The sequence below is a fragment of the Pseudonaja textilis genome, unplaced genomic scaffold (genome assembly GCF_049901715.1).
Source record: "Pseudonaja textilis isolate UNSWEBS1 unplaced genomic scaffold, rPseTex1.2 PTEXSCF20, whole genome shotgun sequence".
Lineage (NCBI taxonomy): Eukaryota > Metazoa > Chordata > Lepidosauria > Squamata > Elapidae > Pseudonaja > Pseudonaja textilis.
Window position 1 is genome coordinate 601514 of NW_028262864.1, and position 72089 is coordinate 673602.

The window sequence follows — 72089 nt, forward strand, 5'->3', positions numbered from 1 at the left end:
AGCACAGAATTAAACTTCACCAAAAACCACTTTTAGACCAAAACTCAGAAAGGGTATGTTAACTCACGTTTCAATTTCAATTTTTCTAGCTAGCCAAGAAGTACAGTATTTCCAGGGGAGTATTTCCTCCCAACAGCAGTGTAAAAAGCTTAAAACAACCCTTCCCCTTTAAGAAAAAAAAAAGTCCTTCGGAGACAGTAAGTCTAGGTTGTCTGCCAAGAATGTAATACGGGTGGAAAAAAACAAAAGGAGATTTCTTCTAACTACAGGTTCTGGGAACTGCTTAGAAAGTTAACAAGGGGTTCTATAGAACCAGTCAGAACCAGTAGAATCCCACCCCTGTATCTGCCTAATCCTTCTGTCTCTCAATGCAGGTTGTTCTCTACATTTTGTCCCACCTGGTGTTCCTCCTCACCAACCCTACTGCCTCTCCAGCTTGGAAGAGGTTGAACAATTGTGGGGATGGACTAGATTGCTTCTGATGGGCCCTAGGGAGGAAAACCCCAGGATCCACTTTTCTGTCTGATGCTACAGAGGTTTGTGGACTCTGAATTCCAGAACCTCCATTCAGAGATGGCCGCCTAAGACTGAGAAGATCTCAGCAAGTCTAGTTGAGGACTTCAAAGGGCCCTCAGCCCTTAATGGAGTATCACCATGCCTTCATGGCCACCTGCAGTTAGGGATTCACCTTCTGGTTGTCTTCTGTCCATAAGTCACCACTGATCAATCCAGGCCACCACAGTTTTCTCAACCAATAGGCTTCTCAACCAAAGAGTTCAGGCCTACACATTGTCTATATCCTGAACTTGTGACATGGAAAGCAGTCCCCAAATGTTTGTTTCCTGCTGCTGAAAAAGCGAGAGGACTCACCAAAATGAAGTTCTTCTAGGAATTAGCATGTTTGGTCCTCACCAAAGAAAGACCAACTGGCTGTCCCTAGGCTCTACAAAGCACTTTGATTGTCTGTAGCGCCACCAGATTCCTCGACAGAGCTCCGAAAATCCATATCTTCTGATATTCCAGGTGTCCAACTCATCTCCAATTCTGTGGACCTCCAACTAGACAACACAAAGCCTTGAGGAACATCTATAGATAACTCCTGGACCATTGCTTTGTTTGTAATTGGAAGACTTTGGGGTGGGTTTTTTTTTCTTATATACTAAGAAGAGCAGTGTGAATTTTTTTCACACAAATTTTGCACTTTCACACCAGTGACTTTTTCTAAACTGTAATATAATCCCATCTCTGCCACATGTTTATTACCACTAAAGGGTGGGCTCGCCCTACCGCTAGTTTCTTCCTGCTTCAGGACTCTGGAGGCTCGGTGCTCCTCCTCGGTGCTCCCCGGAGCTGATGCCCAACGAAAGCAAAACAAGCCGGCATTAGCAAATTTGGAATTGCAGTTCAGCCGAACCGGAGACTCCTGGCCAGAGACGGAGAACGGCTTGCCAGATCGATGTCTGGCCATCCAGAGGGAACCATGGAGGATTGAAGCTGCTCTGGGTGGAGCTGAGCCATGTAGAAACGACTTTGACAGGCAGGAGAAATGCGCACAGGGACTCGGAGGTAACTGCAGTCTGACTGGCTGGGGAGAAACATTACATGAATGTCCAACGGAGGCAGATTTGATTTTGATGATGGAGGCTGTTATGTGGGCGACTGGGAAGAGGGCCGGGCACATGGCTACGGGGTGTGCACAGGCCCGGGAGCCCAGGGGGAGTACAGCGGGCGTTGGAGTCGCGGCTTTGAGTCTCTGGGCGTTTATACTTGGCCCAGTGGGAATACCTACCAGGGCTTCTGGAGTCAAGGCAAGCGCAGTGGCCTGGGCACGGAGCGGAAGAGCAAGTGGAGTTACAAGGGGGAGTGGTGCCATGGGCTGAAGGGCCACCTGGGCATCTGGGAAAGCCACTCGGGAGTTGTCTACGAAGGCATGTGGCGTGAAGGTCTTCAGGATGGCTACGGGATGGAGACCTACACGGACGGAGGTGAGTCAGGAGAAGAGGCCGAGAAGAGGGTTGGGGGCTGGACTGTTGTTCTTGGTCTGTTGGTCCTGACATCGTATCTGTCTTCTGATTGTCCACTTGGCCCATGACATCATGTCCCTGTCCAGTTCTCCTCTGTAAGTCTGTTGAGGGGCAATTGGAGAAGAACCCGGGTTCTTTCCATCTCTCCGCACACTTTTCGTTCCCCATTGCTTCATACCTTTGTCTAGATTCTCCTCTAGCGTACCACCTTAGGACATCCATTGTCCTAAGTCAAGGGGTATCAAACTCAAGGCCCAATGAATCCAGCCCATGGGGTGCTTAAATCTGGCCCACGGAGCCAGCCTGGAAATATCAAAGGACCGGCCTGCGGGGCCTCTGTGGTGTCCCTTTCTGGCCAGAAGAGTTCTGCAGGAGGTTGTGAAGGCTGTAAATGAGCTGCACAGGGGCCTTGCATGGTCCCCTGTGCCTCGTTTTGGCCAGCAGGGTGCTTTAGGAGGTGTTTGTCCCATCTCCCCTCCCCTCGCTGGCCCATGGAGGAGAACTACAATGCTCATCCAGCCCTCAAAGAAATCCAGTTGGACACCCCTGGTCTAGATGTCCTGCCAGGTGCTGAAGTACCACCAGTGGTACACATACCACACATTGAAAAACACTGTCCTAAGATACTGGTGGTGATGGTTGTGCTGATAGTGGTTGATGGTGATGCAGTCCATAGAAAGTGGGCCAGATTTCTCCATAGACTTTTCATTCCCCCTTACTCCATTTCCTCATCTAGATGTTCCTCCACCACACCATCTGTGTGTCCTAAGTGGTGGTGATGGTGATGTGTCCCCAGAAAGTTGGTCAGATTTCTTCATGCACTTTTCATGCACCGTTGCTTCATCTCTTCATCTAGATGTTCCTCTAGAGCACCATTTCTCTGTCCTCAAGATAATGGGTGGAGGTGATGATGGTGAGGGTACTGTGGTTCTTTGGACCTCTCTCACACACTTTTTGTACACCGTTGCTTTGTTTCTTCATCTAGATCAGTGGTTCCCAATCTTTTTCAGTCCACTGCCCCCTTGGTGCTACAAACTCATCCTCAATGCCCCCCCCAGGGACAGGATTCAAATTTCCGTGGGCATGGCCTAATTTGAGGGTGTGGTTTGCTGGTCATGTGACTGGGTGGGCATGGCTTGCTGGTCACGTGACTGGGTGGATGTGGTTTAGTGACTGGCAAACCAAATATAAGTGGGCCTCACTTAATGGCCAGTTGCTCGGCAAGTGTTCTAATTTATGACTGGCCTCCCCAGAACTACTTGACCTGTTTTTGGAATTTTGACAGCCATACACACACACACACACACACACACACACACACACTCACACACACACTCCCTTCTAACCCTGCTGGAGCAGGTCATTGGACTAGAATTGGCAAAGCATCTCTGATTAGATTCTAGTAGTGAATAGAATCTAATCAGAGATGTTTTGCCAATTCTTGTTGCTTTGTTTCATTTGTATTTCTTTATTTTATGTTGCTGAATTGCATTGACATGTGTGTCCCTTCTTGTGCACACCCCAGAAGCTTTTGTGATTCTTTGCAGCAAAAATTACCGACCTCTGGCTTTGCTCTACTTTTCAAATGTGCCATCACTGCTGCATTCTAGGTATCGGCCTTGCAGGTTCACCCCATTGAGCCCGCTGCACTGGAGGGACCTGCCCAAGCAAGTCCAAGTGGAGCGGTGCACCAAATCAATGGGGTGAGCCTGGGAGAGGGAAAGAGAGAGAGAGGAGAGAAAGAGAAAAGGAAGAAAAAAAAAAGAAAAAAGGGAAAGAAAGAAAAAGGGACAAAGAAAGAGGAGGGAAATGGAGGTGGGAGAGGGAGAGAGGGAGAGACTTGATGCATCAGATTGAAATGAGGCCTAGTTTAGAGGCCCTTTTCCATATTGAAACATCTTTGCCAGCATCTTTGCCAGCACATTGAAACATCTTTGGCTTCTATTAATTAAAAGTTTTGTGGATGAAACATGGCCAAGACTATCAGGAAGCTCTTGCATTTTGTTGAGGCTTTAAACAGGATCCATTGGACCAGACCTTCACCCTAAAAAATTACTTTTCCCCACTGTATTACAGTGCCAATTCTGAAGAAGGCAAAACCAAAATGTACTGGTAAATTACAAGGAGAACACACAGAAACACACACACTCCCTTCTAACCCTGCTGGAGCAGGTGATTGGACTAGAATAGATATTATATTTCTCCTCCCTCCCACCCTCCCTCTTTATTTCTTTTTCTTTCTGTCCCTTCCTTCCCTTCCCTCCCTTTCTCTGTCCCATTTTCTTTCTGTCCCTTTTCTCTTTCTCTTCTTCCTTCTCTTTCTCTCTCTCTCTCTTTCCTCTCTCTTTCTCTCTCTCAGGCTCACCCCATTGACTTCATGCACCATTCCGTTCGAACTTGCTTGGGCAGGTGCCTCTGGTGCAAGGGGCTCAATGTGGTGGACCTGCAGGGCCTTGCCCTGAATGCAGTGGTGGCGGGATGTTTGGAAAGGAGAACAAAGCCACTCTGGTTTGCTCTCCTTTCCCAATTCTGCATTCGGGGTGAGGCCCCACAGGATCACCCCATTGATCCCCTTGCACTGGAGCATGCAAGTCAATGGTGTGATCCTGCGGGGCATCACCTTGAATGCAGTGGCAGGATTTTTTCTCACCCCTGAATTGTGCCCTGTGAGAGGCCCACCTCCAGCGCCACCCTGCCACCTCTTAGTGCCCCCTTGCTGCCCCCCTTGCCTCTTAGCACCCCCCTAAGGTATCCCACCCCCCCAGGGGGTGGTACCGCCCACTTTGGGAACCACTGATCTAGATGTTCCTCTAGAACACCATCTGTGTGTCCTAAGGTAATGGTGGAGGTTATGGTGGTGGAGATGGTTGTGGTGGTGATGGTGATGACGATGCCAATGGTGGTGACAGTTCTTTGCACCACTCTCAAACACACTGTTCATACACTGTTGCTTTGTTTCTTCATCTAGAGACCTGATGGCGAACCTATGCCATGCGTGCCGGAAGTGGCACGCAGAGCCATTTCCCCCAGCACGCAAGAGCTCGCCTGGAAGAACTCCATTGCACGTGCACACGTGCCACCACCCGACAGCTGATTGTCGGGTATCTGGTGTCCTTGCGCTGGGGGTGGGCGGGAGACACACTCGTGTGCACAGAGATGTGCAGAGCACACTAGGGGTCACGGCCGCATGCGCTGAGATGCTCAGTGCTTGGAGGGATCGCATATGCATGCACAGATGGATGGCGCATGGGAATGATCCCGTGCGCAGGTACAGACGCGTGGTGCACGACAAGGGGAATCGTGCGTGCAGGCACAGGGGGTATGGGGTGGGGCCAGCACGCATTGCCTTCTGAGTGCTGGCACACGAGCACACAAGTGCACACGCAATTATCAGCATGGGATCTGAAAAAGATTTGCCACCACTGATCTAGAGGTTCTTCTGCCACACCATCTATGTGTCTCAAGATAAGGGTGGAGGTGATGGTGGTGATAGTGATGGTGATGGTTGTGGTGAGTGAGGATGATGCAGTCCATAGAAAGTTGGTCAGATTTCTCCATATACTCATCCTTGCTCCATCTCTTCATCTACTGGCAGATGTTCTTCTAGAACACCATCTCTTTGTGTCCCATGACAGGAGGTGGTGATGATGATGGCAATGATGATGGCAATGGTGGTGACACTTCTTTCTACTTCTCTCTCACACTGTTCACACACCGTTGCTTTGTATCTTCATCTAGATGTTCCTCTAGTCTAGAACACCATCAAGATAATGGGTGGAGGTGGTTGTGATGTGGGTGATGTGGCCCATAAAAAGCCAATCCAATTTCATCGTAGAGTTTCAAACTCAACTGGGCTATAAAATGTAGCAAGTTTTCACACACACATTGCACGCCCTCTTCAAGCAACCCTAACTCCTTTAAACATGGGAATAACCAACTAATCTTGTAAAACCTTGAAAGAACAGTAGGAGGCAAACCAACACCAATGAAGTCCCATCCATGACATTTAACCACCCTGTTTTCAAAATTGAAACCCTGGGGTCTTCTGGGGAAGGCACTCCTGTGTAGGTCCTTGAACCTCACCCATGACTTTTCTCCGTGGTCTCCAACACAAACATCTGGGATTCTTGATCCAGTTTCTATACACCAAGACGGTTCTTCCTTCTTGGTAGGTCTGAGAAGGCTTGAGTTGTCCTCTTCAGCTGGACCACTTTGTTGGAATGTCCTTCATCTTCCTTGGTTGACCTCACCTTTCCCTCCATTGTAGGTACTTACCAAGGCCAGTGGCAGTCCGGCAAGCGTCATGGATATGGAGTGCGCCAGAGTGTCCCGTATCGACAAGCCACCCTGGTGCGCTCCCCACACCGGACCTCACTGGAGTCTCTCCACAGTGAGGCCAATCACAATGCCCTTGTGGTACCTCTCCCTTCTTCGCTGTATCCTTCACCACTCCCTGGGGACAGCCCCGCCTCAGGGTCCAGGGGTGGCTTTGTCTTAGCTTTCCCTGGAGATCCAGACTTCCCCAAGGGGACCAAGAAGAAAAGCGGAGGGTTCTTCCGGCGTTCCTTGCTCCTGAGCGGGCTAAGAGTGCGGAGGGCCGAGTCTAAAGCCTCTCTGGGCAGCAAGCGAGGGTCCCTCAAGAGTGAGGCAGGGGTCAGTTCAGTGGGAAGCGAGGCCACCACCCTCAGCTATGCCGAGATTGAACCTCCTGAGCTGCCTTCAACTCTGACCATTGAAGGTTCTTCCACTGAGGTCTACGCGGGAGAATGGCGGGCTGACCAACGCAGTGGCTACGGGGTGAGTCACCGCTCCAACAGGCTGCGGTATGAAGGTGAGTGGCTGGGGAACCGGCGACATGGATATGGGCGCACTACCTACCCCGACGGTTCCAAAGAAGAAGGGAAGTACAAGCTCAACCGGTTGGTGAGTGGGAAGGTGAAGAACCTCATCCCACTTCGACGGAGCAAAGTCAAAGAGAAAGTGGACCGAGCAGTTGAGGTGGCCCAGACAGCGGTCAGCATGGCTCGTCAGAAGCAAGAATTAGCCATCACCAGGTAAGAAGGGGAACTAGGAATGGGGGTTGGGAAAGAGTACAGAGGGCAGCACATTCCTACAACCCTCTCATTGATGGTTTCACTCAATGGTTGACATGGAAGAAGATTAACTTGCCTTGAAGGAATCTTTAAAATGTGGGTGGAGAATGATTGAGTCAATGAGTTATCCTCACGAGACATCTGTGAACATCAGAAGATGTTCTTCTTCCATAGTCTAGACCAGTAATGGTGAACCTTTTTGTTGTGGTGTGCCGGCACCCACAATGCAATGCGCCCCACCCCACCTGCACATGCATGTGCAACACCCTCGCCCTGTCCACTTACCTGCACTGTGCATGTGCGTGCCTCCCAGCTGATTTTTGACCCATTTGAGGCCGTTTCGCCCTCCTGGAGGCTCGAGGGAAGCCTCTGCAGCCTCAGGAGGCGAAAAAACGCCTTCGAAATACTGGAAGTGCCCGTTTCAGCCTCCAGAAGGCTTCTGGAACCCGGGGAGGCCGTTTCGCCCTCCCGGAGTCTCAAAGGAAGCCTCTGGAGCCTGAAAACGGGCGTGTTCGGCTGCGCCCGGTATTTCTGGAAGGCCCGTTTTCAGCCTCTTGAGGCTGCAAAGGCTTCCTCGAGCCTCCGGGAGGGCGAAACTGCCTCAAACGGGCCGAAAATCAGCTGGGAGGCCGCACATGCACAGTGCAGTAAGTTTGTCTGGGAGCTCACGTGCCCACACAAATGGCTCTGCGTGCCACCTGTGGCACGAGTGCCATAGGTTTGCTATCATGGGTCTAGACCAGGGATGCCCAAACTTAGCAACTTGAAGACTTCTGGCCTTCAACTTAAAGTCTTGTGGACTTCAACTCTCAGAATTCCCCAGCTAGCCATGGCTGGCTGGGGAATTCTGGGAGTTGAAGTTCACAAGTCTTCAAGTTGCCAAGGTTGGACACCCTTGGTTCTAGAACTAAAACGAACTTCACATGAGGGACAACATTTCTAACAAGCCCATTTTACTCCGAGGTTTTTGTGAGTTTTATTCCTAGCTTCTTCCTTGGCGTAAAATTGGTTCATTGGAAAACATGTTCCTCGATTTATTCTGATTTTTTAAAATATTTTTTTTAAAGAGAGGATGCAGGATTACAGATGGTCAAGAGGAGAATTTCTTCCTCTCAGCAGTAGCCATTTTAAAAAGACACAAAACAAAAATTCTCTTTCTGGTGTTTTTTTGAGAGTCCCACAGGGACTTTAGCGTGTAAAAAATCCATCGTGATTGGGCCTTCCGGGTAGAAAATTCATTATAAAAATATTGGTGGCAAGGGATTAAAAAGGCTTGTTGTTGTTTTTGTGTGTGCAGGCTTTGGCTCCAGCCCTCAAAATAAAGAGAGATAGGATGAATTGTTGCAATTTTCTAAGGCTATCTGTCCATCTTTTTTTCTTCTCTTTTTATCCATCTATATTTTCTTTCTTTTTTATCCTTCTCCTGCTCTGCCTCTTTTTTTCTCAGTCACCAAATCCCGTTTTTCCTTTCTTTTTTTCTTTTTTTCCTTTCTATTTAAAAGATCCCTTTTATAGCCCTTTTCTAGCTATATTTTTCTTCTACCTATTTTTCTTCTATAGTTTTCTTTTCACATCCCTTCCTGTTCCCCAACCAGGCCTCCCTCCCCGCCCCCTCTCTCTTTCTCTTTCTCCCTCTTTTCTCTCTCTCCATTTTTCTCTTTATTTCTTTCTCCCTCTCTCTCTCTTTCTCCCTCTTTCTCTCTCCCTTTCTCTTTCTCCCTCTCTCTCTCTCTCTCTTTCTCTCTCTCCCTTTCTCTCTCCCTTTCTCTCTTTTGCCCTCTCTTTCTCCCTCTCTTTCTCTCTCTTACTCTCTGTTTGTCACTCTCTTTTTCCCTCTTCATCTCTCTCATTCTTTTTTTCTCTTAGTATAATAAAACTGTAGGTGAGTCCATCTATATCTGTATGTGGCGAGCGCACACACGTGTATTTGTGTTTATATGTGTGTGTGAATGTGTAAAAAGGCTGGCTCCCAGTGTAGGCTGCCCGGTCACCTAGGCAACAGGAGGAGGGGTGAGATGATTGGCTGACGGCTGCTATGGCAACAGTCGCAGCATCCTATGGGCATGGACCAGGGATGAGATGGGAGGAAGTGAGGTGGAGCCATCCAGGGCTTTTGCGGGGGAGGGTTGGGGGTTGCATCCAAGCAGAACCCCCCCCCCCCATTGCAACAATAATTCCTTTTTAATTTCCTTCTTTTTGGATTCCACAGCGAATTTTTGTAACCTACAGGTAGACCTCGACTTATGACCCCAATTGAGCCCAGCATTTCCATTATTAAGTGAGACATTGGTTGAGTGAGCTTTGCCCCATTTTACTACTTTTCTCGCCACTGTTGTTAAGTGAATCACTGCAATCGATAGGTTAGTCACCTGGTTGTTCAGTGAATCCGGCATTCCCCATTGATTTTGCTTGTCAGAAGGTTGTAAAAGGGGTTTGCATGACCTGCAGGGCACTGAGACCATCATAAATATGAGTCAGTTGTGCCAAGCATCTGAATTTTGATCAGGTGATCATGGGAATGCTGCAAAGGTATGAAAAATAGTCATAAATCCCTTTTTTCAGTGCTGTTGTAACATTGAATGGTCACTAAATGAACTGTTGTAAGTCGGGGACTACCTATATTGGGGTTAGGCCAGGGGTCTGCAACCTGTGGCTCTGGACCCACATGCGGCTCTTTCGGCTCTCTGCTGCGGCTCCCTGTTGGCTGATCCCATCACTGGCTGGTTCCACCCCTCCCCTCCCCATCACTCCTCGCCTGGCCTGAGAAGGTAAGGGTTATGGCAGGGGATGGAGACTCGCTCCATATTCCAGAGCAGGAGGTGACTGGGTGGGAGTGAGTGACATCAAGTTGGCCACGCCCATCCAGTCACACCAGTTGTTAAATTATTGGGTCCCAGTGTTTTCTTTTCTGTGGGAAACAGGTCCAAATGGCTTTTTTAAAATAAAAGAAAAAACAACCCAGATGTTTTTGATCTTTCAAGAAGTAGTTCCCAAGAGTCACAAAGTCACAAAGCAAATCCAAATCAGAACAGATTGTTTCGTTTAGCACTTTCTTCTTTTTATATTTTTTCTTCCTGGGGTAGAATTCAATTACACAGATCCAAAATAATTTTCTAGAAGTTTTATCACCATTTATTTCTAGTCTTATAAAGTCCAAGCAGTCTCCTTCAATACAATCTTAAAGTAAGTTCTTTACCTCTTCCCTCCCACTTATAGCAAAAAAAAAAAGATTAAGAAATTTTTAAGTTTTTAATTCCAATATTCAAAAATCTTTTACCTCCTTGGCTTTAAGTTTCAGGTTTGCTGTGCCCAAGCAGGTTTTCCAGATTCCCTCTGCTATTTCCGTGGGGAGGGAGAGTGAGAGAAAAAACTTTCCCTTTAACTTTTCTTCCGCCGCTTTTACAGCCTTCTTTGGGAAACAATGGATCCTTCAAGCAGTTTAATTTCCAAGGTATTTAAGAGTTCCTTGTTGTCCTGGTTCAGCCAAAAAAAAAAAAACCCCTTTCCCTTTCTCCAGCTTCCTCCTGCACAAATCTTACCCGGCTGCAGGCTTCTTTGTGGCGGCCATTGCTGACCGCTGCTCCACCGTCTTGGGAAAAAGGAGTTTTGCCGGCTGGGGAGGGGGTTTGCGATACCCCCAAATCCCTGTCTGGATCTCCTCTCTCTTCGGTTGCCTCTATGGGGCAACCATATCCTCCAGAACCAACTGGATCGGAGGAACTTCAGCAGCGAGCGCAGCAGGAACCACGCATGATTGCGGATTCCTGCTGCTGCCGAAGCCTTGCAAAACCGGAAGCCCCCAAATGGCTTTTTGAGTGTTTAAGGTTGCAGACCCGTGGGTTAGGCGATGATTAAAATGGCATGTCTATGGAGAACTTCAACCATCCAGGTCAGGGTTGTCCCAAAAGTGCTTTTGTTTTTCAAAAGGCAATTGGATTTCCTTTGTTCCTTGAAGAGGTTTCACTTCTCATCCTAGAAGTTTCTTCTGTTCTGAGTGAATGGTGAAGGATGGAAGGATTTATTCAGATAGTCCCCATTCAAAGTTACACCGGCACTGAAAAAAGTGACTTAGGAATGCTTTTCATACTTATCACCATTGTCCCCAGGTTCACATGATAAAAATTCAGAAGCTTGGCAAATTGACTCGTATTTATGACAGTTGCAGTGTCCCAGTGTCATGGGATCACCTCATGCAAACTTCGAACAAGCAGAGTCAATGACAAAGCCAGATTCACTTAACCACAATACTAAAGTAACAACTGCAGGGATTCACTTAACAACTGTGACAAGAAAGGTTACAAAATGGGGGCAAAACTTGCTTAACCAACATCTCACTTTAGCAACAAAAATTTTGGGCTTAATTGTGGTCGTACATCAAGGACTACCTGCATTCCTTGCAGTCCTCTGGTTGTTTGTATTCTCTCTGAGAGCCGTTGAGGTGACTTGGGGGTTTATCTGTGCCCTCAGGGTCCCCTGAATAGTGCAAATGGGTGTGGAACCTTCTTGGAAGTGCTATTCAGGGGACCCTGAGGGCTCAGATAAACCTCTATGGCCTCAATGGCTCTCAGAGAGAGTACTAATGACCAGATGACTGCATAAGAATATAAATCCTTCCATCCTCCGCCATTCAGTCAGAACTGAAGAAAAGTTCTCAGATGAGAACTGAAACCTCTTCAAGGAAAAGCAAAGAAAGACCAGCTGCTTTTTGAAGAAGCAGCTTTGGGATGTGTTGCAGTTCCAACCAGTTGTAAATGGAGAGGGAATGAAGAGGGTATGTTTAGATCCTCAGAGGTGGAGACCATGCATGGATTGAGGGCAGGAAGTACAGGAAGAGCTGGCCTTCATCCAAAAATTAGATAATGCTCATTTACAGGTCTGGAGATTAAACCATATGCAGAATGGCTGCAGGATTTGGGTCTGGCTAGTATAAAGAAAAGAAGAATTAAGTGACACCAGAGGGACAGAGGGAATTAGTGACACCAGAGGTGGTATTCAGCAGGTTCTGACCTGTTCTGGAGAACCAATAGCGGAAATTTTGAGTAGTTTGGACAACCGACAAATACCACCTCTGACTGGAGATTTTACAGTATCCTTCCCCTGCCATGCCCACCAAGCCATGCCCACAGAACCGGTAGTAAAAAAAAATTGAATCCCACCACTGGGTGACGATAGCAGTATTCCAGTATTTGAGGGGCTGCCCCAAAGAAGAGTGGGTCAAATTATTCTGCAAAGCACCTGAAGGCAGGACAAGAAGCAATGGGTGGAAACTAATGAAGGAGAGAAGCAACCTGGTATTAAGGAGAAACTTCCTAACAGTGAAGACAAATAACCAGTGGAACATCTTGCCACCAGAAATCTTGGATGCTCCAACAGTGGAGGTTTATAAGAAGAATCTAGACAGTCACTTATCTGAAATTGTAGAGGGTCTCCTGCTTGAGCACAGGGGATTGGACTAGAAGACCTTCAAGGTCTCTTCCAGCTCTATTCTGTTCTGTTCTATTCTATTCCCAGTACTCACCTTACGACCACAATGGTAGAAGAGCATTTCTGTTGCTAAGCAAGGCATTGGTTAAGAGAGTTGTGCCCAATTTTAACAACTGTTTTTCTCATGGTTGTTAAGCAAATTGCTGCAGTTGTTAAGTGAGTCACATGGTCATTAAGACAATCTGGCTTCCCCCATTAGCTTTGCTGGTCAGACACTGGCCAAGATAGTCGTAAATGGTCATCCCCATGATGCTTGATGTCGTAAATACAGTTAGTCCTCGACTTATGACAGAATTTGAGTTGCTAAGAATTGAGTTGACAATTGAGTTGAGCCCAGAATTTATGTTGCTAAGTGAGAAGTTTTATTTCTGGACCCATTATACGATGCTTCTTGCCATGCTTGTTAAGCAAATCATGACAGTTAATTTAATAACACAGTTGTTAAGTGAATTTGGCTTCCCCATTGCCTTTGCTGGTCAGAAGGTTGCAAAAGGGGGTCACGTGATTCTTGCACCCTGCAACCGTCATAAATGTGAGTCAATTGTCAAGCATCCGAATGTAAATCATGTGACCATGGGGATGCTGCATAGGTCATAAGTCTGAAAAAAGGTCATAAGTCACTTTTCAGTGCTGTTGAACTTTGTAAGTCAAGGAGTACCTGTACATGTCAATTGTCAAGTGCCCCAATTTTGATTACAGGAAGCTGCAATGGTCATAAGTCTGAGGATCGGTCATAAACCTCTTTCTTCTGTTTGGTTGCAACTTGGAACATTCACTAAGCGAATGGTTGTGAATCGAGGACTACATGTATAAAGGGATGGCAGAAACTACCCCTGTTTCCCCAAATATAAGACTGGGTCTTATTTTCTTTTGGGCCCCAAATTAAACACTAGGGCTTATTTTCAGGGGTGTCTTGTTTTTTCCCCTGCACGTAACAGAGGCCCACTTTTTCTGCTTGTTCCTGGCGGGGCAGGAGGCCATGCAGTGCACCAGTGCTGCTGGCACGAGGCAGGGTAGGTGGAACTGGCTCATGTACCCAGCATTGGCTTACCTCAGGGCCCCTGTAGCCAGGCCATCCATGCCCCGACACCTGCCATGGTACCAACACACCGCTTGACCTCCTTCTCCATTGCGGCTGCAAGCAAGCAGAAGAAGTGAGCCAGCAGCCATGTGGGCTCCTGCTCCACATGGTTCCAATGCTGCCACCACAAGGCAGGTCTCGGGGTGTGAGGGGCCTGGCTGTGGGGGCCCTGAGGTAAGCTGGTGTGGGCTGTGTGGGGCAGCTCCATCACCACCCTGCCTCACATCGTGGCCGCGGCACCGCAAGAAACCAGACAGTATGGGCAGCAGGGTGGCTGTACAGGCTCTTAAATAGGGCTTATTTTGTGGGTAGGGCATATATTAGGTGCACGTGTAAAAACATGCTTGGTTTTATTTTCAGGATAGGTCTTATTTTGGGGAAAACAGGCTAGAAAGCAAAGCCCCTCCTTTTAAATTCTTGAATTTACGCTAGTAAATTCTCAACCTAAATTTCTCAACCTTAACCACTTTAAGATGGGTGGGATTCTCCTGGTGTAACAGCAGGTTTGCTAATTGCGTGCTTTGCATGTGCACGTGCACACACAGCTTTTGCAATTACCTTTGATGTTACTTCAGGGAAGTAACACAGCTGAGACATGGCAATCAGCTCTGCCGTGCAAATCAGCTGAGCAGATATAGGTGAGTACAGCGCAGGGGTGGGCCCACATGATTGTTGGATCACACTGGTTCGGAGCCAGTTGATCATCGCAGCTAGGGGGTTGCCCAAACCAGTCCAAATCAGGAGAATCCCACCCCTGGGCCTACCTGTATCTCAGCTTTTCCCCAAAGCCATCAGAATTCTAGTTTTCCAGACAAAATTCCTTATCAAAATCCTGTAGCCTAATGGATTTGGGTTGAAAACATTATATAATAACAATGACAACAACAAAGTTGACAAGACCTGCAAAATCGAACTATGGTACATGGTAATATTTTCCCAAATTTTTCAATACTTGGAGGAAGGTTCTCCATCCCAGGATGAATGGCCAAAGTTGGAACAGATTTTGGTTAATCAATGATTTCGGCTCCTGTTGTTGAATGAAATTGTGAAGTGAATCCATAATGAGTTTTGAAAATGAAAGAAAAGGGCTCAGCAGTTCCAGATCTGAAGCTGAGGACTAGCCTCAAAGCTTGAAGAGCAAGGTTTATGGAGGCAATGTTGGTTACGATGCTCCTAGCTAAGGTGGCCAGCATTGACCACCTTGAAGTGATTTTTTGAAGTTCAAAGAGGGGCACCTTAGGAGGAGAGTCTTCAGAAAGGGCCTTCTTTCTCAGTTGACCCAACATACTCTCCATCAATTCTTTGAACATCATTGGGGGGGGGGAGGTGTCACCATAGGAGGACAAATTTTAGAAAGAGCTTTCTTTCCCCGTTGATCCTATACTTTCTCCATCAATTCTATGAACATCATGGCCACCTTAGGAGGACACATTTAGGAAAGATTTCTTTCTCCATTGACCGAACACTTTCTCCATCAATTCTTTGAACATCATGGAGGGCCACCTGAGAAGGAGAGTCTTCAGAAAAGACCTTCTTTCCTCATTGACCCAAAACTTTCTCCGCCCCAGGGCTGCAGAAGCTCGTCTGAAGGCGGCCACTGCCCTTGGGGCAGCCGAAAAGGCTCTTGAAGCTTCCCGTTTGGCCAAAATTTTGGCTCAAGAACTACAGCCCATTCTAGCAGACTCAGGTGAGATGCTTGCATGATGGCTCTTCAGAAGTAAAGATGTTCTACCTCCTTCGAAATTCAGCCCTGGAGAATGGGGTGGTGGTAGTCCTTTTTTGGCAGGGGTGGTGGCGAAGGCCCAAGCAATCAATGGGTTTTTGGTGCATAGTCTCGTCTTCTGAAACATGACACGTCCCTCTGCTCTCTTCTCAAAGGTTCCACAAGTCCTCAATTCCCTTCTTAACCCAATAGTACATTCCTGGGATCACTCATTTGTCAGAAATGTTATAGAGCAGTGGTGGCTAACCTTTTTGGACTCCTGTGCTGATAATTGTGTGTGCGCTTTTGTGCACACTCTCGCATGCCAGCACCCAGAAGGCAATGCATGCAGGTCCGCACCATGCCCTTACGCATGTGCATGCGACCCCCATGCTGCACATTTCTGCACATTTCTGCACATGCGTGAGTGCCTCCCCAGTGCACCCCCGTCCCCCGCACATGCATGCCAGATACCCAACAATCAGCTGTCGGGTGGGCAGCGTAGGCTCATGCGCAGTAGACCTGCTCTGGGCAAAGGCTCATGTGCCAGCAGTAATGGCTCTGCGTGCTACTTCTGGAACGTGTGCCATAGGTTCGCCATCACGGTTATAAAGTTTTCTGCCTGAGCAGAGGGTTGGACTAGAAGACCTCCAAGGTCCCTTCCCACTCTGTTGTTCTGTTATAAAGTGTCATGTATATTACATTAATGTTGCCATAGAAGAGCATTTTTTCAACCTTAGTCCCTTGAAGATAGGTGGATTTCAACTCCCAGAATTCCCCAGCCAGCACATGCTGGCTGGGAAATTCTGGGAGTTGAAGTCCACCCATCTTCAAGCGACTAAGGTTGAAAAATATTGCTGTGAAATCTAATTTAAAAAGGGGTGTCATTAATAAATAACAGGACCACTCCTATTACACACCTGTTCTAATTTTTACAATCCCGAGTGGACATTTAACTACAGTAGTACCTTGGTACTGAACTGCTTTGCAACTCATTGGATTTGATGCTCAACACATTTTGATGTGAACATTTTGCCCTAGTACTCATCTTTTGTTTGGTACTCAACACACCAGCTAGAACTTGTCAATGTTGTGACTCACTACAGCATTCCTTACAGGAAAAAAATATTTGGTACTCATTGTTTTTTGGCACCTCCCAGAACCAATTAACAATGATACCAAGGTACCACTGTATTTTTGTCCTACAGTCGAGAACAGGAGATCATGATATCAGAGCGATTTCCACTGCCAAACTTTCTTGAACCCAGAGCTTTTTACACCCATCCCTTCTTTAACTGCCAGTCACTTCTCCTTCCCCAGAGCCACAGGGCCGGTTAGATTCAGAAGGCACCAACACCAATTTCCATGAGTACGACAGTCCCCACGTCTGCGAGAACGGCATCACCCCTTCCAGCGTTACCCCAGATCTGAGCTTACCAAGTTACCCTCCCACTCTGCTACAACCTTGGCGGGGGGACTCTTGGCAGACTTGGCCTCCCTTGGAGAATGGGGGTCCTCGCCAGCTCTTCCCTGAAGCCTCAGATGTAGAGGAAGAGTGGGGTTTGTGGGGTAGTTTCCCATCTCAGACACTGCAGCTTGTTCCTGAGGGGTTGTGGGAAGGCGAGGAGGAACGGGGGCAGCTGAGTAGCTACAAAGCCAAGGAAGAAGATTATGAGAGGGTCCCTCAGCATCCTCAGCCAGGCAGCCCAGCTACTGGCAGCTCAGGCAGCCTACGAGAAGAGGAAGAAGAAGAGGAGGAAGAAGGGAATGCTTCTAAGACTTATCCCGGGGGGAACCAGGACGATGCAGTACCCTTGGGAATTCCGGTTGATGCAGAACCCAAGAACAAGGAATCGTGCAGGTCTTCTCTTCTGGAGGGACCAGAGAGTCTACAAGCAGTCCAAAGGGGGAGACAGGTAAGAGGTCAACGCATTTTAAGGAGGGTGGGACACCTTAGATCAGGGGTCTCCAACCTTGGCAATTTTAAGACTTGTGGACTTCAACTCCCAAAATTCCTCAGCCAGCTTTGCTTTTCTGGGAGTTGAATTCTGGGAATTCTGGGAGTTGAAGTTGACAAGTCTTAAAGTTGCCAAGGTTGGAGACCCCTGCCTTAGATGGACATTAGATTCGTCTTCCTGGCTAAGCTGAGTAGAGTTTGTGATACCCTGTTTCTCCTAATATAAGCCCTATCCCAAAAATAAGCCCTTGTTAGGGTCATCTGTGGGAGGTGTGGCCAGCACCAGAGGCAGCAAGGGCATTGGGGCCGATGGTGTCCAGTAGCAGCATAAGCCTGCACAGGGCAGGTGAGTTGATTACCTGTCTAAACAGCAGATGGAGGCAGAGGCAAGGGGGAGGCACATGATCCAGACACATTGCACGGGATTCAGGAAAGCCGAGAGTCAGTGGGCCACAGCAGGAGGGCGGCCATGGGAGGCTTGTCTTTGCACACTGGCACCAGTAGCAGATGTAGGCAGAAGTGCAGGGGGAAGGCAGGCAATCTCGACGAGTTACTTGGGCTGAGGGAAAGCTGAGAGACTTGAAGATGAGCCTCCACACCTGCCCGCCCATTCCACATCCCACCATGTCTCGGCTTCCCTGCTCTGTTGTGGCCTCAAGCAAGCAGAAGAACTGGGCCTCCCGTAAATGGGAAAAAAGACATCCCCTGAATATAAGGCCTAGTGCTTATTTTGGAGCTCCCAAAAAATAAAACTGGGTCTTATTTTAGGGGAAACACGTGTAGCACTGGCGAGTCTAGATGGGTGATTCCATTTAGCTCTAAAGCACCATGCCCGATGCCTTAGATCTGAGCTAAATGGCCAAGACCATCTTCAGAGTCGAAGATGATGATCTTGGACATCATCCAAGGAAAGAAAGAACAACATCTAAGGATGCTGGAGGCAAAGGCAGGTGTAGGAATGCTGAACAAAGTCAACATTGATCCACCACAAGATTCTGCTTTGATCATATATGGTGATCACCGTAGGCCACCCTATAGTGGTGGCCAGTCTCTTTAGTTTTTTTGACCCATTCCTGGATACACCCCATCAAGAAAACACAACCTCTGACCTGTTTTAGGGTTCTCTCCCATGCCCCTTTCCCACAACAGGGAAACAGATCCAAGTTGATGGAAACTAACTAAGGAGAGAAGCAACCTAGAACTCAGGAGGAATTTCCTGACAGTGAGGACAATTAATCGGTGGAACAGCTTGCCACCAGAAGTTGTGGGTGCTCCAACACTGGAAGTTTTTAAGAAGAGATTGGACAATCGTTTCGCTGAGATGGTATAGCGTCTCCTGCTTGTGCAGGGGGCTGGACTAGAAGATCTCCAAGGTCCCTTCCAACTCTGTTATTCTGTTAAGTGAGTTCTTGAATCCTCTGATGTGTAGTAAGGATTTAGGTTTTGGGAAGTTCCACGAATGACTTTGTCCCATCTGCTGTTCTTTTTATGTGTTGGGCTAACTCCTGACCCTCCTGGCCAGGGATGATGGGCACTGTAGTCCCACCTCGGGAGGGTACACAAAACACAGTCCAACCAAACATGGGTTTTGCACAAAAAGGTTTTTGTGTTTTATACCTCTGGTAAAAACTGAGGTTGGAGGCAGCCTTTCATAAGTGAATCCCAAATACTGTGAGAAACCCAACCTGTTGTATTTCTGCCTGTCAGGCCTTTGTTAAAAGTACAGGGAGATCCGTCTGGGCCCACAGAAGGTGCTTCATCAAAAGGGGGCTTGCTGGCCTACGTCTTAGCATTGTGAGGAATCAGACAATGGCAGTTTATTCAGAAAATCACAATAGCATATCACAGCTGGATGTGTGATGTGGACTGACCACTGTTTAAAGGCAGCAAAGTTATTTATAGTCCTCACCTTATGATCACAATTGAGCCCCAAATTTATGTTGCTAAGTGAGAAATTGGTTCAGTGAGTTTTGCCCCATTTTATGACCTTTCTTGCCACTGTTAAGTGAATCACTGCAGTTGTTAAATTAGTAATACAGTCGTTAAGTGAATCTGGTTTCCCTGTTGACTTTGCTTGTCAGAAGGTCACAAAGGGGGATCACGTGACCCCGGGACACTGCAACCATCGTAAATATGAGTCAGTTGCCAAGCATCCGAATGTAGATCATGTGACCATGGAGATGCTGGCAACGGTTGTAAGTGTGAAAAATGGTCCCTCAGTCACTTTTTTCGAACTTGTAACTTTGAATAGTCACTAAGTGAACTGTTGTAAGTCGAGGACAACCCATGTTTTCTTATTTTTCTTAAGAATAAGGGGGAAAAACATCCTCAAGTCTAAGCAAACTTTGAATGTCCCATATCTATGGAAATTCTCAATCATCCAGATCGTGGTTGTCCCAAAGGTGCTTTTTTCCCCCAAAAGACAACTGAATTTTCTTGGTTTTTGTCTTTAAAAATGTTTAGCTTCTCATCCAAGAAGCTTCTTCAGTTCGGTTCTTGGATGAGAAGTGAAACATTTTGAAAGAATAAACCAAGAAAGTTCAGATGCTTTTGGAAAAAAACACTTTTGGGACTCAAATGTTTCAGCTTCACCCATTATTGTAAATATAGTTGTGGCAGCCATCTTGAATTTTTTTATGCTGCCCTCAACATCCTTAATTGCATCAAAAAATGATGATCTTTGGAGCAAAAGGAAGCTTAAAGCTCAAACATTTTAAGTTCCTACTGTCCTAAGGCATGATTCACACATCTTACTAAACCATGGTTAGGTTCACAGATAAAACCCAGAATATTTCCTTCCTGCCTTCCTGACAGGATTAGCCATGTAAAGTGGGAAATAAACCAAAAGGCTGTTGGAAGATTTCTTCCAACAACTGGTTCTCTGTACTGCTCAGAAAGTTAACAAACAGTTCTCCTGAACCGATGCGAACCGGTTGAATCCCAACACTGAAACTAAGATAATAAACCATGATTTACAAGTTACAATAGGCAGGTTTAATGCTACACAAAACCCACAATCCAACCGAACAGGTTATGGTCTAGCAAGAGTTGAAGCACACAAGCTTTCTATTTAAATATTACAGGGAGTCCTCGATTTATAACAATTTGCTTAGTGACTGTTCAAAGTTACAAAGGCACTGAAAAAAGCAATTTACGACCGTTTTTCACACTTATGACCATTGCTGTGTCCCCAGGGTCACGTGATTTACATTCAGCCTCTTGATAACTGACTCTTAGTTTATGACAGCTGCAGTGGCCCGGGGGTCACGTGATCTCCTTTTGTGAGCAAAACCCACTTAACAATGATCTCACTTAACAACAGAAATTTTGGGCCCAATGGGGGTTGTTAAATCGAGGACTGCTTGTACTCAAAGTTACAACAGCCCTGAAAATAGGGACCTGTGACACGGTCACACGTTCAACCATGACTGGGTCTCCGCATCACCTGATTGTGGGTTTGTACACTTGGCAAATTGTCCTCTTTTTGTGATGGGTGCAGTTGTTTCCCCGGGGCCAATGTGCACCATCATTTGTGACCTTCCCAGCTGGCTTCCAACGAACAAAAATCAATATGGAAGCCAGCCGCAAAAAGCCACAAAGGTCGGATCATGTGGCGTCACGCTTCATATCAGCACCGTTGAATTTTTATTTTCCATACCAATTGTGGTCGGTAAGCCGAGGACTTCCCATTTTCAGTTGAACTGCAGTCTGGGGGGGAGGGGCAGTTGGAGGAAGGCTGTAGGTTTTGCAAAACCACCCCACCCATCCATCCAATGTTGCCAGGAGCATCTCAACACCCCTCCAAGAGAAAATAGCCACCCCCTCTCTGCTAGCACAATCCACACAACCCAAAACAGTTCTTGTGTGATGCACACAATTCACAGAGATCTACAAGAAGTCCCAAAATCCACCCAACACAATTTTCTGCTTTTCCATAGAGCGCTTGCTCCCACTCCTCCCTGCAATCTGAACTAAACATCCCCCCACCTCATTTGCACAACCAAGGAGGGGCAAATCCCCCCCCCCTTTTTTTAAACCTCCCAATTCTCTCCAGCCCATTCATAAGACCCCCCAAGTATATCCCTGCAAGCATATCCCTGCCCGACAACAAATAAACCACGGTTTGACCCTCTTGGTAGAACCATGGGATATCTCACTGCCCCCTATAAAACATCCTCAGGGTTTTTTCACAGTGCTTGCCCTTCCTCCTTTCTCCCCCTCCCCTATTTCCCCACCCCAAACCACGTCTGTTATTTACATATATATTTTTAAATGTATTCCCCCTCCTTTCCTTCTGGAATACAGCTGGGAATAAGAAGCAGGAAGGAGGGAGGGAGGGAGGGAGGGAGGGGGGTTGGGAAGAACCACCACCCCCCAGCGTCCACAAAAGGATTGGCTAGCCGCCTTCCTCCCGTCGCTAGGCAACAGCATCCTTTCTTCGGCAACAGCATCCTGGTTTGTCCTGCCTTCTTCACTGCAGCATCAGGGCGGTCTTTGCCAGTTGGTTGGTCGGTACAACCGCAGTGGGGAGGCGGGGTATTGGGAATGGTGGGAGGGGGTGGGGGGGCTGGCAGAACTGCAGGTCATCAATAATCCAGCAGTTCTGCTCTCAAGGGGGGCTTGGAGTCGGACTGTGGGGGGGACAGCAGGAGCATAGTCCATGATGTTATCCGGGCACTGGTTTGGTGAATTCGGGTGCTTTGGAAAATAAGTTGACCCCACTCTTCTTTGTAGCAGCCCCTCAAGTACTGGAATATTCCTATCATGTCATCCCTAATCCTTCTTTTCTCTAGACTGGCCATACCTAATTCCTGCAAGCCTTAAAAATTTTAAATTGGACATTATCTCGTGGATTATTGATTTTTTTAAATGAGGAAGAATAAAGTGGGAAGTTAACAGGAAAAAAAAGAGGTGGAAGGGACCTCAGAGGTCTTCTAGTCCAACCCCCAATTCATGAGATCCTATATCATTTTAGACAAATCGCTGTCCAGCGTCTTCTTAAAAATCTCCAGTGATGGAGCACCCACAACTTCAGGAGGCAAGGAGTTCCACTGGTTAATTGTCCTCGCTGTCAGGAAATTTCTCCTTATTTCTAGGTTGTTTCTCTCTTTGATTAGTTTCCAACCATTCTTTCTTGTCCTGCCCTCTGGTTCTTTGGAGAATAATTTTATCTCCTCTTCTTTGTGGCAACCCCTCAAATATTGGAAGACCACTATCCTGTCCCCCCGGTCCTTCTTTTCATTAAATGAGACAATACCGAATTACAGCAACTGCTCTTTATATATATTTCAGCCTCCAGCCCCCTGATCATCTTGAATGCTCTTCTCTGCACTCTTTCTAGCATCCCAACTAGGGGTGGGCTGCTACTGGTTCACTCTGGTTCGAGTGAACCGGTAGCTAATTTTATCATTTTTAATGACCGATTCGGTGAACTGGCAAATCTGACCCCTAGCTGGCTGCACCCCGCCCCCTCCCAGGAGTCTCCACATGGCCTGTTTTGGATGCCAGGTAAGTGCAGGGCCTGTGCGGAGGCTTGGGGCCTCCGGAGCCCAGGGAGGCCATTTTCGCCCTCCTGGAGGCTCGAGGAAAGCCTCCAGAGCATGGGGAGGGCGAAAACACACACACCCCCGGCTGTGGTGCAGAAGGCCAACTAGGCCATGCCCACCATGGCCATGCCTACCCAGCAACCGGGCAGAGAACCGGTTGCTAAAAAAATTTGAAGCCCACCCCTGGTCCCAACCTCTTTTTTTTGTTATATTGTGGCTGTCAACTCATAAAATATTTGGGCAGTGCCGGACATGTTAACCCCCAATAAATCCTTTTGAAGTTTTGCTCAAGACTCATGATTTAATTGGCGTGACTGCCGGAATCCTGATAGCAGCGACCAAAACTGGATGCAAGATTCCAAGTGTGGTCTTATAAAGTGATATTAATCGTGTTTTTTTTTTATTGTGATTTTTTTTCCCTCTTCTCTTTCAGGGGTCTCACTTGCTGGTCGTGGCAGCCGTCCTGTTGGTGGACATGAGTCTGGCTTACCTGTTCTCCCTCCTCCTGGCTTGAGAAGGGATGATGGAGGCAGGAGGAGCCCTTTGTCCTTCGTTCTCCCATTTCCTCCTCCTCCTCTTCCTCCTCTTCCCCCAAAGAAGTTTGATAACAAACTCTGATCTCTGCCTCTCTTCTCCCACCCTCCCACCTCTCCCCCCCGCTTTGTTCACATGTCTTTACTCACCCCAGCCGTGACTCTGGCTGCCTCTTTAAATTTTCTAGATCGTTTACATATAAAGGGCTCTCTTTCTACTGGTGATTTTCATTCTCTTCCTTCCTCTTTGCTGCTTTCGCCCTCAAATAACGACCATCTCCTTTTTTCTGCTTCATTCATTCATTTTATTTTTTTCCCCATCCAGCCCCTTTCCCCGTTTTTCCCTTCCATTGTGGAACCGTTGGGCCCGGGAGTAAAATTGAGCCAAGGTCCAAGGAGAAATTTTACCCTCTGGAGAATTAAATATTAGGATGGTTGGATTAGAGAGAACATCAACATTTGGTGGCCGGTTTGCTTGTAATGAAGTCACACATGTACACACACACACAATTCCTACACATTGAAGTTGTTGGTTTGGGGTTCTTCCCTCCAGCCTTAGGAATACAGGCAGTCCTCAACTTACAACCAGAATTTTTGTGACTAAGCAAGGCAGTTTTTAATAAGGGAGCTGCACCTAATTTTATGGCCTTTTTTGCTGCAGTTAAGAGAATCGGACAGATGTTAAGTGAATCTGGCTTTCCCTCCCTTGATGTTGCGTATAGGAATCTGGTCGGGAAGGTGATCACATGATTCCCGGGAATTTTGTTCACCTGACCTTGAGGATGGTCATAAGTGCGAGGACCGGTCATACGTCACATTTTTTTATCGGCCTTGTAACTTTCAGCAGCCTTGTTCTTGTGACCTTGGGGATGGTCCTAAATTGCAAAGACTGATCTTAAGTCATTTTTTTCAGTGCCCTTGTAACTTTGAATGGTCACTAAACAAACAGTTGTAAGTCAAGGACTTCCTATACAGGCAGGGAGATGGTTCCCGTTTCAACCAGAGGTAGGATTCTTACGGTTTAGACTGGTTTGGGTGAACCTCTTGTTCCGATGATCAGCTGGCTCCGAACCGGTTCTCTCTGACAAGCATGTGGGCCTGCCCTCCCACCCCTGCTCTTTCCTGTACTTTATGTCTTTGTTAGAGCACAGCTGATTCATGCAGCAGAGCTATATGCCGCGCCTCAGCTGTTTTCTTCAGCTGTAGTTGAAGGTAAGTATTAGCTTTTTTAAATTCAGAGCACACACACAGAGCGTGCATTTGGCACGCATGCGCTCACCGATCTGGTTGTTATACCAGCTGAATCGCACCCCTGGTTTCAACAAAAGGTGGATTGTTTTTTTCTGCATTCCAACTTTCTCTGAATAGACACCGTGAGAAAGCACCCATCCATCTTTAGAAATGGTGCAAATTTGAGAAAATTCACAACGTTTTCGTGCCACTCTCTTATTTCCTTCCCTAATCTTTAATTCTCCGCCTTTTTTAAACAAACAAACCAACCCCCCCTTTCCTTGCTCTCTTTGCTTGCTTCCTTTTTCTCGACCTTCTTCTTTTCAAAGCAAACCAACAAGGCGAAAAACAAGCCCAACCAACCAACCAACCAACCAACCAACCAGACCAAAAGAAGAAACAAGCCACTGTCCCCACGCCAGCTGTTTCCTTTTATGCTTTTATAAACCTCTTTCTCACAGCGTTTGAATACTTAAAAAAAAAAAACATAAACTTAACGAGAGAGGGTGAATGGGAGATTCCTGACACCAGGCTTAGGGGTAGGTGGTGTGGGAGGAGTGGGGGAGGAAGAAAAAAAGGACATTGGGGAACCCAGGAATTGCACCGATTCCCTCAAATTCAGGTGTGTGTGGAAAAAAAAGAGGGTATTTCTGTACCACGCTACGAGATGCCTCTTCAGGAAAATGGAAGGAGGTGGATAGGTCACAAAGGAGAGGATGCTTGCTCCTGGGAGAATCTCTTTGGGATTATTCCAGCCCCGATTCCTGGGGGTTGCAAAATATGAAATGGGAGAAATTGCAAAATTTCTGAGAATGAAGCACTTTAAACATGCATGGTGTCCCGTTCCCCGCCCCCCACGTGTGAAAATTCACCAGCTAAGGAAGCAAAGGCTTACCTTGCCAGGGGCTGGGACTTAGGGGGTGGGTGGGGGGAATAGGAGAGATAATTTGCCTTCTAGAGCAGGGGTCGCCAACCTTTTGGACCTCAGGGACAACCAAACTCATAATTTTAAATCCCGGGGACCACTAATATGAATTTTGACTGACGGTGGCTTGCTGACGTTGGTGGGAGAGAGAGAGATCTGTTCTTATCTCTCTCTCTCTCACACACACACACATCCTCCATGGCAGCCACATTTCTGCTTTTGAACTCCGCTTGGCAGGGGAAGAGAGAGATCCGATCTAACACAGAGATCCCTCACACTCACACACACACACACACCCATCCAAGGCAGCCACATTCCTAACCTGCTTAAAAGAAGCTAGCTACAGCTCGGTAGCCAGGCAAGTTCCCCCCCTCCACCCTTTCCCCCCTCCCCTCACTACCTCTTCGTGTTCCAACGCAAGCCTTGTGTTCCTGCAGGCCAGCCATGTGGGCGGCACAGCCTTTTTTTCCCGTGCAGCCTGGGTTAATTGCTATGGGGGGGGTGCTCTGGGGGTGATATTTCTCTGTGGACCACCAACATTTTCTCATGGACCACCAGTGGGCTGCGGCCCACTGGTTGGCGACCGCTGTTCTAGAGGGTAAATGTTGACCTCCTATGGGGAAAAAGAAGACAAAAAACCCCGAACTCAAGAAGCTGTGCCTTTGGAGAGAAAAAATGTGCAATAGAAAAAAAATGCCTGGAACAGCCTGGATCCAAAAAGAAACGGAAGAAAAAGATTTTTCTAGGCTGTGTCGCGTGCAATACAGAAAACTGCCTTTGGGACAGCGGTCGCCAACTGGTGGGCCGCAGCCCACTGGCGGTCCACGAGAAAATTTTGGTGGACCGCAGAGAAATATCACCCCCAGAGCACCCCCCCCCCAAGCAATTAACCCAGGCTGCACGGGAAAACAAGACTGTGCCGCCCACATGGCTGGCCCACGGGAACACAAGTCTTGAGTTGGAACAAGAAGAGGTAGTGAGGGGAGGGGGGAAAGGGTGGAGTGGGGGGAACTTGCCGGGCTACGGAGCTGTAGCTTCTTTCTTCTAAGCAGGTTAGGAATGTGGCTGCTTTGGACAGGTGTGTGTGTGTGTGTGAGAGAGAGAGAGAGAGAGAGAGAGGTAAGAACAGATCTCTCTCTCCCACCAACGTCAGCAAGCCACCATCAGTCAAAATTCATATTAGTGGTTCCCAGGATTTAAAATTATGAGTTTGGTTGTCCCTGAGGTCCAAAAGGTTGGCGACCCCTGCTTTGGGATATAAGCAAGGAGAGGCATTTTTTTAAAAAGGGCAGATGATGTCAAAACGAGGGCTTCTGAGGGCAAGGGGCCGTGTGGCCCCTCTCTCATTTCAGTTTGGTGGGTGCTTGGGAACGACTGAGAAGGCTTGCATGAGAGTCGCAGAAAGAGGATGATGATGACACGTTGGGAGGGCCTTTGGTCTAGGAAGGTGTCCCCCTTTTTCCCCAAGGAATCTCTTGTTCAACCCTTTCCTGGATTTTTTGCATGAAGTTGTGACTGACCCTTTGCTGCGTGCCGTGTATACCAAGAATGTCTGTATAGCCAAGAGAAAAAGAATAAAAATAAAATAACAAAAAGAGACAAAAAAATAACAATATGAAATAATCTTATGAATAAACATGAATAACCCTTCTGTACTGGATTTTCTACTGCCTGTTTCCTCACCCCCTTCCCTTTTCCGCCCCCTTCCCGTTCCTTCTTTCTTTGTCTGCCTTTTCGACTGGATATTTCTAATTTCGTGTCTTTGGGATTGAGAAAAACAAACAAACAAACAAAATTATATAAGTCTTGCAGGAAAAAAATAATTTAATAAAATATATTCATTAAAAAAGAATGACAATCCTGGAGGCTGTGTCTTTTCTTGTGGGGGGTTAGGATTCCGGGTAACGGCGGAAGTGAAAATTGTGAACAGGTAAAGTCATTTTTAAGGGGAGCAGTGCTATGCGTGCACGTGTGTGAGTGTATGATTGCGTGGATGTGAGTTTGTATAGGTGTACAATCAGTGGTGGGATTCAATGTTTTTTACTACTGGTTCTGTGGGCATGGCTTGTTGCGCGTGGTGTGGCTTGGTGGGTGTGGCTTGGTGTGCGTGTCAGGGGAAGGATACTGTAAAATCTCCATTCCCACCCCACTCCTGGGGGAAAGTTGCCACCGGTTTTCCAAACTACTCAAAATTTTCGCTACCAGTTCTCCAGAACTGGTCAGAACCTGCTGAATACCACTTCTGCATACAATCAGGAACTATCTCTCTTGTGCTGCAAGCTTTCATCAGTCCTTCTGCATGACTAAACCATGAACAAATTTAAGCTTAGTTTAACAGTCGCCTCCTGTGTCTTTATTCTGTCCAATATTTGGGGCTCAGATAAGCACATTTGTTGAAATCATGGTGTCTGTAATTGGAAAGGGGGGGCAGAAAAGTAAAAAAAATATGTAATTTACATCCCTGTCCCCTCTTTTTTTAAAATTGGGGTGCCTTTGAAGGGGACTTTGCACATCCCCTGAGTCTAGTCAGTCCAGACTCGGAAAAGCAGTATGTTTGGGCTGTTGAATTAGTCCTTAGTTAGCAACTGCCTTGCTTCGTGACCATTTGCAGTTATGACAAAATTGAAGAGGGGCAGGTCAAATAACCCACAGAGGGTGGCCAAGAGCTGCAGAAAACTCAACTCTTTGTTGCTGTCTAGTGTTTGGTTCAGAAAAGTGACAGCCCTGACCTAACAGCCGGCAGAACAAAGTTCGTACAAAAATTGGAAAGCAATTTTAAAAAACATCTAAGATTCTAAGAATTCTAAAAGGCATCTAAGCTGGTGGCGCCCAACAAGGAAGGTGAGGTTCTTGCTCCTGGAGAGCTTATCACCTTTTAGAACCTCCACCTTCACCAGAGATCACCCAAAATCATGCGCTGGAACTCCTTTTTTTTTTTAATTTCGCAATCACTTGTAATAAAAGTTTTTTATTTTTTATAACAAACATACAAAACAACAAATAAAACCTTTCAATTGTACAGTGTGTCCGTTTGGTACATATAACCTGTGCACAATATCTATAATCTTTTCCTCTTAACTTTACATTAATATTGTATTAATAAACTTTCCATATCATATTATATCGTTATTATACTATCATTAAAATTTTAATTTCAATTCCAAGTTATCTTTAAGAGCAAATTTCAATTCTTACTAGATTGTATTCATAATATAACTTATTCAAAAATAATCAATTATAATATATCATTACTGTTACATTATACTTCAATTTCTTACTTTTCTATCTAACCATTGATAAATCCCAAATCTTATAATACTCCTTTTCTTCTTGCTCTCTAATTGCTAATGTTAATCTACTCATTTCTGCACATTCCATTATTTTCTTAATCAATTCTTCCTCTATCGGAATTTTCTCATTTTTCCAATTTTGAGCAAATACAATTCTGGATGCAGTTAAAAAAATTCTGGATGCAGATTAAAAATAATCAGATATGTTATTTCTTTATTGTAGCCTTCAGGTAAAATCCCCAATAAAATATCTCTGGTTTTAAATCTACGTGCTGTTTTATCATTTTTTCCAACCATGTGTGTATTTTAGTCCAATATCTTTTAGCTTCCGCACATGTCCACCACATATGGTAATATGATCCAGATATCTGATGACATTTCCAACATTTCGCCAATTTATCCTTGAACACTTTTGCTATTCTTGCTGGGGGTAAATGCCACCTGTAAAACATCTTATACAAATTCTCTTTATAAGCTGTTGACATTGTTAATTTACAGTTTCTAGTCCATAATTTCTGCCATTTTTCCAAATCTATCCCATATCCGAATTTTTCCCCCCCATACAATCATCATTTCTTTAACTTGTTCTTATTCGAATTTCACCCCTAGTAAATAACCATATTTTTTTAAAATCATCTTCTCTTCAGTACCTGTTTGGATTTTATCTAATTCAGTGAGTTCTTTATAAAACCCATCTATCTTACTATCTTTTTCATATCTAGAATATATTTGCACATATGAATACCAATTCATATTTATCCTTTGTTCATCTAGTTCTTGCTTTGTTTTGAGTTCACCCTTTTCATTTAGAATTTCACTATATCTTACAATATGTTCCATTTTAAAAACATTTGGATACGCAAATGCCTCTATTGTTGATAACTAGACTAGTATTTTCAAATAATGTTGTTTCCTTATTTTTTCCCATGTTGATAATAAGGCATCTTGAATATAATATCTCCGAAAATATCCATGTGCTTTACTTTCCTTATACCATAAAAATGCATGCCACCCCAATTGCAAATCATGACCTTCCAATGTTAACAGTCTAGTATTTCTCAAAACAATCCATTCTTTCATCCACATCAGTATTACTGCCTGATAATATACTGTAATTCCCTATTGGGTAGTCCAAAACCTCCTCTTATTCTAGTATCCTGTAACAGTTTTAGTTTAATTCTTGTCTTCTTTCCCTGCCATATATATTTCAACATCATTTTATTTATGTTCTCAAAGTATTATTTCCCTAGTTTTATTGGGATCGTCTGAAACAAATATAATATCCTTGGTAGTATATTCATTTTAATTGTAGATATTCTCCCTATTAGAGATAATTGAAAATTTTTCCATTTTTCCTAGTCTGTCGCAATCTTGTTTTAATTTGTAACAATTATCTTCCTTGAGTGTTCCACATATTGCTGTCAATTGTATTCCCAAATATTTCACTTTATTTGTGAACTGGATATTCAATCTGTCCATCAATACTTTGCTTTGTTTTTCCGTTATATTCTTAACTAAAATCGTAGTTTTATCTTTATTTATTTTCAGTCCTGCAACATCTCTATATTCTTCTATCTTTTCTATCAATTTTGAATTATTGTCAATTATTTCCACCATCAGTATTCTTCCTTCTTCATCTGTAAAAATTAATTTGGCTTTTATTTTATTCTTGATATATAGGACTACTCCTCTTTTATTTTATTGTGCCAGTGAGGTTGACACCCCCCCCTTTCAGCCTCCACATAGGGAGAGACCCTTCTCTGCTTGGAAGCAGCGGGAGAAACCTGGAGCTTAGTCTCGGGGAGACTTTAGCGTGTGGGGGGGTGTTGCCTGGTTATTGGGAGCCCATCTTCCTCAGTGCTTCCAGCGCAGTCCTCCTTCCCTCCCCCAACTCCAGGCAACCACACCTGGCAAAGGAGGGAGAGGTTTCCTCTGACTTGCAGGAAATATGAGATGACAGGAGACCAGATTGGGGGGGCTCTGCTTTTCTTCCGTTTGAGGGGGAGCCAGTTCTTCCCCATCCAGATCTTCCCAGCCTCCAGGCACCATGTGGCTTCTTTTGAATCCCAAATCCCAATTTTTAAATCATCTTTCCCCACCAAAGGATGAGAGAGGCCACTCCTTTCCCTTCGCTCTGCCCCACAGTTATGATTAAGCATTTATGATTTTATTATAATTAAATAAGCATTTATATATTTTATTTTTATTTATATATATTTATTTTATATGTATGCATGTATGTATAAACCCCCTGGCCAAGTTCTTTTCTATATAACTCTTTATCTCGTCCATTTCCTTAGGGGTCATAGAATACATTTTCGGTTTGGGCAGCTTAGCCCCTGGTTGTATCTCCAAGTGCAGTCTGTTGGATGGTGGGGAGGAAAGATGTCACATTCCTTCTTGCTGAAAACCTCAGCGGGGTTGCTGTATACTGCCAAGAAGGCCAGAGCCCACCACCACCACCATAGCTTTCGATTCTCCTACCTTGGCTTGACCCGGGTGGGACCCTTGCCCAAGACACCCAAACAACTGTTTTTCATGTGATGGTGAATGGGGCCCAACCTTGATACACAAATGTCTACAACTGCCTGCCCACCACATGGTTGGACCCCATTTATCCAGCCATGCAAGCCCCAGAATGATGTTGACTTTATGGCAGATGCACTTTCCAGCTTGCCATGGGAAGGGCACAAAATTGTATATACCAACAACACTACAACCCAGGGTCTTGAAACAGTGTCATGATGCTAAACTGGCTGGTCACTATGGGTTTTTAAAAACGTTACATTTGTAACGTTTTTAAAAACCCATAGTGACCCTGTACTGATCTTCCGTCAGCATGTAAATTAGCCAGTCTATTCATTAAACATGTTTATTGGTTACATGGTGTGCCACAATGGATTATATCTGATAAGGGGGTACAGTTCACTGCCCAATTTTGGAGAGAATTCTTACAGAATATAGGGTCATCGCAAGGACTGAGTATGGCATAGCATCTCAGTACTAATGGGGCTGCAGAGAGAGCCAATGTGGTGATAGAAGGCTACTTACGTTGTTATGTGTCATACCAGCAGACAGACTGGGCTACATTAATACCTTTTGCTGAAGTAGCATACAATAACGCTGTACATAGCAGCACAGGACACACCCCTTTTAAGTTTATATATGGAATAGATTTCGTAGCTGTACTTGAATTACCTGAGATGATGGACAACCCTACCACTGCTACCACCTGGTCTATGAAGATCACAGAAACTTGGAGAAACGTACATGAAGCTATACATAAGGCATTTAAAACTTATAAGACACATGCCAATAAGAAACGGAGTGACCACCCACTATTTCAAATAGGAGATTTAGTATATTTGTCCACCAAATATCTGAAGTTGGGTGTCCCATGTAAAAAGTTGGGCCCCAAATATATAGGACCTTTTACCATAAGTCGGGTGATTAATCCTGTTACGGTACAGTTGAACTTACTGCCACAGTTCAAAAAGGTCCATCCAGTATTCCATATTAGTCTCATTAAACCTGGAAGACATAATCCCAATGATCAGTTACCTGGTCCAGTGAAGGCAGATCATTATGAGATAGTCTATTCTTGATTCATGGATATATAGAGGAGGTCTACAATATTTAGTAAAATGGAAGGGATATCCTTTAGGTGAGGCATCATGGGTTGGCCACATCGATGTTAATGCACCACGTCTTCAACAGAGGTTCCATAGGACTTCTGGTTTGAGCTTCTTCGGCGACAGACCGAAACCTCATCTCTCCGAGGCTTCGATCCATGCTCGCCGCTGGAGCGCCCTGAACCGGCTGGTTTTGGGGCTAAGCCACCCCGTAGAGGTGGTGAAGAGGGGGGAGACTGCCAGCAGGGTTGAGGAGAGCTGTATCTCTCCTCCCCAGCTGGCCATTACTCCCTTTCCCGAAGGCGGTTGCAGCGGTGGTCAGAAATGGCCACCACAAAGAAGAACTTGACCTGAAAAGAATGTGCAGGAGGAAGATAAGAAGAGAAAGTTTTGGTTGACCGGGTCAAACAGCAAAAGCAACAAATAAGGTACCCTGGAATTTAAACATTATTCCCAAAGAAGATTTTGAAGCTGCGAAGGAGAGAGAGAAGGGAAAGGATTAGGTTTTTTTTCTTCCCTTCCTTATACTGATAGCTAAGAGACTTAAGCAAGAAACTGAAAAAAAAATCCACTTTGACATTAATAGGCATCTAAGCTGAAAATAAAAGTCAAAGGGATAATAAAGATTTCTGGACATTTAAATGTTTTTAAAAGCTGGAAAGGAGGAAAAAAAAGAATAGAAGGGCAGGATCTGGAAAACTGGAGGAGACTGCCTGGAATTAAGGAATGGAACTGTAATTAAAAGGAACTTACAGTGAAATTTTAACAAGATTCCTCAAAGATACATTTTAATGGAAACTTGGTAACAAAATAATAGAACCCCAGGAAGAGAAAGTGGGAAAAAGAAGCAAGTAGAAACAGCCTTGGATTATTTGGATTACTTGGTGATTTTTGTTTTTGCATCTAGATGACTAAAATTAACTGGGTGGTTGTTTAAAAGTTTTTAAAATGGTATCACTCTTAGAAGAACTGAAAACGGAACTTAAAAAATGGAAAGAAGACACACAAGAAGGGAGAAGTTCTTTTGGCTTCGTGTTTCAATTCTTAGAAATGGAGATCTGGAACGATGAGAAGCAACAAGAAATGCTTGCAGAACAAGAAGATTTGGACAAAGAAGAAGCCATCTTTAATGATCAAGTAATTTTGCGGGGGACAAAAGGGGGGAAAGAGAGTGAAAGGTTTAAGATTAGAAAAAACAACCAAAAAGAAGAAGAACAATTTGAAAGATAAGTATAATATTAGAAAGCAACAGAAGAGGGGATTACAGATGAGAGAGTTAGAAGTAGAGAGATGAGGGGGTAAAAGGGGAGGGAGAAGAAGAGGGGGAAGAAGGCAAGGAAAAGAAGTTGTAAAAGACAGAAACAAGAAATGGAGAAACAGGGAAAAGATATAAGTGCGGCTTTGCTCCGCATTAGGAGGGCTTCTCATTGAGTCTAATGCATCAAGAAAGAGACCAAGCCGGTTCAGTCTTGGATGAGCAGCCCCGAACACGTGCTCAGGGAAGCTCTTTTATTGAACACACATTGTTAAACGTCACAAAAGAGAAAGTTCAGTCTACTTTACATGTTAAAAGAGTGGGGGGTCTCAGTGGATACACTGTAGCGCCCAATCACAGTGCTTAAGGGATACAAAGTAACCAATCCGCGCCTGCAGTCCAGCCAGTAGCCCAAGGTGGGCAGCATCCTTTTGTTCCTGATACCTGCATTCAGCCTACGTGAGGTCTTGCAGGTATCGAAACTCCTTTGCCTACGTGAGGCTTGGCATATATCAAAACTCCTTTGCCTATGTGAGGCTTTGGCATATGCCCAGGCTCTTAGATGTGGATTTGCTGCTGCATATAAGGATTGTAACCATGAGTTTGTTTAGAGATAATGGGTGAAAATTTAATTGTAAAAGTGATTCTGCAAAGGTACATAAGATAGCTTTGTTATATTACAAATAGAAATTACTTTAGAAAATATGATGGATAAAATATTTATCATAATGCAGTGGGATGTTTGTTAATAAATAAATGAATTAAAATGATTGAGAGAATTAAAAGGGAACATTTTTCATTATTAGTAATGATTTATAAAAATATAAGTGAGAAATATGGGAAAAAAAGAATTAACTATGGAAAGTTTATAAGTGTTCTCAAGGAAGTATGATATTTAATTGAAAAGAAATGTTAAAGAATCTGAGATTTTAATGCATATTAATGATAGAATTGAATTGGAATGGAATGTGTTTTATTTACATATATATATAATTTTTTCTTTTTAAGAATATAGTGTCTATTTTAAGAATGTACCAAGCAGAATTCGATTGGAAGTTATGTATTATATTGAATGCTATAATCTTAAAGCTATACATTGAAGCTTAAATAAGAGCTTGAATGGATAAAATTAAAGGATATAAAGGTGTCATACTCTAATTGGTAACTACAGGGAAAAATTTGCTTAATAAGAAAAGATAATGTGAAATTGTAACAGGACAGACAAAAGTATAAATATAATGATTTGAATTGAGATAATTAAAACAAAGTTGAGAAAATTAAAAGAGGGGAAAAATTATGTAGAAAATATAAAATGGTAATAAGATATGGAACAGAATATAAAAATGAGCATGAAATTGAGTTTTGTGTCTGTATGAAGAAGTGATAACCTGGGACCATGCTATTTTCAAAAAAGATGTTTTATTTGTATTTTGTTTTTGTGAAAACCCAAATAAATTTTTCTAAAAACAAAACAAAACAGAGGTTCCATAAACAGTACCCTGGGAAACCCAAGGGGGGGATGTGAACCACTATGGTGATAATTATTCCCTTTTTATTGCTTTATAGGCAGATCTCTGGTAGAGGGGGGCACCTGTCAGGCTCCAAGTGGACTCGGAGCCCGTGTTCTGACCCAACCCAGTTACCAGCAAGAAAATCTCAAACAAACGCAGCAGCTCCAACCTTCTCAGCTTTAATCTACAAATAATTTCTTTGTAGATAAAAGATGGCTTGCAGCCAATTAGTCCAACCAGAAAAGCCTTGACAGAATTCTTCAGATAAGCCGGAGTCTCCACGCACAATGCTGAGTCCTTAGAATGTTTTTGCTTTCTGCAAAAGCAAAAACCTTTTGAACCCAGGCTTATATTCCCTGGATGGAAGGGCCATTACGTTGCATCCTTACTCCCAAGTCGCCTGTGCTGCTCCAGCTGTTCTCTTCTACAAATCATCCTGTGCTCACATGCACTTGGCACAGGCTCTTTGGGAACCTCCTCATCACAGCTGCCAGTCCCCACAATCCCTGAAGGCAGCAGTCCACTCCCTGATGGTCCCAGCCCCTCATCCAAGTCATCGCTCTCCTCAGCCATCTGCACCTGCTGCTGGCTAACCACAATAGCCCATCAGCTCCAAATATGCCTCTCAGCAAGTCAGCTGGCCATGTCACCTTATCTCTGCTACTGCTGGATCTGTATTTCTGCTTGTGTGCTGGCTGATGGCTTTGGAATGACTCAGCAGAGCTGAGGATGGATTCTGCAACAACTGCAGGAATGGAGGATGGATTCTGAAACAACTGCAGGGCTGCTGGAAATGGCTTTTTTCATGTATTGATGTGGTGCATATTGTTAAAGGGGGTTGGGGCACATATAGGTGGTAATTAAGCCTCAGGTTAAAACATGGTGAAGGTGGCACCAGGTGGGGATCAGTTAGTGAGGGTCGGAATAGGGTAGGGATGTAGACATGTTAATAGCATTTAGGGATAATGGGTTAGGCGTGGCCAGAATTAGAACTGCATATAGGCCTGGGTGTGGTGGGGTGTGTCTCATGACAATGGTACTAAAAGGGAAGGAAGCAAACTCAAACCCAACTCTAACCTTGCCTGGCTTTTAGCCTTTCTTGTCAGAGAAGAGTATTTGTTGCTTGCTGAGCTAATGAATAAACCACCATTGCACAACAAAGGAGCTGGAGTTTGTATTCATTTCAGGACAAATCTTCAATACTCAAGGACTGGCTGAGAGATGTCCTTCGCCATCCTAGGGACTCCAATAAAGCAGACTCACTCACAATGGCCGCTAAACTGCAGCTTTACTCTTTCCGTAATCTGGGTAGCTGGTGCCCCACCCAACAGCGAACCACCCACCTGCTCGAATCTCATGGGCTTTGTCAATTGGTGCACCTGCAACCCCAACCTGTCAGCTGTCACCATACTCTTAAGGCATCAGGTGCACCCTGAATTGATCAGAGCGTTACAAGCCCACCGCCTCCTGCCTGTTAACACTACTGGCAGTCAGAAAGGCCAGGCACTCCTACTTATCATGGGGTTGGCCTCCCCCTCATCATCACTGTCACTTTTGTCACTCTGGGATCTCCCCTCCACCATCAGCTGGGATTTGTCAGCCGTGGTCACCATTGCTGCCTCCGCCTGTTGAACCCCTCGCTGCCCGGTGACCTAGTTCCTCACATTTAAAACATAACATAGGCGGCTGGCCTGGCATGGCCCTCTCTGGTTGGGTCACCCAAGGGCCTGGTGGTCTGGGTCCTCATTTAGGGCTTCGATCCAAGGACCCTCATGGCCGTACTGGCAAATCCTCTTTGGACCTGTATTCCTGCAGGTCAACTTCCAATTCTGTAGCTGCTGGATACCAGGCGGCCAAGCACGGAGGCAAGCCCTGATAAACACAAGCCTGGCACAACGTGCAGCCAAGGCCCACCTTAAACTGGTGCACCAGCAATCATTCCGGCCAGTCCCACAGCTTCCTGGCTAGTCTTCTGAAGTCCCAGATATAATTGATGACTGGCCGGCCCTTTTGCCACAGTGCCAGCATCTCTTCCTCAGCCCTTTGAGTTCTGGTGTTGTCTTTGAACCATTCCCGCAGGTCCCCAAGAATAGGCTGACATTCCCCAATTCCCAGTCATGTTCACTATAGAGATCAGCCACCCAGTCTGTGGCCTCGCCCTCCGACAGTGCCACTACGGGCATTACCATGGCCCACTGGGAGAAGTAAAGGTGCACATAGCAGTCTAGGTGGTCTTTCACTTGGCCCAGGAAAAGAGCCATCTTCTCAGGACTGCCGTCAAAGGTAACTTGTAACACTGGTGGGTCCCACAACTGGAAGGTCCCAGGGCCGTGGCTGCCTCCAATTGACCAGGCAGGCACTGGTGGTGGGCTGGAAATGTTCAGAGGTGCCCATTAGTAGCTGCTTGCATTCAGCCTCTTCATGGTCTCTGCCCTGGGCAGACATCTGTTGCCTCTCCAGGTTGATCAGTTGTTAGTTCCTGCCTAACGTAAGGTCTTGCCTCTCCAATCCTAGAAACAGTAAGGGGCTGGCCCACATCACTTCAGCCCAGCCCAGCCTATCTCAGTGTGTGCGTGTATGCATAAGAGGTGGTGGGCACAGGCACAAACAGGCCTGCCCCACACCATCCCGGACAGGCGCGCACATGCACTGGAGGAGGCGAGCACACATGTACGCCGGGATGGCATGGACCAGGCTGAAGTGACGTGTGCACCCGCCGCCTCCTGTCCACCCACCAGGATGGGATGGGATGGGCAGGGCCGAAGCTACGTGGGCTCACTCCTTACTGTTTCCAGGATGGCTCCACTTACCAGCCTTTCAGGTGTGTGTGTGGTGGGGGGAGGGGAGGTGTCTGGCAGCAGGGACTCCACAGCTGGCCCTCCAAGAAACAGGCATGGTGGTCTGCATGCAGAGTCAGGGGCGAGGCAAGTGATACGCACCACCAGACATGCCTGATTATTATTATTATTATTATTATTATTATTATTATTATTATTATTATTATTATTATTATTATGCCTGCTATATTACAATCTGCCTCAGGCTACTGCCATAACTGTGGGCCAAGACAAGGTGAGGTAGGAGGTGGGGCAGCTTCTGCCAGACACTATCAGCCCACCTACTTCATATCATCTGTTTTGCTTGTGTTTGGAGATCAGGTTGCTGCTGGTCATTTTCTCAGCCCCCTCATGGGTCTTGCTCTTGGTCCGTGCATGGAGCACATTCCCCTCGTTCACCCAATGCACCTCAGCACCACCGAGGCCACCAGCAGCTCGCATAGATCCATTAGGCTGCTGACGTCACCACCCAGAGCACCAGGCCCACCCAGTTAGAGTCCTCCTCCCTTAAAGAATGCTGGGTGGGGGATTCTGGCAGTTGGAGTCCTCCCCTCTTAAAGATTGCAAGCTGGGGGATTCTGGGAGTTGGACTCCTCCTCTCTTAAAGTATGCTGACTGGTGGATTCTGGGAGTTGGAGTCCTCCCTTCTTAAATCATGCCAGCTGGGGAATTCTGGGAGTTGGAGTCCTCCCCTCTTAAAGCATGTCTGCTGCGGGATTCTTGGAGTTGGAGTCCATCCCTTCTCAAAGCAGGCCGGTTGAGGGATTCTGGGAATTGGAGTCCTCCCCTCTTAAAGCATGCCTGCTGAGGGATTCTGGGATTTGGAGTCCTCCCCTCTTAAAGCATGCCTTCTGAGGGATTCTGGGAGTTGGAGTCCTCCTCACTTAAAACATGCCAGCTGGGGGATTCTGGGAATTGGAGTCCTCCTCTCTTAAAGAATGCCGGCTCAGTGATTCTGGGAGTTGGAGTCCTCCTCTCTTAAAGAATGCCAGCTGGGAGATTCTAGGAGTTGGAGTCTTCCTCTCTTTTTTTAAAAAAAAAACTTTTATTATTTTTTTAGACAAACATACACAAACACAACATAAAAACATCAAGCTGTCTTCTGCTTATGTACATACAGTGTGTCAGTTGGTTTACAGATTGTTTTGTGCATCCACTTCATAGTCATCACTTACAATTACTTGTATATGTTCTCATATTATCTATCAAATATTCCTAAACACATTGATATCATTGTTAATCAATCATTTGACTATACTATTTGTTAAGCCCGGTAGATCGGGTCGCATAGAGAGGCGAGACTCAAAGTGCACATTCAGCTCTTTATTGAATATACAGTTCGGTTCAAGACCTGCGAGCCGCTTGGCTTTATTCAGCCGGCCGGCGGCTCAGAGGCCAATGGCAGCGCCTTGAATTTCCCGTGATCGGCTTGGCCAATCACGGTGGATTCTTAGCGCACCAATCACAGGGATTTAGCTAGCCAATCAAGTTGTGGTCCGTGTGGACCAATCAGAATTCAGGGTTTTGAGAATGTTAATATAGAACACCCCTCCCCTCTTGGTTTCGTCCGACGAAGCATGGTGACGTAGTCGCGCAGGTAGGCCTAGTTGACTTGCGCGGCTCAGTCTGTGTGTGATCGTCGGCTGGTTCGGACGGGCTCCGCGTCACTCTCAACCCCTTCGATGGAACCACCTGGAAGGGTGAGCCGGGCCTGTTACTGCAGCTCCCGCCCGGTCTACCTGGGTCGGTCGAGCTGCGGTCTCTGCTGTTCCCGCCTGGTCTTTCTGGGCTGGTAGAACTGGCTTGGCTGTTCCTTCCAGGTGAAGCTCCCGTCTGCAACAGTTCGAGGTCTTCAGGTGAGTATGGCTGGTTTATTATGTGGGGTTGGCTTGCCCTAGGTGGGGGGTGTTCTGCTTGTGTTTGGGGGTGTTCTGCTTGCATTTTAGGCCCTTCGTTTTCCCTCTGCTTGGTTGTTGTAGTTCCCCCCTCTGGTTTCTGTAGTTGTTGTTGTCGGGGTGTCGGGGCTGTTGGCGGCTAGTCTTGACCATAGCTGGTTGATGTTCTGCTTCCAGCTCCTTCCATCGGTGGTTTGCAGTCTGTACGACCGGGGGCCAGTTACCTGGGTTATTTGTGCCGGTACCCAGAGTGGGTCTCCCATGAAGTTCTTCGCATAGACTGTGTCCCCGATGTTAAATGCTCGGTGCCTGCTGGATGAGTCTGGGGGTTTTTCTGGGTTGTATGTGGGGTGTAGTCGGTCCAGTGGGGATCTTAATTTTCTGCCCATCAGTAGTTCTGCCGGGCTTTTATTTGTGGTCATGTTTGGTGTAATGTGCTGTATGAGTAGCATTTTGTTTATTTTCTCCTGTATTTCGCTGGTTTCAATTTTGGGGATGGTTTTGTTCGTGTATTGGACCATCCGTTCCGCCCGTCCATTCGCTGCCGGATGAGCTGTCGAGGTTAACGCATGCCTGATTCCCCGTTTGGCCAGGTATTTTTCAAATGCCAGTGCCGTGAACTGTGGGCCGTTGTCCGACACTAGAACATCTGACAAGCCGTGTGTCGCAAAAAGTCTGATAAGCTTATCTATAACAGCTTCTGTTGTTGTTGTTCTCATGGTGCTTACCTCCAGCCAGTTGGAGTAGGCGTCCACGGTGATGAGAAATGTATGTCCCTTGGTCGGCCCGGCGAAGTCTATATGTATTCGCAACCATGGGCCCCTGGGGGTTTCCCATTCCAGGACCGGGGCAGCGGGGGGTGGTGGACCTTGTCTCCTGGCATCTGTTGCACCTGGCTACCCATGTCTAGATTTGTTTGTCCATCCCTGGCCACCAAGCGTAACTTCTGGCCAGGGCTTTCATCTTGACTATGCCCGGGTGCCCTTCGTGTAGCATTGCCAGGACTCTTCTTTGTGGTGTCTCTAGTATGACCACCCGGTCTCCCCAAAGTATGCACCCTTTCTGTGTGAACAGTTTGGTTTGCTGGTTCCTGAAGGCTTTGAACTGTTCGCTGCCGTCACTTTCCGGCCACCCCCTCTCTACCCAGCTCAATACCCGCACCAGCCGTTTGTCTTTATTTGTTTCTCGGGCAATGTCTGGCGTGGTTAGGAGTGGGCTGGGTAGGGTCTCTATTTGCAGGGTTGTTGTCGTGGGCGCTGGGTCATCATCCAGGTCTGGTAGGGGGGATCGGCTTAGCGTGTCTGTGTGCGAAATGTCCTTGCCGGGTCGGTGTGTCAGTTCGTAGGTGTAGGCAGCAAGGAACTCGGACCACCTTGTCATCCGGGATGACAGGATGTTCAGGGTGGCCTTGTTTCCCGCCAGTATCCCAAGTAGAGGTTTGTGGTCTGTGATGATTGAAAAGGTCCTGCTGTAAAGGTATTCATGGAACCTTTTCACTCCGGCAATGATGGCGAGGGCTTCCTTGTCCAGCTGGCTATAATTTCTCTCCAGCTTGGACAGCGTTCTCGAGAAGAAGGCGATGGGTGCTTCCTTCCCGTCCGGTAAGGTGTGACTGAGGACTGCCCCGATGCCAAAAGGCGACATGTCGCATGCCACTGTCAGCGGCAGGGTCTCGCTATACTGGATCAGGACTGCATCCGATGTTAGCAGGTTTTTGGTCTGTTGGAATGTATTCTCCTCCCGCTTCCCCCATGTCCAGGTGGCTGTTTTATCTAGCAGCCTATGCAGGGGTTCTGCCGCGGTTGCCTTTTGGGGTAGGAAAACATTGTAAAAGTTAATTTGTTAAGCCCGGTAGATCAGTCCCTGGTAGATCGGGTTGCATAGAGAGGCGAGACTCAAAGTGCACATTCAGCTCTTTATTAAATATACAGTTCGGTTCAAGACCTGCGAGCCGCTTGGCTTTATTCAGCCGGCCGGCGGCTCAGCAGCCAATGGCAGCGCCTTGAATTTCCCGCGATCGGCTCAGACAATTGCGGTGGATTCTTAGCGCACCAATCACAGGGATTTAGCTAGCCAATCAAGTTGTGGTCCATGTGGACCAATCAGAATTCAGGGTTTCGAGAATGTTAATATAGAACACCATTATTCATTCATGTTATGCAAGATAATCCATATTTTAATTGATTTATTTTATGACAATTCTATCCCATAATTATATTATGATTATGATAAAGATAATACATCTTTATATGTTCTTTATATTCTAATGTTCTAGATATTTCATTACCATATTTTATTGTCCAACCATTGATAAAATAAATCCCAAATCTTATAAAATTGTTTATCTTCTTGTTCTCTAATTTCAAATGTCAACCTACTCATTTCAGCACATTCCATTATTTTCTTAATAATTTCCTCCTGCGTTGGTATTTTCTCATTTTTCCAGTTTTTAGCAAATACAATCCTAGCCGCTGTTAATACATTTACAATCAAATATTTCAATTCCTTACTGTATATTTCAGGTAAAATTCCCAATAAAAATATCTCTGGTTTCAAGTCTATGTGTTTTTTTTTTGTCATTTTTCCCAACCATGTGTGGATTTTAGTCCAATATCTTTTAGCCTCTGCACATGTCAACCACATATGGTAATATGAGCCAGGTATCTGATGACATTTCCAACATTTTTCAGATTTCTTCTTGAACATTCTTGCTATTCTTGTTGGGGGTAGATTTCTTGTATTGTTGTTAATGTCATTTGAGTTGTTTGCATATTTGATACCTGACTCGCCGTCTCAGGATTCAGCATGCCCTCTATCGAATATTGTCCTGCTGGTGATGTTATCGTTGATGTTGGGTTGGATGTTGTTTTCTTCCCAATCTTAGCGGTAGTTGTCATGGTGGACATCTTAGGCTCCCCAAATCTACCTATTTTCTTAAGAAAGTCTTTCAATATTATCATCTGTTGTATCAACTCCCTTCTGCATTTTCTATGTTAATCTCTTCCCTTTTATCTTATTCTAAACCCTTCAGTTTATCACTACAAGGTCTAATATATTTAATAATGTCTCTCCTTAATTTTATGCACGTTATATATATATATATGTATGTATTTATACAACAATGTAAAACTATATATTGTTATTGTTTATAATCTATGATAGTCTGTAACCCTCTTAATTTTCTGATCTTATTTAATCCTTTTAATAAATTAAGTATAATTCTAAATATAATAGCTTATATAGTAAACATATATAATTCAATAAATATAGATAAATATGTGTTTGATTGTTTTCTTTTCTTATATACTATATGTTATAGCTTTCTTATAGTTCAATTAATTAAGTCTATGAATCAATATATAGCCATTAATTAGTTATACATCAATTAATTAGTTGTTATCCGAGGTATCAAATTGTAGAAAGATATAAAGGATATATAGGGTATAGCAGTTATAAAGAATGTAGCAATCTATGAAATAGGATACATAAATTAATTCTTCTTGCAAGCAATCAGATATATATATATATATATATGTTTTCTGAGGTTCTCATCGGGTATTTGTATGTGGATCTTTGGTTGTTCGGTTTTCTCCCGCGTAAGATTTGAAGTATCTAGGCAACGTTTCGATGAAGTCTCATTCATCATCTTCAGGCTTCTGTCTCCGGCTCTGTGCTTCTCAGAGTAATGTGAGATTGCAGCTGCTTCCTCCTTTTAACTGCCAGTGGGGGTGGGACTTGATTGGGTGGGGGCTTGGCTGTGTTCTGATTGGGTGGGGGTGTGTTCTCATTGGTAGGGGTTTGGCTGTGTTCTGATTGGTTGGGGGTTAGCCGTGTTCTGATTGGTTGGAGGCGTGTTCTGTTCAGGTGGGGGCTTGGTTGTGCTCAGGTTAGTCTTAGTTGCTGGGGATTTGAGCTGGTGAGTTGTGATCTTGCTGTTTGGCTTCTAGTTCGTGGTCCTGCTGCATCTTCATAGTGGGTGTCGGTTTGCTTCATGTATGGCTCAGAGGGGTTTGAAGTGGGTAGTGATGCAGCTGTAGTGCAGCTTCTGGTCCATGGTCGTGTCTCATTTTCTGAATGGGTGGGAGTCTGTTTTCTATATGGAAGTGTGGTGGTGGCATCTTGTGTGGCTCTCATGGGTGTGGGTCTGGTGTCCTTCTTCATGTTAGGTACTCGTCTGTTCATGAGGGCGGGTTTCCAAATGGCTGGAAGGCGGGAGGTGTCATCTCGTTTGTTCATGCTGTGTGGGCGTTTTTCTATCTCTATGGCTTCTCTGATTATTCTGCTGTTGAAGTGTTCGGTTTTGGCGATAGTTCTGGTATTTTTAAAATCAATTTCATGTCCTGTGGCTTTGAGGTGTTGGACCAGGGAAGAGGTCGTTTCTTCTTTTTTGATTGAGTTCTTATGTTCTTCAATGCGTGCACTTATTCTTCTGTTAGTTTGTCCAATGTATGTGGTAGGGCAGGCAGTGCAGGGATTTCGTATACTCCTTGGTTTTCTAATTGATTTTGTCTTTGGGGTTTCTTAGGATGGTGGATATTTTTCTGTTTGTGCAGAATGCTGTTTTGATGTTGTGTTTTTGGAGGATCTTGCTAATTTTGTCTGTAGTGCCTTTTATATATGGGAGGAGGGCTTTGCCATTTTCTTGTACTCTGTCTTGGATTTTGGTTGGGGTTTCTTTTTGGATTAGGTGGGTGACAGGACAAGGAGTCTGCTTTGTGATTTTGTTAGTGCCAGAAACAATAGAACTTCGTACATCTCTACTAAAAAATAAGTTTGAAGGTTCATACTTAGAGGGGTTTGAAACTTTAATTTCAAATTTGAAATCAGTTCTCACAAACAGAATACTAGCTCAATCCAAAAAGCTGATTTTAAAGAATAAAAGTTGGTTTGATAGAGATTGCATGCAACTGAAAAGGACATATAACAAAGAGTATAGGAAAAGTAAAAACGCCCCTTCTGAGGATCACACTCACTACTTAAAGCAGTTGAAGGCACAATATAAGACCCTGCTAAAAGAAAAGAAAAGTGCAGCTCTGAAGGAGTCTTGGCATAGATTAATTGCAGCAGTCAAGACAAAAAATATATCCCTTTTCTGGCACATCACTTGAGGATTGTGGAATTCCCCACTACCCCCAACTAATCAGGTACTGATTCATGCCTGGGAAGAATATTTTACAAACTCTGACCATGTAATTAAGAAGAGCCAAATTGGTTTGGACTAAACTCCTTCCTCCCCCCCTGGTTACACCAGGAGAGATATCCCGGTTGATCAGAACCCTCAAGGCTAATAAGGCACCAGGTGATGATAATGTCCTGCCAGAAATAATCAAAAAGAATGGCAGTTGGTGGGCTCCACTTTTAGCATCTCTGTTTACATTTATAGATAAAACGGGCCGTATGCCAAGAGATTGGGGACTAGCAATTATCATACCAATTTATAAAAAAGGTAATAGAAATGACCCAGGCAATTATAGACATATTAGCCTTCTGAGTGTTATTAGCAAATTGTATGCCAAACACCTAAACTATAAACTTCAGGATTGGCTAATTTCGGGGGGGATAATCAAAGATGAGCAAGCTGGTTTTAGAGAAGGAAGATCTATGGTGGATCATATCTTTGTACTTCACCATCTGGTTCAAAAATACATGAATAAAAAAAATCCTCTCTTTTCATGGCCTTCCTTGTAGAGTTGTAATTGCAGGAATGTTCCAATCTTGGATGGCAAACCTCAGATAAAGAATGTTTCCAAGCAAATACATCTCAGGCAAACAAAGTCACTAATCTATGGATAAAGGAGGATTAGAGAGGGGAAGTAGACATATGTTAGACTTTAACTAGAGATAATTAATTGTATGGATTACTGTACTAAACAGTAACGAAAGTTCAGCAGTAACCAAAGTTAACCAATGATGGAGGATAACTAAAAATATAAATGCAAGACTATACCCCAATAAAGATCATCATGATTCAGTTGTTCATGATCAAACAACTCGACTGCCTCATCATTACAACAAGTGGCGCTTGAACAGGGATCCTCTTACTTCGTCCGGCAAGGATTTGGTGCACCTTCAACCCTTTGTGGTTTCTTCAACCTTTTGGTTTCTGTAAGTATGGGGTCTTTGCTTTCTGAGGAACAAAGGAATCATGTAGATGAATTAGGCTATTTGTTGAAGAAAAATAATACCAAGGTACCACAGAGAAATCTCTTAAGGCTGGTCCAGGAGATTGCAGCTCAGTGCCTATGGTACCTAGAAAAGGGGTCTTTAAAATTAACTGATTGGGAACGTATTGGGAAAACATTGCATACTGAACCTCGAGCAAAAATAGAAGTTTTGCATGTGTGGCATTTATGTAGGCATGCAATTGAAACATTTGGTCACAATAAACTTTCTCTTTTAACACCTCCACCTTCACGTTATAGTAATGCTGTCATTTGTCCCCCTTCTTCACCTGAATATATGTCTTCAATTCCCTCAGCTCCTGCAGATACAGGGCAAAAGCCTCCTGATTCTATTGTTCAGTCTTCATTTCAGAAAATGGTAGAGACTTGTAAAAGGGATGCCTCTGTCTCAGGAATAGAACTTGCAGAATTACTGTCTGTTTGTCCAGTACAATATCGTCCTGGTCAGGGGCCACAGCTTGGACTGCAAGTAGCAGAATGGGAGGGTCTGCCTTATCAGATCTTAAGAGAGTTAAAAAAGGCAGTTATAGACTATGGGATTAGTGGTAATTTTACAAGAGGACTTGTAGAAGGAATAAAAAATGGTTATACAATGATCACTGAAGACTGGAAGCAAATATTTCGCATGATTTTAACTTCCATGCAATATGTGGTTTGGGAGAGTGAATATATGAGACGTGCTCAAGCTGCTGCTTTAGGAGGAGGAGGAGCATATACAGTTGAGCAGCTATTTGGTTCTGGACCGTTTGGTACAATTCCTACTCAAGTTGTTCTTCCTCCAGCTACGTTAACTATTGTTTCTGAATGTGCCTTTCGTGCTTTTCTTAAGGTACCCCAAGCTGGAGAACCTAGAGCAAATTTTTCAAACATTTGACAGAATGCCAATGAGCCTTATGCTGACTTTGTTGATCATCTGTCCAAAGCAATTAGACAGCAGTTTGATCATCAGGAAGCTGCTGGTGAACTTCTTCGCGAGTTAGCTATTGAAAATGCTAATGCAGATTGTAAAAGAGCTTAACAGTCGTTAAAGGCTACTGCTCATTACACTCTGGCAGATATGCTGCAAGTCTGCCAGGATATTGGGTCACACACTTATAAAATCCATATGTTAGCAGCTGCTATTCAGAAAGGACAGTGACCAATTGGTAACTGTTTTAAGTGTAAGAAGCCTGGCCACTTTCAGAAGGACTGTCGTTCTACACCTTCTATGCCTCAGAATCGTCCTTCTAAGAAGTGCCCTATTTGTAAAAAGGGATTTCATTGGGCCAATCAATGTCGGTTTCAGTCGGGAAACTTGCCAATGGGTGTGGCACCCACCCAGAATGCAAAGCGTGCCTTTCCCATCACTCTGACTCCTCCAGCAGTCTCTCTCACTCCTCCACAGCCACAGCCGGTAGCGCTGGGATCGATTTAATCACTCAAGAGGAAATTGAGTTTAATTTTCCATGGAAGTTAAAATAGTTCCATCTCAATTTAAAGGTCCTCTTCCTTCGGGATTAGTTGGCTTAATTTTGCCTCGTTCTTCTGCACACAAAAAGGGCTTTGTTGTGCCTGGGGTAATAGATTCAGATTACACTGGTATCCTCATGATTCAGATTTGGGTGAATCTTCCTCAAGTTCTTCCTTGTAATTCTTTTGTTGCTCAATTGCTTCTTCTTCCATATGAAATTCCATCTCCTGGTATAGGTAATCGTGGGGATGCAGGATTTGGATCAACTTCTTTATCTGTAGGCTTACTTCATCAGCTGAACTCCTCTTGTCCTTTGTTAACGCTCTTCCTTAATAAACAACCATTTCAAGGGTTATTGGATACTGGAGCCGATGTTACTGTCATCTCCTCTTTACAGTGGCCAGTACAGTGGCCAAAAATGACAGTTTCTTCATTGTGGGGAATAGGAGGTTCTACAGCTGCTTGGCAGAGTGTTCAAGAAATTAATGTTACAACATCTGCTGGTAAGTCCTTTTTCCTACAACCATACATTCTAGATATTCATACTAATATTTGGGGCCGTGATATCCTTTCTCTTCTTAATGCCCATTTGATTCTTGATGATGGCTCTTCCTCTTAAATGGCTCTGTTCTACACCGGTTTGGGTGGAACAACGGCCATTATCAAGGGAAAAACTCGCTGCTTTACAACAATTGGTTCAAGAACAATTGGCTGCTGGTCATATAGAACCTTCTACTATTCCTTGGAATACTCCTGTTTTTGTTATCAAAAAGAAAAATGGGAAACATAGAATGTTGCACAATTCCTCCATTCCAATTCTTCCTGAATTACAAGTGCAGAAATCATCTACATTAGTACAATGGCAAAAATTACTTGGCGTTATTAATTGGGCACGCCCATTCTTCTACATTACAACTGGTGATATGTTGCCCTTATTTCAGTCTTTGAAGGGAGCACAATCACCAGGAGATCTAGTTGTATTAACTGATCTTCAAAGAACATGCCTTCAAGAAATATTGGATAAGTTTAAGCATCGATATGTGGACAAGATAACATCCTTAACAATAGGACTTTGCTTAGCTATTCTTCCCACTACATCCTTACCACGGATGTCTTTATTCTAACGCGTCCCAAGCAAGTGTCAACATTCATGAATGGATTAATTTGTCAGCTACTCTGCCTAGAAACATTTATCCTTATCAATCAGCATTAGAGGATTTGATTATTAAAGGTCGTGAACGAGCCTTACATCTTACAGGACAGGATCTCATTAGCATAGCTTTCACTCGTACAAAAGTTGAACATGAGCATTTGATGATGATTTCAGAATCATATCAGATAGCCTTTCTCGTCTATTAGTTGGTGTATCAGTCTCTTTTCTTTTTCTTTTTTAAGTTTATAAGATAGCCATCTTCCTGGTTTATTAGCGTGTTCAAAATAATTTTGTTTGGACCTTCTCAAACTAACTTCTATTTTATCTTGTTCAATTAAATTCAGCTTATGTTTGGCTAATATTAACTGGTTTAGTATTCCTTGGATCTTAGGGGTTTTTTGTAATGGTATTTCTAAGTCTTTGATTTGTTGTTGTAATACGTTTTGTTGGGCATAAGTTCTCTTGTTTCTCATAGCATTATAGGAAATTGTTGTACCTCTTATAATTGCTTTCATAGTATCCCAAATATTCTGTTTTGAAGTTGTTTCATTATTATTATCTTTTAGGAAATAGTTTAGCTCCTCTTTCAGCTTATTGATATACTCTTCTTCGTTTACTATTTGGGTATTTAGTGTCAATCTTTTTTTCATTCCTCTCCTGTCTCTCCAAATTAGCTGTATTGGGTTGTGGTCAGCCCATTCATTTGGTAGGATTTTAATTTTTTTTATTTCATTAGCCAAATCCAAATCCATCCAAGCCATATTTATTCTAGTCCAAATCTTATGTGGATTGGAATAGTATGTAAATTGTTTCTCTTCCAGGTTCCGTTCCCTCCATAAATCTTTTAAATTTAACTCTTTCATCATTTCCTTACATGCCATAGAAAGTTCCCTTTTCCCCTTCTTGTTTTTTCCCATATTACTGTGGTCTTTTTGGTAGTCTGCAATGGAGTTAAAATCGCCAATCAAGCAAATGTTCCTTTTTTCAAAGCCTATTATTTTTTGGTGGAGGTTTTTAAAAAATTTCCCTTGGTCTTCATTTGGGGCATAGATTGCTACAAGTAAAATGTAATGTGGTTTATCCAAACTTGTATAACCAGAGTTCTTCCTTTGGGATCCAACCAGGTTAATTCTGCCTTTACATCTTGTTTTATGTAAATTGCAATTCCTTTTTTCTTGTGTTTATCGGCCGGTGCCGTATAAAGTTTCCCTAATTTTGGACAAATTAGATGTCTTTCATCATTTTTCAAAACATGTGTTTTTTGAAGACATATTATATCTGCGTTATGTCAAATAAGTTTTGAAAATATCCTTTTTCTTTTTGGTATTGAATTTAATCCATTTATATTGATGGAGAGCAACTTCTTCCCCTCCACCATTTATCTACGTCTGCTTAGATTTTTGCCTAGTAATGATTTGATTCTCTTCTTGTTGTTGTTGTGAGATTTGCTCTTCTCTCCCAGGTTGTGGTTTATCACTTCCTGAAATTGGAGAAAGTCGTTCTTTTTGGGTTCTGTGACGATATCGGTCCTCCTGTGGTCTCCTTTAAGTTCTTCTTTAGTGGATTGACCATCCATATCCGTGAGCTGTTGATAAAAGTCTTGGGCCTGTTCTATCGATTCTATTTTGATTTTCCTCTCTTTCCACGTAATTAACATCCCTTCCGGGATTAGCCATTTAAATTGGATTCCTTTTTTATTTAAATCATTAGCTAGAAATTTATAATCTTGTCTTATCGTCCTCACTTTCTTTGGAATTTGTTTTAAAATCATAATTTCTCTGCCTTTATATGATATCGCTTCCTCCCTAGACATTTTCAAAATTAAATCTCTCAGACATCTCCTAGAGAAGCGGATATGGATTTCTCTTGGGCAGTTGTTGCGTCTGGCGTAGCTTGTGCTAACCCTATATACCTCATCAAACTCTTTAATTAGGTCATCTTTTTCTTTTCCTAACCATTCAGCCAATATTTCTGCCATCAAATGTTCCAATTCTTCATTTTTTGCTTCAGCCACATTCTGGAACCTTAAATACGCCATTGCTTTGTCCATCTCGAGATGAACCAGTGAGTCTTCCATTTCTCTAAGTACATTTTTAAATTCCTCATCCATCCTTTCAAAGTTAGTCTCCATGCGTGTTGTTCTACTCTCTATATCTTTTATTTTCACTTCATTTTTCTCTATGGCCTGCTGCAGAGACCCTATCTTACCCTCCACCTTTGATATATCCGCTTTCATTTCAGCCTTCAGTTTCCCCATCTCATCTTTCAATTCGCTTATATCTGCTCTAGTTTCATTGTGATTTTTAATCATCATTTCTTGCATTTTAGATATAGCTTCCTGCAAGGATAATAAGGAAGTTTGTATATTAATGTTGGGGACATTAGGCTGCTTTTCCCCTGTTAAGGACTCCTCAATAGTTTTTTGAGTTGTTGGTGGGGTGGGTGTCAACGTAGTCGATAGGATCGGGGTAGCCTTCCTTCCTGTTTTTAAGGCCATAGTTGTCATCTCTCTAAGTATTTGTTTTTGTTGATACACAATTTTAGATATTTTATCCCAAATCACCATTCAGTGTTTGGGTCTTGTATTTAAAAGTCTATTCTCGTATTTCAATTTAATATCTCGCTCCACAGTCTTTTCCCCTATATTATAAATAGATATCTACTACAGTATTCTAGTCTATGTAATAAGAAAATTGGTCAGCAATAGTACATCAATTAACACTTTAAGGAATTAATCTTAAATGTCTTAAGTAGTCTAAATAATTTATAAATAGTTTATATCAACAGAGTTTATCCCTCTTTACTATTAATACTTACAACAGTAATCTCTTAACTCTATAATAATAGTATACACCCCTCTTTCTTTCTTTTTTTCCCCAAATAAGTAAAATTATGTAAGCTATTTAGGAGATACAATAGGGAGGCAGGGGGCAAAATAATAAGAGAAAGGGTAGGAGAGAGATTACCGCAGCTTCAGAAAATCAACAACCAAAAAGCAAGGAAGTCATCTTAAGGAGAAAGTAGTGCCAAACTAGTAATATTAAGTAGTACCATGTAATAAAGGAAGCAAGTTGGGTGAGCTAATAGTCCATCTTCCGGCTAGAGGATTCTTTTCAGCATTCCAATCAGCAAATGGTGTAATGTGCTGACTAATCTGCAGTCCCGAAACCGTCTTTCCCAACTTTCTGTTTGTCTCTGCCTTCTTCCTCTTGCTTCTTCTTCTTTCTTTGCTTTCCAACTTTTAAATCAACATACAAATCTTCCAAAGTCCAATATAATGCTCAGTTTGTCTTCTCCACAATATTAAATAGATGTGATAGTCGTGTTGTACTCAGATCTGAGGGTTCATCACACTTGATCCATGCCAGTATTCTTTCACCTCCGTCGCCTCCCTTTTCTAAAGTAAAGTCAAAAAGAAAGGTCTGAAAGTCAGATGAAACCCCTCACCAATTCCGGACCTCCGATCTCCTGGTTTTGACAATCTTCCTCTTTCCCCAGAGCTTCCCTTTCACAGGGTAAAATCTGCGCTTTCACTTTTGTGCTTAGGCTTTTCCGCTCTCCATTATAGTCCTTTCATTTTCCCAGCTGCTTTTCTGGCCGCTTTCCGCCCGACTTCTGAAAGGTGCTAATCACAACCAGGAGAGGAGATTTTACGCCGCTGTCATTCTTCTGTCATTCTGCTATCTTCAGTCTTCAAAGGTTCCAAGTTATAAACTGTTTCTCTGTTCCTGTTACTCTCGACCTCGCAGGCTGTCACTGCTTTGCTTATTCACCCAAGTGGCAGACCGGACTTGAAGCCGCCATAGAATGACAGCTTACTCTTCTGCGCCATGCTCGGGAGCTTCCCTCTTCTCTGTCGGGGGGTTGCCTTCCCCACTCTACCGCTCGAGGTTCTCCACGTTGACACGAACCTCTCTGGGGTTCGTGTATCCCTGGGGGATCGCTCCTGGCACCAGAAAAGGTGTTCAAAGACCGCAGCAGTCCTCTTCACCTCCGTTCGCCCTGTCCTGCCACCTTTTCTCAATATGTGGGAAACTTGTTGTATTCTTTAGCCAAGGGTCCTAGAATAGTGGTTATTACTTCTTTAAATCTGGCCTTTTCTTCCATTTTTGTGCGAAATCCTATTTCTAAAGCTCTTACAGTCTTTACTGATGGATCACCTACAAGGGGTGTGGTCATCTGGCAGATTCAACAACAATGGTATTCTAAATTTGTTGCCACGCAGACTTCAGCTCAACGTGCTGAGCTGGCTGCTGTGATTTTGGCTTTACGATTGTTCAATGACCAACCTATTAACTTGATCGTTGATACTCAATATGTGTATTTAGCTATGCAATCTCTTCCCTTTTCTTATTGTGCTCTCTCTTTGGATAAGAATTTGTTATCCTTGTTTTTATCTTTAAAGAATAGTTTGGAAACTTGCTTGTATTCTTTGTATGTAGAACACATTCAAAGTCATACTCCCTTTACTAATGCCTTGACTGAAGGAAATCGGAAGGCAGATGAATCCTTAAAGGATGTTGCATCTTTGTTTGCTGATCCTGTTACTAGTCATTCTTATTTTCATCAAAATGCCAAATCGCTTGCAAAGCAATTTAAAATTTCATTATCTCAAGCTCGGGATATTGTCCGTGTTTGTCCAGCTTGTCAGCAACTGGCAGTTCCCTTTCCAGTGGGTGTCAACCCACGAGGAACCCAAGCTAATCAAATCTGGCAAATGGATGTAACTCAATTTTCAACCTTTAAGCCATACTGTTATCTTCATATGTCTATTGACACTCATTCACACTTCCTTTGGGTTACTGATTTTAAACATGAACATACTTCAGATGTTATTTCTCATTGCCTGTCCTCTTTTGCTGTAATGTGTCGGCCTTCTCAGTTTAAAACTGACAATTGCCCCACTTATATTAGTAAGGAATTTCAAACCTTTTGTCAGAAATGGAATATTACTTTAGTGCACAGAATTCCTTACAACTCTCAGGGTCAAGCTATAGTTGAGCGAGCCCATCGTACTTTTAAGGCATTGCTTACCATCTGCGAAAGATTCAAAATCTCATTGCTGTAGCATTATATACTTGGAATTATTTAACCTTTTTAGATTTTCTTGCAGACTCACCTGTTAATTTGCATTTTCGAACTACTGAATCTTTAGCAAAGCCTTTGGTAAAGTATCGCCAACCTCCAGATCCAACCTGGAAAGGCCCTACCACGCTGATCACCTGGGGTCGTGGTTACGCTGCCGTGGAAGATCCTTCTACTCGACAAGCAGTCTGGGTTCCAGCGCACTGTGTTCGTCTGTATCATGGCATGGCATCAGGGCCTTCACAACCCGATTCCGGATTTCAATCTTCATCTGAACACGGAAGTCCGTCTTCCAAGGTCGACGCGCCCGCAACCCATCACTTGGGGCCAAGTTAAATCTACTACATATCAAGCTCAACGTCAACTGCAACAGGCCTCATTACCTCAGACTCCTGAAAATCTTGTTGCTGCTTTTTTTGCTATTATTACGGCTAATTCTGTTACAATTTTACTTTGTATTTTCTTGTTTATGGTTAATGGTGTTTCTGCTCAAAATGACACTTCTGTGGTTCGTCTTAACCTTAATTTGTGGGTTCGTCATGCCCAATACATGTTTATGACCCATGGCACAAATATTAATTTATACTATGAGCCCCCAATGGCATTTGGTCAAATTTCTTTTACCCCTAACTTGATCATGTCTTCTACATTTATTGTCTCACAACTACAATCTATTTCACACTCCTGGCTATTTTCTACACCCCCTATGCAATTGAATTCTGTCCGTTGGCGTTACTTGAAAGTTAGTCAATTTACAAGGGGTCTGTGTTTCTGTTGTCACGCTAAACACACTTGGCTTCGTAATTGGTCTGATTATGATGCTGCTCAGCACATATTAAAAGCTAGGGAATTATAGTTATTGTTCTGACTACTATTGGTTGTCAGGCACCTTTAATTCTTCTTTGCATGGAATTAATATAGCTCCTGATATGTATCCTAACAATTTTCCTATTTTTAATGCCTCTGATCAATCTAATACAGGATCGATATGCGCTGGTTGGCAGCTTAAGGATCCTAATATGTGGTTCTTTTTTGATAAATATGCTACTAATGTTCATCCTCAGAATTATCAATGTGCAACTATAGGTTATTTTGCTCTACCTGTTCAAATAAGTACGCTCCCATCAACTTGACAGTGGCGTTCCTCTCTGGGGCCTACATGTAATGATGAAGTCATTATTGACACACAATTGTCTTCTGGTTCTACATTTGGCCGTGCATTGGCAGGGGCCATTACAGGAGTCCTTACTCTAGGCTCTTATCCTGGCATAATTGCTCAAGAAAACAGACGATCTATTCTTGGTCTCACCTGCAGACTTGAAAAATCCATCAATGCTACCGCTGCTATTATTCGTGATTTGCAGCATGAAATAGAAGACTTAAAACAAGATGTCTTACAGCAGCGTTTTGCCATAGACTATCTTTTAGCCCATCAGGGAGGGTTCTGTACGTTAGTTGGACGCCGTGGATGTGCTGTGCATTTTCATTCTTTGAATAAAACTATTGAGGATGAGCTTGCCAATTTACAATCATACATTCAAAATAATATACATGCTCATTACTCACCTTTTGAGTGGCTAACCAATTGGCTCCCTGACTGGTCTTGGCTCAGACAGTTTTTCTTTTATGCTATAATTATTATTATTATTGTACTAATTGCAACCTGTTGTTTTATTCAATGTATTCCGAATTTATTCGCATTGTTTCATCCCACTTCCCCCTCTCTTAATCCTCTTCAATTGCGATACATTCATAAATCTTTGAATCCTCCATTTAAAATAAAAAACGAGGATATGTAGAGTTGTAATTGCAGGAATGTTCCAATCTCGGATGGCAAACCTCAGATAAAGAATGTTTCCAAGCAAATACAACTCAAGCAAACAAAGTCACTAATCTATGGATAAAGGAGGATTAGAGAGGGGAAGTAGACATATGTTAGACTTTAACTAATTGTATGGATTACTGTACTGAACAGTAACAAAAGTTAAGCACTCCCATAGGACTGAAGAGAGAAATTATGGCAACACTTGAATATTGTAAACAGAATAAGCTGGTCCTTAACTTTGATAAATCAAAAGTTTTAGTTTTTGCTAAAAGACCTAGACAATACTCCTGAAAAATAGAAGTGCATAGTTTAGAACAGGTTAGGACATTCAGATACCTTGAGGTGGTTTTCCACTCGCAAGGGACATGGAAGGCACACCTGGATCACACATTGCAGCCTATCGGTCCTCAAATGCAATTAAACTTTTTTTTTTACACTGGTGGAGGGCAATTATTACCTGCAGCCTTAAAACTTTTTGAGGCCAAAACATTGGCACAAATTCTACATGGGGCACAAACAGGAATCCTTGCAAAAAAAGACTTGCTAGAACCTATACAAACCAAATTCTTGTGAGCCATCTTAGCTGCACCCAAAGGAACTCCAAATGCCCTGGTAAGAATTGAGTCAGGCATGCCTCAAATTCAGGTAAGAACTTGGAAGATGATGATCATTCATTGGCTAAAAATGCATTTCTTCCCAGAGGGACTGAACCCGCTAGTACTGACTGATAACTACCCCTCCCCCTGGAAACAGACAATAGACCACAAGATGGGCTCCTATGGGCTCTCACCAGTATTCTTAATGTCCCTAGGCTTTGACCAAGCAAAGCAAGTAGTAATCAATAGAATGAAGGACATGGGGTTCCAAGAAGAACTAAATAGGTTGGCTTGCCATAGCAGGGACAGAATTAAACAGGGAGTGTGGGAATGTGATGACCCGGAGTGTATCAAAAATATAGCAAAAACCAAAATGTAAATAAAGGTCCTTTAATGCCTTCAACTTGGCTTCACTGTTTAATTGTTCACAGTTGAAGATCAAACTATTTTCAAAATAACATTCGAAACAAAAGAAATACAGTTCAAATTCAAAGAACAGATAACGAAGCAAAACCAAAAACAAACTGCTCTGAAGAAAGTTCCATGGCAGACCAGGATAATTAATTACAAACTTCAAGAAGATAACCAGGTATAGTCCATTGGAAGAACGCCAACCAAGATAAACCTCATCCACTAATTTGTCTCCAGCGTTTGTTAGCACACAGGTCCAAACTCTTATGCAGATCTCATACCTGCGACCCATGAAGAGGATCCTCTCCTCCTGAGTAGACCATGTTTTCCCTGATCCTCTCCTCCCTGCATGCTCTAGGATGGATGCTCAGTCGGCCTCTGCCCTTCCCCAGCCTCCTCCACCACCTCTGGAGCCACACTTCCACTCCCTGTTGGCTGTTCCTCCTCTCCCTCAGAGTCTGTCTATCTATCTATCTATCTATCTATCTATCTATCTATCTATCTATCTATCTATCTATCTATCTCTATCTCTATCTCTATCTCTATCTCTCTATCTCTATCTCTATCTAGTATCTATCATGTATTATCTAACGATCTAATTATCTGTCTATCTATCTATTTATCTATCATGTAATTCTGTGTGTGTGTGTGTGTGTGTGTGTGTGTGTCAGGGTTCTGACCAATGCCCTAATAAAATCAGGAGCCTCAAGCCATTTTTCATAAACAATCCAGTTGTTTATTGGGAGCACCATGTCAGCACGACCTAAGTGAAGCCAGCTCTGACTTCACCCACTTCACGTATTGCCTCTGACCCTGTTGCCCCCTCTCCCCCCAAGGTGTGTCTCCAGTCACATTCCCCAACGAAACAATTTAATAGGTCATAGAAGTCACTCCCTCCGGCCGTTGCAGGTCTCTGTGGAGATTGCCTTGACCTTGGCTGGCTAGGATGTGTTTTGTTTTGGGGTATATCTTTTAAGGATGTGATTCTCCCCAGGCTTGGTTGGGTTCTTTTCGTGGAACCTGGCTATGAGGTGATCAGCTTGGATGTTTCTGCTCTTTACCCAGGACGCCTCCGATAGAGGGTAGCCCTTCCACTTGATTAGGTATTGGAGTTGCCCCCATCTGAGGCAAGAATGCATTGCATCTCATAATTGGTTTGGCCCCCTATGACCACAGGATCTGTGGGCTCACAGGGTGGTGGTCTCAGGGTCGACCCGACCACTGGTTTCAAGAGGCTGCTGTGGATTACCGGGTGTATTTTCCCCAGCAGTTGGGGCAGTTTCAATTGCACCGTGACTGGGTTTATAATCTTTGGTATAGGGAATGGCTCCATGAATTTAGGTCCCAGCTTCTTGCTGGCGAGCTTTAACCTTAAGTATTTTGTTTCCTCAACTGGAACGGCTGTTGTGGGCCTCGGTTTTTGTTTGCCTGTTGCTTATAGGTCTACACCACTTTAGCTAGTGCTTTCTTTATGTTTTCCCACGTCGCTTTTAGTGTTGACAGCCAATCAGTCAAACTGACTGAGGAGGGGGATTCCTTTGAGTAATTCGGCATTGGGACAAAGTCCATACCACTTACCACCTTGAAAGGGGTTAATCCCATGCTACTATGAACAACATTATTGTAAAAAACCTCTGCAAATGGCAGAAGGTCCACCCAAATGGACTGTTTGTAGTTCATGGAGCACCTCAGGTACTGTTCTACCATGGCGTTAAGTTTCTCCTCCCCGCCATTGGTACTCAAATGGAAAGCTGAGCTAAGGCCTTGGGACCCCCAATGGATTGCAAGAACTCCCTCCAGAACTTAGCCATAAACTGGACCCCTCTGTCCAAAATGATTCTGCGCATGGTACCCCATACAGGCAGTGGATGTACTTCAGGAAGAGTCTGGTTAGCTGGTGGGCTGAGGATAGTCCACTGCAGGGTATGAAGTGTGCCTGTTTGGAGAATAAGTCAATCACAGTCGAAATCACTGTGTTCCCCCCGCTGTTTGGCAACTCGACGATAAAGTCCATTGGAACTTCCTCCCATGGTCTCGTTGGCTTTGCCACCTGTTGCAGAAACCCAGGGGTTTTTCCTGGTCTCTTTTTCATGGTGGCACAGATGGTGCAGCTTTTTACATAACTGTCCACATCTTTCTTCATGCTGGGCCACCAGAATTGTCTCCTCACTAAGTGTAAAGTTTTTAGGAATCCAAAGTGGCCTGCCAATTTGATGTCATGGCTTCTCCAGAGGATTGAGGTGCATAGGGACTTGGGGATGTAGAGCTTCACCCCCTTCCATGCTAGGTCCTCCCTTTTTGTCAAGATGTGTTGGTTGGATAAGGGCAATGATGGTGTCTACTACCTCCTCCTGCCCACCTTTGTATTGGGACATGCAGGAGAGGGCATCAACTAGGAAATTCCTCCCCCCGGGGTGTGTTTTAGCACAAAGTTGAATCAGTTGAAGTATTGAGCCCAGTGAACTTATTTGGGTGATAGTTTCTGCGGGGTCCTAAGGGCGTCCAGATTCTTATGGTCAGTCCAGACTTCAAATGGTTTCTCCCCCCCTTCCAAAAGGTGGCACCAGGTTAGTAGTGCCCATCTTACTGCAAAAGCCTCCTTTTCCCACACTGCCCATCATCTTTCTGAGAGGTTGTAGTTTTCCCTGGCAGTTTCTTTGGAGTAATATGGCTCCCACCTCCATGTCCTTGGCATCTGCTTGGATGATGAAGGGTTGTTCGAGGTCAGGATGGTTCAGTACAGGTTCTTTTGCAAAGAGATTTTTTTAGTGTTTCAAATGTCTCGCAAGTTAGGTCCCACTGTAGGGGTTGCCCCAGATGGGGCTTCATCCGTGTGGGCTCCCTGTTTTCAGGAGGTCTGTCATGGATTTAGCAATTTTCCCAAAGGAGGGGATGAATTGCCTGTAAAAGTTTGCAAATCCCAGGAAACTTTGTAACTGTCTGCAAGTTTGAGGGGATTGCCACTCTAGGACAGTTTGTACTTTGAGATTAGGAAGCTGACGTCATAGTGGAGTGGAGCAGGGAAAAGGAACTTAGTTGAACCCATCCGATTTCTGCCTGCCTAGAGGCTCCCAAGAGCCAAAGTCACCCCAGGGGGTGACAAAGAGGGGAAACCCCATAGATCACGAGGAGAAGTGCAATCTCCTGTTAGATCCAGGGAAAGCCCCTCAAAACTGGCAGCAGAGAAGACAGCCATGACAGCTTGGAAAGAGAAAGGAAGGGAAAAATCAAGGAGCAGTATGGCTGTGCTGGGTGAGACCTCTCTAACTTTCTGCTGTAGAATTTATCTCAATTTACTTACTAATGAGTTTGGAAAAGCGGGACTCAAAAACAAAAGGAGGAGCAGGATTTACTGCTCCCTGAAAATAGCGGTGACTAAATTTCAGAGCTATTGACTGATCCGGAAAAAAATGGAAGAAATGATCATAAAGGAGTTAATTTTAAATTAAAGGATAGACTGGACTGGCTATTTTCAAAGAATCTTAACTGTTTGAAGATTACTAGAATATATACTTTACTATCTTTTGACTGTTATTTGATTTGAAACTCTCAAGAAAATTACTTTGTGTTTCTCATCGCATATCTCGTGTATACTTGATATATTTTGTCCATTCCATCCATCAATTTTTCTTTAGGTATCTCCAAAGCTCCTGCCAAGATTTCTGTCATAATTTCTGCAAGGTTTTCTCCTTTTTCTTCCTCGATATTTTGAAATCTTAGATAGAAATCAGCCTTATCCATCTCTCAAGAGTATTGAGTCTTTTCCTTTTTCGTATTGTCAATCTGTTATCTATTTCTCCTACTTTCTTATCTGTTTTGTCACCTCTTTCTTCTATCTTCTGTATTTTTTCTCCATATGTCGTTATCATTTGTTATATATTTTCTTCTATCTTTTCCATCTTTTCTTCCATCTTTCCAATTCTGTCATCTGTATGTTTCCCTTTGTCTTGTATTGCTTGGAACATTAACTCTATTTCTTGTGTTGAATCCTCTTTTTCCCTTTCTTTCTCATGCTGAAGCATAGTTGTGATGGATCTGTCAGTGTTCCAGAAATTATCCATTCCAGTCAGTAACTCCAAGGCAACCATAATCTCAAAGTGCTTTATTAGAACAGAATCTTGGCATGTCTGTGAAATTCTGAAACTAAAGTTTCCTCCCAGACTTCCCACAAGACTCAACCTACAGCCATCCCCTTTTTTTTTCACATCATAAATCACGTGAACCAATCCCCCTTCAGCTACAATTCTTGCTGCGCCATACAGAATTACCTTGAAGGTTTAAAATATCTATTTTGTCTACTGAGAGCTACTCAAACAACAGCAGCCCCCTCCAATCCTCCGCAGCTGTGTGGCAGCTTTTAATAAGGATTCCAAAGCTGACAGGCATCCCCCCTTGAGAAATTCACCTCCTAAAAAAAACCACATAAAAAATAAATACAAACACGGGTTAATGTCATGCCTTAACCCCCTCTCCCCACTCCAAGATGACCTTTTGGTTTGTTGGGGAATTCCTCATGAAATTGGTTAATCAGTCTATCAGCATGTACATCCCAACTTTTTACCCAAGTAGCTTCTGATATTGGGTAACCCTTCCACAACACTAAGTATTGTAGCCATCCTCGATGTAATCTGGAATTGAGGATTTTCTTAACCTCATAATGCTTCTCGCCCTGTACAATTAAAGGCTGAGGGGGAGTGGTTGGCAGTGGTCTTATCATCAATGTAACAGCCGGTTTTAGTAAACTACTATGGAACACCGGATGTATTTTCTCCAGTAAACGGGGAAGACTTAATTGGACTGTGACTGGATTAATTACTTTTGTTATTGGGAATGGGCCTAAGAATTTTGGACCCAACTTCTTACTAGGGAGTTTTAATCTAAGATATTTTGTGGACAAATATACTTTGTCTCCCACTTTAAAAGGTGGTTGGAGGGATCTATGTTTGTCTGCTTCCTTTTTGTATTCTTTTGTAGCTTCCAACAAAGCTTTTTTTGTAGAATAGAATAGAATAGAATAGAATAGAATAGAATAGAATAGAATAGAATAGAATAGAATACTTTTATTGGCCAAGTGTGATTGGACACACAAGGAATTTGTGTTGGTGTAAATACTTTCAGTATACATAAAGAAAAGATACATTCATTAAGAATCAAGAATCATAATGTACAACACTTAATGATAGTCATAGGGTACAATCAACAATCAAATCATACAAGGAAACAGTCAATATAAACCGTAAAGATACAAGCAACAAAGTTACATTCCTACAATCACAAGTGGGAGGGGATGGGTGATTAGGAGTGATGAGAAGATTAATAGTAATAGTAGTGCAGACTTTGTAAATAGTTGAACAGTGTTGAGGGAATTTGAAAGGCATCCAGAAAGTATCCATGATATCAATTACTCCGAGACATTTTCTCTCCAATTGATTTATTTAGAAACAGATCTGGCATGTCAAAGGCAATTTCCCAAAGTGAAAATTTTTCACGCATTACACAGAATCCACCTTCTCTCCTCCCACTTCTACACTTCATAAATCACGAGAACCAATTAACTGCCACTGGAATTTCCTAATACGCCATACAGAATAACCTTGAACGTTTCAACTCCTCCAACTCTCTTAAAAAAAATGTGGCAGCTGAATTTCAAAGCTGACAGGCATCCCCCCTTGAAAACTCCTCCACCTAAAAGAAAAGAAAAAAAAACAGATACAGGGTAAACACATTGTCCTTAACCCCCTCTCCCCCTTCCACGAGGACCCTTCGGGTTGTGTGGAAAATCCTTAGGGAATTGGTTAACCAATTGATCAGCATGAACATCCCAACTCTTTACTCAACTAGCATCTGAGAGGGGATATCCTTTCCATAAGACCAAATATTGCAATCGGCCACAGTGTAATCTAGAATCGAGAAATTTTTGAATCTCATAATGTGTTTCCCCCTGTACCATAAATGGTTTAGGGGGAGCAACTGGCAGTGATCTTATCATTGATGTAGTAGCTGGTTTTAGTAAACTACAATGGAATACTGGATGAATTTTCCCCAATAGTCGAGGAAGACTTAATTGGACAGTGACTGGATTGATTATCTTTGAAATTGGGAACGGACCCAAGGATTTTGGACCCAGCTTCTTACTGGGCAGCTTCAACCTAAGATACTTGGTTGACAAATATACTTTGTCCCCTACTTTAAAAGGTGGTTGAAGGGATATATGCTTACCTGCCTGTTTTTTATAATTTTTTGCAGCTTCGGTCAAAGCTTTCTTTGTATCTTCCCATCCTTTCTTTAATGAGTTAATCCATTCTGTTAGGGACATGGATGAGGGAGATTGTCTAGGTAACTGGCATTGGGACAAAATCCATTCCAGCGTCGATTTGGAATAGAGTCAATCCCGTGCTGCTCTGTACTGCGTTATTGTAAGCAACCTCTGCAAAAGGTAATAACTCAGCCCAATTTTCTTGTTGATAATTTACATAGCATCTAATGTATTGTTCAAACATGGCGTTGGTCCTCTCTGCTGCTCCATTTCAAGCAGGATGGAAAGCTAAGGATAACCCTTGAAAGGAGCCAATGGATTTCAGAAATTCCCTCCAAAATTTTGCAGTAAATTATTCTATGAGGTACTCCATGTAGTCTATAGATATGTTTCACGAACAGCTTTGCAAGTTTTTTCGCAGATGGAAGTCCTTTGCAGGTGATAAAATGGGCCTGTTTAGAGAATAAGTCAATTATAGTCCAAATGATCGTATTCCCTTCACTCTTCGGTAATTCAACAATAAAGTCCATTGCGATCTCTTCCCAAGGTTGGGTTGGTTCAGCAACTTGTTGCAGAAGGCCAGGGGGTTTTCCAGTTCGGTGTTTCATTGTGGCACAAATTGAGCAACTTTTTACACAGTCCTCGACATCAGGTTTCATTTTTGGCCACCAGAACTGCCTTCTGGTTTTTAGGAATCTGAAGTGGCCTCCCAGCCGGGAGTCATGGCTACACTTTAGTACCAGTAGTCTTAGGGTTGTGGGTACATAAAGCTTAGTCCCTTTCCAAGCTAGTCCATCATTCATTGTTAACTCGGTTTGATGGTGCAGGAACCAAGGATCAGTCAATAGGGCTGTTTGCAATTCTGCAGCCAGCTTATCTTCCAGGTGTTTGGGGTTGCAGTTGCCTTGGGCTTGAGTGGTCACTTGGCCTGCTGATTGAGCATCTGAAATTAAGGCTTGTACTAATTCATCTTGGTGGCTGTCAAACTGAGGTTTTCTGGACAGAGCATCCGCCAGTACGTTTTTCCCTCTGGGGATATATTTAATGTTAAAGTTGAATTGCTTGAAATATTGGCCCTAGCGGACTTGTTTGGGTGATAATCTCCTAGGGGGTCTTTAGAGCCTTGAGGTTCTTATGATCAGTCCATACCTCAAAGGCCTCTGGCACCCCTTCTAGGAAATGCCTCCAAGTCAACAAAGTCCATCGTACGGCGAATGCTTCTTTCTCCCAGACCACCCACTTTCACTCTGTGTCTGTCAGCTTTTTGGACACATAAGTGCAAGGCATCAGTTGGCCTTGAGAGTCCTTTTGCAGCAAAACAGCTGCCACCGCTACATCACTTGGATCTGTTTGGACAATAAAAGGCTTGGTTGCGTCTGGGTGCTGGAGGATGGGCTCAGCTACTAAGAGGCATTTTAAGGCCTCGAAAGCTTTCTGACAGTCCATAGTCCAAGCCAGGGGTTGACTTGGCTTTGGTTTGGTGGGTGACGGGCCCGTTTTTAATAGCTCTGTCAACGGGAGGGCAACTTCAGCAAAGGATGGAATGAATTGTCTATAGAAGTTGGAAAACCCCAAGAAACTTTGAAGTTGTTTTGGGGTTCTGGGGGCTTGCCAGTCCAGCACCGCTTTCACCTTTCCGGGGTCCATTTCAATCCCCAGTTTGGATATTCAGTAGTCTAAGTAGTCCAATGACTCCTTGTGGAATTCACATTTTGAGAGTTTCACATATAATTTGGTGGCTACAAGTTTTTCTAGAACCTGTTGGACCAATTGAACATGTTCTTTCATGGTTTCGCTGAAGATAAGGATGTCACCCAGGTACACGAGGTAAAGGTAGCACCTCATTGATAAGCTGCATAAACACTGCAGGAGCCCCCTGAAGTCCAAAAGGCATGACTTTGAATTGGAAGCTACCCAGAGGGCAGTTAAAAGCAGTTTCCCACTCATCTCCCTCTTTGATGCGGACCCGGTAGTTAGCTTCCTTGAGATCTAGCTTGGTGAATACTTTGCCCTTTGACAGGTGGTTCAATAAGTCCTTCATAAGAGGGAGAGGATACATGTTTTTGACACATATGGTGTTCACGCCTCTAAAGTCAACACACAATCTCAACCCGCCATCTTCTCCTTGAACAATACGGGGGCAGCTAATCTTGATTTGGCAGGTTAAATAAAACCTCGTTCAAAATTGCTGTCAATGTATTTCCTTAATTTGGTCATTTCAGTAGGCATCATAGAATACATCTTTGGTTTTGGTAATTTCGCCCCGGGCTCTAATTCTATGGTGCAATCAGTGGCTCGATGGGGAGGTAAGACATTACACTCTTCTTCACTGAATGCTTTAGCCAAGTCTTTGTATTGGTCGGGTACCTGGGGGTTATCTGGCAGAAGGTGGGATGCCATGGATGCTGGCACAGGCTCTGGGTTCAAGCTGACTGGTGGCTTTGTAGTGGGTGGAAGAGGGGGCAATGGGCCCGGTCCAATGAGAATTTTTCTGAATCCATCCTCCCATTTCATCATTGGAGCCCATTTGTCTAACCAAGCAAGTCCCAGGATGATTGATTCTGACTTCCTGGGGGCCACTATGAAGCATATGAGTTCGTGATGGGCCCCTAATTCCATCTTGATCAATTATGTGATTTGTATGGCTGACCCCCCCCCCCCAAATAAGGTTCTATCCACTTGCTCAAATCTGATCGGGCGTTTTAGCGGGTTAGTCTTTATGCCCAATTGTTCAACGATGGGGAGTCCGATAAGACATCGAGAACACCCAGTATCAATGACAGCTTCTAACTCCCCAGCCTCCCCTGTGTTTGGTACCACTAATTTGACCTTAACTGTAAAAGGTATGATGGGATCACTCACCATTGGGTCATCTTCACAGGTTGGGTTCTCGGGGACGTGGTGTCAGTCTGGTGGTCCGCTGCTCCCATCTGTGCAGAGGGGGCCTTCCCAGCTGTGTTTGGCGAACCCGCCCCTACCCGGAGGTCTTCCTTGATTCTTCTGATCTCTAACAGTTGTATTAGGCTTCAACTGTGGAGTTTGTGGTACAGGAGCAGGGGCCAGACAGTCTGCTGCCCTATGACTGGCTTGGCCACATTGGTTACATTTCAGCACCCTGGTGGGTCGGGTACGAGCAGTTTCAGCTGGTCTGGTTGGCGGTCTCCTCGCCACAATTCTCTTAGTCGGGGTTGCCAGAAGGGGTTTCCTGTGTGGGTTGATGCTGCGATATAAGCTGAGTGATGCGATATACCATGATTGTAAGGTCTCTGGAATTCCCCTAATTTCACAGGCCTTCTTTACTTCTGGATCAGTGGCTTTTTTAAAATAGTGTAAAGTCATTCTTTCAGGCCAATCCATGAGGTGGCTTGCAACCCTTCTAAAGTCCCAAATGAATTCTGACAAGGGTCGCTTGCCTTGCCTCATTTCCATTAACTTCTCTTCATTCTCTGCTACCCTGTCTGGATTTTCAAATCTGAGTCTTAATAATTGAATAAATCCATTTACATCGTATAATTCGGGGACTTGTTTGTTCTGTAGTTGGGCCACCCAATTTGAAGCATCCCCTTCATTCATCCCATTTGTTATGGCCGCAACCAAATCATGCTCTGTGGCATATTGATCTCCAAATTGTTCTATATGGGATTGGATTTGAGTGAGGAAGTGATTGGAATGTTCATGGTGGCCATCAAATACAGCCTCAAAGGGTATTCGGTCCAGCCTGGGTCATGGTTGTGGAGGTGGCACATGCCAGGCCCCTGCAGGTTGTACTGGAATGAAAGGAACAGGCTGGGTGGTGTACGTAGGCTGGGTAGGCCCCCTGTATCCTGGCTGGGTGGTGCCTCTCTGGAATTGGGGTCTCTGTGGCCTCGCTTCTGGTTGGGGCTACATTTGTGGTTGCCAGGAGGAAGATGAGTGTGGCCTGGTTCCCTGGTTGGGTGGAGGGGAAGTGGCTGCTGTCTGCTGTCTAGGCAATCCCCCTTCAGACCAGGGCTGTGTTGGTGCTGGCTGCCATTGGCATTGAATCCACCCCTGGTGTGGTAACATATTTTATTAATCATTTTCTGTAAGTCCTTTGTACAGCCATTTCGCATAGAGATAGGGTATGCAGGCATTCCTGGTGGGAGTAGGAGTACTTTTACGCAGGAGTGTCTCATCCTGTTATCTGCGGGCTTAGAAGGAACAGGGAAATAGGTGATAATTTAAGGTACACAGCAGGGACTTTCGTCAGCGGGACTTTCTGTGCCTGTATGTTATTATCTTGTTGAGGTCATTTGTTTTCTGAATCTTCAATAAATACTGCTGCCTGAGTTCGCTCAGAGCTGGCATTTGCTCAGACGTTTCCCTGCATCTCATTTCAAGTGCCAGACCACCACACCCTGGCCTGGATAAAATCCCCACCCTGGAGGGATACTCTCTGCAGGGGGCAAAATTCCTTCTGGAAAATGAGGGGATTGTGTGGAGGGGCTGCAACATACCTCTGTCAGTTGATGCTTCTTTCTGGCTTCCACCAACTGGCATCTGTATAGTCTCCTCATTCCTCACAATACTTGGGTAAGTGAATATGGGTGGTCTCAAGCTTCCACCTGTCCAAACAGACTGTGAGACCAAACCTGTCACCTTTAAATTCTGGAACTGTTGATGTAAATCTGCCCTTGATGGACTTCCAGGAATAATCTGGGGGTTGTCTTCTTGAGAAAAATCCAACCCCAATTGTCTCTCTTCCCTCCAATCTGGCAGAATAGCCATATGCCTGGGGCTAGAGAAAGATTTCTCTTCAGACAGCTGGGTTACCTCTGGGTTATAACAACTTCTTGAGTTGAAACGCTTTGCTATAGCTCCCAAATCTCTTTCCCCTACTGCCATCCTGAAAGCATCCATCATGTCCTCTGTTTAGAAGAGTGATGGGGCTTTCATGTTCAATTAATGCTCCGGAGGGAGGGCCCCCACACGCTCCCCCCTGCACATCTCCAACTTCGGCTGATTGTTGATCTGTCTCCATTTCTGGGAAAAGAACTTCAGGGTATCAGCAAACCCTTTCAAAAATAAAAAGTCACTTTGGGAAATAAATGTAAGGCATCCAGAAAGTATCCATGATATCAATTACTCTGAGACATTTTCTCTCCAATTGATTTATTTAGAAACAGATCTGGCATGTCAAAGGCAATTTCCCAAAGTGAAAATTTTTCACGCATTATGCAGAATCCACCTTCTCTCGTCCCTTCTCTCCTCCCACTTCTACACTTCATAAATCACGAGAACCAATTAACTGCCACTGGAATTTCCTAATACGCCATACAGAATAACCTTGAACTTTTCAACTCCTCCAATTCTCTTTAAAAAAAATGTGGCAGCTGAATTTCAAAGCTGACAGGATTATTCGTTTAGAAGAGTGATGGCTTTCAGGAAAAAACTGTTCTTGTGTCTAGTTGTTCTGGTGTGCAGTGCTCTATAGCATCGTTTTGAGGGAAGGAGTTTAAACAGTTTATGTCTGGGATGTGAGGGGTCTGTAAATATTTTCACAGCCCTCTTTTTGACTCGTGCAGTATACAGGTCCTTGATTGAAGGCAGGTGAGTAGTAATTGTTTTTTCTGCAGTCCTAATTATCCTCTGAAGTCTGTGTCTGTCCTGTTGGGTTGCAGAACCAAACCAGACAGTTATAGAGGTGCAGATGATAGACTCAATAATTCCTCTGTAGAACTGTATCAGCAGCTCCTTGGGCAGTTTGAGCTTTCTGAGTTGGCTCAGAAAGAGCATTCTTTGTTGTGCTTTTTTGATGAAGTTTTTGATGTTAGGTGTCCATTTTATGGGAGGGTTTCTTCTAAAGTCTACCACCATTTCTACGGTTTTGGTATCGTCCTCATTAGCTGGATCCCAAGCATTTACATCCGGTGAGTCTTGAACTACATTCCGTAAACCTTCTCTACACAGAAGTAGACTGCACTTCATAGACCAGGAAACATAGTTTGTTCCATCCAACTGGGTTATCAGTGATAGACTTGTTGAAGTGACTTGTGCCATCTTTACTAGGATAGTAACCCACAATTAAACAGTAAACAGCTGTCTGTATACAGTACTGTGTATTCACACTAACTCTCAGTTATCTGAGCCTGGTATGGCCTGGGCCCATAACCAGTGTTGAGGTAATTCCCCATTAGGAGAATGAGCACATACAGGGAGACGTATTGAGAGAAGTGTTGAATAATACACACACAGCACACAGATACACTGTACAGTAAATGTAGGTTTTTTACTTTCAATAAAGGTTTAAGCAAAGTCCACGCAAAGTCCAAGTCAATTCACAGTTAAAGCAGTCAGTTTTCAGTCCAGGGATAAGCCAATAACAAAGTCCAGTCTCTGATCCCCAGTTTCAGGACTGTGGATATGTTAATCAAACATCTAGTGCAGCCTGACTCTATCAGGGCTTCGAACGTGCCTTGAGTCCCTGTTTTGGGGTCTGTGAGATGTATTGGGAAGATGAAAGGGTGGATAGGTTCACTCACCATTGGTAAGTTTTCCCCCTCGTCTTCACTGTCATAGGGTTCTGGTGATTGGTTGTCATCAGTGGGAGTTCCACCACCTCAGCCAGGTGGGGAGGGACCTCTACAGCCTGGAGGGCTTTTCTGGACTTGTCGGCAGCACACCTGGGGCCTCGTCCCAGTCACGCCCTGGTTAGTGGCTCTGGCTTGGGTTTTTGAGCTGGGGTTGCACAAGCCGATGCAAAGTGGCCTATCTGTTATGGTTCGCTGGCAGCTTGTGCAGACGGCAGTGGAATTGGACAGTGGGGAAGAACGGGGACCAGACCAGAAGTCTGGAGAGGACTTGGACGAGGGTCCTGCATCTGATGCAGAGATGGGGCCAAGACCATCTGGGAGTGGGGTGCTGACTTCGGAGCCTCTGCAGTCTGGCAACAAGAGGAGCCTGTTCCCAGTGCGCGTGTGTGCAGAGCTGCTGGAAGGCAAGAGCAGCTGAGACAAAAGGGGCGACTCAGGAGTAAGGCTTGGAGGTGATTGCCCTTCCCATAAGGTATAAAGGACAGGCAAAGGTGAAGAAACCTTTGTAGGAAGCCAAGTTGTTCGTTCTGTTCGGATTAATCCTTGAAGCTCTGTGTGGACTTTGTACTTTGGTTGGTTTTTTATAGTTCATTTGGCACTTTTGTAGTTGGCAGCAATTCAAAGGAGAGAAAGGTGGGTGCTTGTTAGTGTTTGGGGACAAACCCCCAAGCAGAGTGCACAGCAGCAGTCAGGCCAGGCAGCCAAATGAGAGAGAGGCTGGGCCCAAGAGTATACACACACTGGAGACAAAAAACACTGTTTGTAGTTTTTAAATAGTTATTTAATTCATTCAGAGTTTAAGCAGTGTCATTCAGTCCATATGTCATTTATCCAATATATCCATCCAGTAACCTAGTCCATTAACTAGTCAGTACAATGTCTTTATCTGCTTGTAAATCTTCTCCTTCCGATACCTTTCTCTCGAAGACAACGCTGAGTATTCGCAGGATATCAGCTCACCAAGTAAACAGTCCTTTTGTTCAGTAGAAACGGTATCGAGCACAGTAGCCAAAAAGCAATAACAAGCAGACGTCTCAAACAGGAGTAAACAGCAGGCAGGCAGATAGCAGAGAGACCAGGACCAGGAACAGTAACCAGGAACCAGAGCAGGAAGTGTTACATTTCTCTTACTGCCTTATATTGCTGCTTGCAACCGCACCTTTAATTATCTAATTACATTGCAGTTGGTGCTTAAAGCTACAAACACTTAAACCTAGGTTTATATATTTATTCACCCAAAAATAGTTGGTGTATCCATATACCCAACAGTGCTTATTGCAAGGGACTGTTTGGGACTCATTACAGGCTGGGAATGAACATAATTCTCAACATTGAAATAAAACAAGAGTTGTTTTAACTAAGTGTGTGCTTAATTATGGTCTTGGAAGCCTTGGTCAGAACACTATTCCTCTGCATCTGTAGTATTTCAACTGGCCTCGGGGGAGGGTTGGTCTTGGGACTGGTTGGGTTACTGCACCATCCCGTCAGCCAGGTGGTCTCTGCTCAGGTTGTCCTCTCTCTCTGGGACCCAGTTGCCTTTGCATGTCATTGCATTGGCACACAAACTGCAGCCAACCTTTATGGCTACTTGAAACCAGTGAGAGAGTTGGTTAGGAATGTCCTGATAAACAGTGGCTTTGCTAATTTGCTTGTTTAGGCTTTCTCTGAAGAAATGAAGTAGTAGCTCCTCCGGCCAGGGTGGTAGCTTTTCCATGACCCTTCTGAACTCACAAATGTGTTCTTTAATGGGTCACCCTCTCTGCTTTAAATTCCAAAACTCATCCCCCGCATATTGATCCTCCTCCACCTCCTTGAATCTGGCTTTTAGCTCTTGCAGGAATTTGTCAATGTCCTGCAGCTGGGGGGCTCTCCTCCTATGGAAGGCTGCTAGCCATTCATTTGCTTCTCCCTCTAATCCCATGGCAATGGAATTCACCATGGCTCTATGCGATGGGTAGAGGTGTCCATAACGATCTAGATGGACTCCACTGGAGTCAAGGAATAAAGCCAGTTGATCTGGGTCCCCATTGACCTTCCCCCTGAATTGAGGTGGCTTGTTCAACACTGCCGCTCCCTCATCTTGCTGGGCCCCATCTGCCTGCACCTGGTGCTCTTGGCAGTCTCCATTGGCTCTATCCCATGGAGGGTCGATTTGCCCCACCTGGGTGGCTTGCTTGTGGTGTGGGGGAGCTCTGGCAGCAGACTTGGGCTCAGTTTCCTTCTGGCAGGTGGAGAAGGGGGGGCTGTGTTCTCGTCTGCCTCTCCAATTTTGGGCAGGTAGGTGTGCGTAGGCATCCTGGGGTTGTTCCAAGATCAGGTCCAGATTAAAATTAGGGCTGCCTAATTGGAGCTTGGCGAGTTGGATTGGGCTTCTCAATTCAGGGGGATCAATTACACCCCCCATCTCTTTCTCCTTTTCTTTTGGGCAGCACAATGGTCCCTCATTGTGAAGGGTGGCTCGGTCGAATTTCTCCCTCAATTGCTCCAAGGATTCACTGAGCGGTCCCAGTAAGGATTTTGAGGTTCTGACCTCTTCCCACTCCTTCATCCACTCCAATCTCCCTAGCTCGCTTATGGGTTTCCCC

General features: G+C 44.3%; 1 protein-coding gene across 1 annotated transcript; it reads left to right on the plus strand.

Annotated features, from left to right (window-relative positions):
* The first annotated feature begins 380 nt into the window (after positions 1 to 380).
* On the plus strand, positions 381 to 25173 carry LOC113451912 (junctophilin-4-like). Its single transcript, XM_087918899.1, has 5 exons — positions 381 to 1985; positions 6292 to 7078; positions 15251 to 15369; positions 16705 to 17300; positions 23321 to 25173. Exons 1-5 carry the CDS (start codon positions 1607 to 1609, stop codon positions 23399 to 23401), a joined length of 1962 nt encoding a protein of 653 aa, XP_087775025.1. The 5' UTR covers positions 381 to 1606; the 3' UTR covers positions 23402 to 25173.
* The last annotated feature ends 46916 nt before the right edge of the window (positions 25174 to 72089 follow it).

What these genes read in the sequence shown, in the direction of transcription:
- LOC113451912 (XM_087918899.1), top strand. Translation starts at nt 1,607, where the DNA reads ATGTCCAACGGAGGCAGATTTGATTTTGATGATGGAGGCTGTTATGTG. An exon ending in GCCCATTCTAGCAGACTCAG is followed by an intron (nt 15,370 to 16,704) that starts GTGAGATGCTTG and finishes CTCCTTCCCCAG; the next exon opens with AGCCACAGGGCCGGTTAGAT. An exon ending in CAGTCCAAAGGGGGAGACAG is followed by an intron (nt 17,301 to 23,320) that starts GTAAGAGGTCAA and finishes CTTCTCTTTCAG; the next exon opens with GGGTCTCACTTGCTGGTCGT.